This window comes from Engystomops pustulosus, chromosome 7 (assembly GCF_040894005.1).
Source record: "Engystomops pustulosus chromosome 7, aEngPut4.maternal, whole genome shotgun sequence".
Lineage (NCBI taxonomy): Eukaryota > Metazoa > Chordata > Amphibia > Anura > Leptodactylidae > Engystomops > Engystomops pustulosus.
In genome coordinates this window covers 177,400,555-177,472,643 of record NC_092417.1, presented here as the reverse complement: position 1 = coordinate 177,472,643, position 72,089 = coordinate 177,400,555, and the positions used below count along the sequence as shown (strand labels likewise).

Here is a 72,089-nt window from a genome sequence, read left to right as displayed (position 1 = left end):
CAGACTGCACCTACAGACATTACCTAGAAGACCCCTGAACAGTCTGCATGTGACCCCAAACTCTACCACATGACTGAAACACAAAGACATTAGCTTAGAGACCCCCCATGTAAAACAAAATGGACCCCTGAGCCTTCTGCATGTGACCCCCCCACCCTTACCACATGACTACACCCCACAGGCATTAGCCCAGTGACCCCCTCATGTAACAGTCTGCACCCCATGGACCCCTGATCACTCTGCATGTGACCCCCCACCCTTACCACATGACTGCACCCCACAGGCATTAGCCCAGTGACCCCCTCATGTAACAGTCTGCACCCCATGGACGCCTGATCACTCTGCATGTGACCCCCCACCCTTACCACATGACTGCACCCCACAGGCATTAGCCGAGTGACCCCCTCATGTAACAGTCTGCACCCCATGGACCCCTGATCACTCTGCATGTGACCCCCCACCCTTACCACATGACTGCACCCCACAGGCATTAGCCCAGTGACCCCCTCATGTAACAGTCTGCACCCCATGGACCCCTGAATGCTCTGCATGTGACCCCCCACCCTTACCACATGACTGCACCCCACAGGCATTAGCCCAGTGACCCCCTCATGTAACAGTCTGCACCCCATGGACCCCTGATCACTCTGCATGTGACCCCCCCACCCTTACCACATGACTGCACCCCACAGGCATTAGCCCAGTGACCCCCTCATGTAACAGTCTGCACCCCATGGACCCCTGATCACTCTGCATGTGACCCCCCACCCTTACCACATGACTGCACCCCACAGGCATTAGCCCAGTGACCCCCTCATGTAACAGTCTGCACCCCATGGACCCCTGAATGCTCTGTATGTGACCCCCCACCCTTACCACATGACTGCACCCCACAGGCATTAGCCCAGTGACCCCCTCATGTAACAGTCTGCACCCCATGGACCCCTGATCACTCTGCATGTGACCCCCCACCCTTACCACATGACTGCACCCCACAGGCATTAGCCCAGTGACCCCCTCATGTAACAGTCTGCACCCCATGGACCCCTGATCACTCTGCATGTGACCCCCCACCCTTACCACATGACTGTACCCCCACAGGCATTAGCCCAGTGACCCCCTCATGTAACAGTCTGCACCCCATGGACCCCTGGTCACTCTGCATGTGACCCCCCACCCTTACCACATGACTGCACCCCACAGGCATTAGCCCAGTGACCCCCTCATGTAACAGTCTGCACCCCATGGACCCCTGATCACTCTGCATGTGACCCCCCACCCTTACCACATGACTGCACCCCACAGGCATTAGCCCAGTGACCCCCTCATGTAACAGTCTGCACCCCATGGACCCCTGGTCACTCTGCATGTGACCCCCCACCCTTACCACATGACTGCACCCCACAGGCATTAGCCCAGTGACCCCCTCATGTAACAGTCTGCACCCCATGGACCCCTGATCACTCTGCATGTGAGCCCCCACCCTTACCACATGACTGCACCCCACAGGCATTAGCCCAGTGACCCCCTCATGTAACAGTCTGCACCCCATGGACCCCTGATCACTCTGCATGTGACCCCCCACCCTTACCACATGACTGCACCCCACAGGCATTAGCCCAGTGACCCCCTCATGTAACAGTCTGCACCCCATGGACCCCTGATCACTCTGCATGTGACCCCCCACCCTTACCACATGACTGCACCCCCACAGGCATTAGCCCAGTGACCCCCTCATGTAACAGTCTGCACCCCATGGACCCCTGATCACTCTGCATGTGACCCCCCACCCTTACCACATGACTGCACCCCACAGGCATTAGCCCAGTGACCCCCTCATGTAACAGTCTGCACCCCATGGACCCCTGATCACTCTGCATGTGACCCCCCACCCTTACTACATGACTGCACCCCACAGGCATTAGCCCAGTGACCCCCTCATGTAACAGTCTGCACCCCATGGACCCCTGATCACTCTGCATGTGACCCCCCACCCTTACTACATGACTGCACCCCACAGGCATTAGCCCAGTGACCCCCTCATGTAACAGTCTGCACCCCATGGACCCCTGATCACTCTGCATGTGACCCCCCACCCTTACCACATGACTGCACCCCACAGGCATTAGCCCAGTGACCCCCTCATGTAACAGTCTGCACCCCATGGACCCCTGATCACTCTGCATGTGAGCCCCCACCCTTACCACATGACTGCACCCCCACAGGCATTAGCCCAGTGACCCCCTCATGTAACAGTCTGCACCCCATGGACCCCTGATCACTCTGCATGTGACCCCCCACCCTTACCACATGACTGCACCCCACAGGCATTAGCCCAGTGACCCCCTCATGTAACAGTCTGCACCCCATGGACCCCTGATCACTCTGCATGTGACCCCCCACCCTTACCACATGACTGCACCCCACAGGCATTAGCCCAGTGACCCCCTCATGTAACAGTCTGCACCCCATGGACCCCTGATCACTCTGCATGTGACCCCCCACCCTTACCACATGACTGCACCCCACAGGCATTAGCCCAGTGACCCCCTCATGTAACAGTCTGCACCCCATGGACCCCTGATCACTCTGCATGTGACCCCCCACCCTTACCACATGACTGCACCCCACAGGCATTAGCCCAGTGACCCCCTCATGTAACAGTCTGCACCCCATGGACCCCTGATCACTCTGCATGTGACCCCCCACCCTTACCACATGACTGCACCCCACAGGCATTAGCCCAGTGACCCCCTCATGTAACAGTCTGCACCCCATGGACCCCTGATCACTCTGCATGTAACCCCCCACCCTTACCACATGACTGCACCCCACAGGCATTAGCCCAGTGACCCCCTCATGTAACAGTCTGCACCCCATGGACCCCTGATCACTCTGCATGTGACCCCCCCACCCTTACCACATGACTGCACCCCACAGGCATTAGCCCAGTGACCCCCTCATGTAACAGTCTGCACCCCATGGACCCCTGATCACTCTGCATGTGACCCCCCACCCTTACTACATGACTGCACCCCACAGGCATTAGCCCAGTGACCCCCTCATGTAACAGTCTGCACCCCATGGACCCCTGATCACTCTGCATGTGACCCCCCACCCTTACCACATGACTGCACCCCACAGGCATTAGCCCAGTGACCCCCTCATGTAACAGTCTGCACCCCATGGACCCCTGATCACTCTGCATGTGACCCCCCACCCTTACCACATGACTGCACCCCACAGGCATTAGCCCAGTGACCCCCTCATGTAACAGTCTGCACCCCATGGACCCCTGATCACTCTGCATGTGACCCCCCACCCTTACCACATGACTGCACCCCACAGGCATTAGCCCAGTGACCCCCTCATGTAACAGTCTGCACCCCATGGACCCCTGATCACTCTGCATGTGACCCCCCACCCTTACCACATGACTGCACCCCACAGGCATTAGCCCAGTGACCCCCTCATGTAACAGTCTGCACCCCATGGACCCCTGATCACTCTGCATGTGACCCCCCACCCTTACCACATGACTGCACCCCACAGGCATTAGCCGAGTGACCCCCTCATGTAACAGTCTGCACCCCATGGACCCCTGATCACTCTGCATGTGACCCCCCACCCTTACCACATGACTGCACCCCACAGGCATTAGCCCAGTGACCCCCTCATGTAACAGTCTGCACCCCATGGACCCCTGATCACTCTGCATGTGATCCCCCACCCTTACCACATGACTGCACCCCACAGGCATTAGCCCAGTGACCCCCTCATGTAACAGTCTGCACCCCATGGACCCCTGATCACTCTGCATGTGACCCCCCACCCTTACCACATGACTGCACCCCACAGGCATTAGCCCAGTGACCCCCTCATGTAACAGTCTGCACCCCATGGACCCCTGATCACTCTGCATGTGACCCCCCACCCTTACTACATGACTGCACCCCACAGGCATTAGCCCAGTGACCCCCTCATGTAACAGTCTGCACCCCATGGACCCCTGATCACTCTGCATGTGACCCCCCACCCTTACCACATGACTGCACCCCACAGGCATTAGCCCAGTGACCCCCTCATGTAACAGTCTGCACCCCATGGACCCCTGATCACTCTGCATGTGACCCCCCACCCTTACCACATGACTGCACCCCACAGGCATTAGCCCAGTGACCCCCTCATGTAACAGTCTGCACCCCATGGACCCCTGATCACTCTGCATGTGACCCCCCACCCTTACCACATGACTGCACCCCACAGGCATTAGCCCAGTGACCCCCTCATGTAACAGTCTGCACCCCATGGACCCCTGATCACTCTGCATGTAACCCCCCACCCTTACCACATGACTGCACCCCACAGGCATTAGCCCAGTGACCCCCTCATGTAACAGTCTGCACCCCATGGACCCCTGATCACTCTGCATGTGACCCCCCCACCCTTACCACATGACTGCACCCCACAGGCATTAGCCCAGTGACCCCCTCATGTAACAGTCTGCACCCCATGGACCCCTGATCACTCTGCATGTGACCCCCCACCCTTACCACATGACTGCACCCCACAGGCATTAGCCCAGTGACCCCCTCATGTAACAGTCTGCACCCCATGGACCCCTGATCACTCTGCATGTGACCCCCCACCCTTACCACATGACTGCACCCCACAGGCATTAGCCCAGTGACCCCCTCATGTAACAGTCTGCACCCCATGGACCCCTGATCACTCTGCATGTGACCCCCCACCCTTACCACATGACTGCACCCCACAGGCATTAGCCCAGTGACCCCCTCATGTAACAGTCTGCACCCCATGGACCCCTGATCACTCTGCATGTGACCCCCCACCCTTACCACATGACTGCACCCCACAGGCATTAGCCGAGTGACCCCCTCATGTAGCAGTCTGCACCCCATGGACCCCTGATCACTCTGCATGTGACCCCCCACCCTTACCACATGACTGCACCCCACAGGCATTAGCCGAGTGACCCCCTCATGTAACAGTCTGCACCCCATGGACCCCTGATCACTCTGCATGTGATCCCCCACCCTTACCACATGACTGCACCCCACAGGCATTAGCCCAGTGACCCCCTCATGTAACAGTCTGCACCCCATGGACCCCTGATCACTCTGCATGTGACCCCCCACCCTTACCACATGACTGCACCCCACAGGCATTAGCCCAGTGACCCCCTCATGTAACAGTCTGCACCCCATGGACCCCTGATCACTCTGCATGTGACCCCCCACCCTTACTACATGACTGCACCCCACAGGCATTAGCCCAGTGACCCCCTCATGTAACAGTCTGCACCCCATGGACCCCTGATCACTCTGCATGTGACCCCCCACCCTTACCACATGACTGCACCCCACAGGCATTAGCCCAGTGACCCCCTCATGTAACAGTCTGCACCCCATGGACCCCTGATCACTCTGCATGTGACCCCCCACCCTTACCACATGACTGCACCCCACAGGCATTAGCCCAGTGACCCCCTCATGTAACAGTCTGCACCCCATGGACCCCTGATCACTCTGCATGTGACCCCCCACCCTTACTACATGACTGCACCCCACAGGCATTAGCCCAGTGACCCCCTCATGTAACAGTCTGCACCCCATGGACCCCTGATCACTCTGCATGTGAGCCCCCACCCTTACCACATGACTGCACCCCACAGGCATTAGCCCAGTGACCCCCTCATGTAACAGTCTGCACCCCATGGACCCCTGAATGCTCTGCATGTGACCCCCCACCCTTACCACATGACTGCACCCCACAGGCATTAGCCCAGTGACCCCCTCATGTAACAGTCTGCACCCCATGGACCCCTGATCACTCTGCATGTGAGCCCCCACCCTTACCACATGACTGCACCCCACAGGCATTAGCCCAGTGACCCCCTCATGTAACAGTCTGCACCCCATGGACCCCTGATCACTCTGCATGTGACCCCCCACCCTTACCACATGACTGCACCCCACAGGCATTAGCCCAGTGACCCCCTCATGTAACAGTCTGCACCCCATGGACCCCTGATCACTCTGCATGTGACCCCCCACCCTTACCACATGACTGCACCCCACAGGCATTAGCCTAGTGACCCCCTCATGTAACAGTCTGCACCCCATGGACCCCTGAATGCTTTGCATGTGACCCCACCCTCTGCATGGTCCTCACAGGTGTTATATAGGGACACCAATATCGTAAACTGAACCCCGTCTGCCGGTCACTGCTCCTCATGTGCCCCCCACACATCACCAAATGTAGACTGCACCCCACTGATGTGATCCCAGTATTTGCACCCCATGGTCCCCATGTGACCTCTATTCTTCCTAATGGACGGACCCAAAAAATCAAGACCCCCCCAACTACTCTACATGGGACCCTTAACTACTTCTCTCTGACTTACCCCAGGGACCCTCTACCCTACACAATATCCTCCACCTTGACACCCTTGCTCTGTATACAACCCCCACATGTACAGTGCAGCCCACATATGGACCCCATATAAAAAATGCATCCTGGGAGAGCTGTCTGGATGTGAGGAAGGTTTGGGGGGACGCAACAGGGGGGGGGGGATAGGGAAGACGTCCGGGGTCTATGGCAGCCCTTGTTCCCTGTCTTCAGAATGACTAATGTTACCTCTGTAAGTCTGTATATAGGGGACGCTTTAAAGGGAACCTGTCACCAGGCACCTAATTTTTACTAAAGACAGATTGTAAATGTCATCTCACCAGGTTGTGACCTCTGAGAAGGAGCAGGAGGTGGAGCTGTACAGGAGCACAAAGGTGGGGGCCAAGCTCTGAGGAGTCAGTAACACAGACAAGGCACATGTTGTTTTTTGAAATGCATCTAAACCAAAGCCCAACCCCTGGGACTACCCCAGGATTTTGTCAGGATGCAAGAGTAAGTTATAACACACAATTATATTGTAATGCAAATGCTTAGAAAAGGCAGAAAGACATATTTGCACTGCAGGTGTGATGGGCTTCTGCAACCTGTCTTTAGTGAAAATCAGGTTCCCTTTAACCATGGCCTGGAGGGGGGGCAGCACTTGGAATCGCGTGGGTGCTAGGGTCGTCCTCTATTTTATAGCCTAGAACGGATTAATTGTGCAGCCCGGGTGATGGGAATGCAGGGCTAAAAAAGATACCCTGTCTAAGTAGCTTTCTCCAAAACGTGAGCGCATTTAGCCAAATCTTCCAAGGTCAACCTAAAAAAAAATCATTTTTTCGGTTGTGCACCCAGCATTCTTATACCGGATGTGCAATCAGTCGCACCTGAACTCTGATAATTGCGTGTGAACTGAAAAGTGTTCAACCTTCACAACCTAATAACATATAAAAACATCTTCCAAAAAAAAAAAAAACATTAGCTTTTTCACACTTGTTATAATCTATATATGTTCTATCACATCAGGACTCGCCTAGAACAAGGGCACATACACTCAGCGGCCACTTTATTAGGTCCACCATGCTAGTAACGGGTTGGACCCCCTTTTGCCTTCAGAACTGCCTCAATTCTTCGTGGCATAGATACAACAAGGTGCTGGAAGCTCCTCAGAGATTTTGCTCCATAGTGACATGATGGCATCACACAGTTGTCGCAGATTTGTCGGCTGCACATCCATGATGCGAATCTCCCGTTCCACCACATCCCAAAGATGCTCTATTGGATTGAGATCTGGTGACTGTGGAGGCCATTTGTGTCCAGTGACCTCATTGTCATGTTCAAGAAACCAGTCTGAGATGATTCCAGCTTTATGACATGGTGCATTATCCTGCTGAAAGTAGCCATCAGATGTTACAGGGTACATTGTGCTCATAAAGGGATGGACATGGGCAGCAACAATACTCAGGTAGGCTGTGGCGTTGTACCAAGGGGCCCAAAGACACCATGACACCACCAGGACCAGCCTGACCCGCTGATACAAGGCAGGATGGATCCATGACACCACCACCACCAGCCTGAGCCGCTGATACAAGGCAGGATGGATCCATGACACCACCACCACCAGCCTGACCCGCTGATACAAGGCAGGATGGATCCATGACACCACCACCACCAGCCTGACCCGCTGATACAAGGCAGGATGGATCCATGACACCACCACCACCAGCCTGAGCCGCTGATACAAGGCAGGATGGATCCATGGCACCACCACCACCAGCCTGACCCGCTGATACAAGGCAGGATGGATCCATGACACCACCACCACCAGCCTGACCCGCTGATACAAGGCAGGATGGATCCATGACACCACCACCACCAGCCTGACCCGCTGATACAAGGCAGGATGGATCCATGACACCACCACCACCAGCCTGAGCCGCTGATACAAGGCAGGATGGATCCATGACACCACCACCACCAGCCTGAGCCGCTGATACAAGGCAGGATGGATCCATGACACCACCACCACCAGCCTGAGCCGCTGATACAAGGCAGGATGGATCCATGACACCAGCACCAGCCTGAGCCGCTGATACAAGGCAGGATGGATCCATGACACCACCACCACCAGCCTGACCCGCTGATACAAGGCAGGATGGATCCATGACACCACCACCACCAGCCTGAGCCGCTGATACAAGGCAGGATGGATCCATGACACCACCACCACCAGCCTGTCCCGCTGATACAAGGCAGGATGGATCCATGACACCACCACCACCAGCCTGACCCGCTGATACAAGGCAGGATGGATCCATGACACCACCACCACCAGCCTGACCCGCTGATACAAGGCAGGATGGATCCATGACACCACCACCACCAGCCTGACCCGCTGATACAAGGCAGGATGGATCCATGACACCACCACCACCAGCCTGACCCGCTGATACAAGGCAGGATGGATCCATGACACCACCACCACCAGCCTGACCCGCTGATACAAGGCAGGATGGATCCATGACACCAGCACCACCAGCCTGACCCGCTGATACAAGGCAGGATGGATCCATGACACCCCCACCACCAGCCTGAGCCGCTGATACAAGGCAGGATGGATCCATGACACCACCACCACCAGCCTGACCCGCTGATACAAGGCAGGATGGATCCATGACACCACCACCACCAGCCTGACCCGCTGATACAAGGCAGGATGGATCCATGACACCACCACCACCAGCCTGACCCGCTGATACAAGGCAGGATGGATCCATGACACCACCACCACCACCAGCCTGACCCGCTGATACAAGGCAGGATGGATCCATGACACCACCACCACCAGCCTGAGCCGCTGATACAAGGCAGGATGGATCCATGACACCACCACCACCAGCCTGACCCGCTGATACAAGGCAGGATGGATCCATGACACCACCACCACCAGCCTGAGCCGCTGATACAAGGCAGGATGGATCCATGACACCACCACCACCAGCCTGAGCCGCTGATACAAGGCAGGATGGATCCATGACACCACCAGCACCAGCCTGACCCGCTGATACAAGGCAGGATGGATCCATGACACCACCACCACCAGCCTGAGCCGCTGATACAAGGCAGGATGGATCCATGACACCACCACCACCAGCCTGACCCGCTGATACAAGGCAGGATGGATCCATGACACCACCACCACCAGCCTGACCCGCTGATACAAGGCAGGATGGATCCATGACACCACCACCACCAGCCTGACCCGCTGATACAAGGCAGGATGGATCCATGACACCACCACCACCAGCCTGACCCGCTGATACAAGGCAGGATGGATCCATGACACCACCACCACCAGCCTGACCCGCTGATACAAGGCAGGATGGATCCATGACACCACCACCACCAGCCTGACCCGCTGATACAAGGCAGGATGGATCCATGACACCACCACCACCAGCCTGACCCGCTGATACAAGGCAGGATGGATCCATGACACCACCACCACCAGCCTGAGCCGCTGATACAAGGCAGGATGGATCCATGACACCACCACCACCAGCCTGACCCGCTGATACAAGGCAGGATGGATCCATGCTTTCATGTTGTTGACGCCAAATTCTGACCCTACCATCCGAATGTCGCAGCAGAAATCGAGACTCATCAGACCAGGCAACGTTTTTCCAATCTTCTACTGTCCAATTTCGATGAGCTTGTGCAAATTGTAGCCTCAGTTTCCTGTTCTTAGCTGAAAGGAGTGGCACCTGGTGTGGTCTTCTGCTGCTGTAGCCCATCTGCCTCAAAGTTGGACGTACTGTGTGTTCAGAGATGCTCTTCTGCCTACCTTGGTTGTAACGGGTGGCGATTTGAGTCACTGTTGCCTTTCTATCAGCTCGAACCAGTCTGCCCATTCTCCTCTGACCTCTGGCATCAACAAGGCATTTCCGCCCACAGAACTGCCGCTCACTGGATGTTTTTTCTTTTTCGGACCATTCTCTGTAAACCCTAGAGATGGTTGTGCGTGAAAATCCCAGTAGATCAGCAGTTTCTGAAATACTCAGACCAGCCCTTCTGGCACCAACAACCATGCCACGTTCAAAGGCCACAAATCACCTTTCTTCCCCATACTGATGCTCGGGAGAACTGCAGGAGATTGTCTTGACCATGTCTACATGCCTAAATGCACTGCCGCCATGTGATTGGCTGATTAGAAATGAAGTGTTAACGAGCAGTTGGACAGGTGGACCTAATAAAGTGGCCGGTGAGTGTATATACAAATCAGTGCACAACCTAAAAAATGCAAGCCATGACTAAGTCCGGTAGGACGAAACGCGTCGGTTTTTTACTTTGTCCATGATCGTGATGTCTGGATTTTTATGTGGATGAAATAAAGCTATTATTTTATATGGATTCACATGGAGGTGCTGAAGTTTTTCCTTTTGTATGGAGTTGAGCCTCTTGCCTCAGGCATCACCACCTGCCGCAGGATGGGGGGACGAATCAGGGGCGCAGTCGCCTGCTACAAAGCACGATCGGAAGCTTAAAATTGTGTCTCTTGACACCTGATGCAGTGACACTGCATGAAAAACCCACCTACTAAAAAAAATAACCTGACATATTACTACTGGACGGGGCAGAGGGGGCGCTGTTCTATGGCTCGCCTCAGGCAGCAGAAAGTTTAGGATCACCCCTGCTCAGACCCCCACTTATATCCTAACCATTTATAACCCCAAGAGCTCAGCGGTGCAAGATCTCTGCCTTGTGTTATACAGTTATAAGACAGAATTCATTATATTGTGCAGTTAGTACAGTCACCTCCTGGGGGCAGTATCAGCATGAGAATAAATGACGAGAAGCTGTGAAGACGCTGGTAGAAGATTTGTAGTAGTCACAGGTCACACATGGATAAGGATCAGTTTTTCAGAGTTTTTGCACTCAGTGTTGTCTTCCTATATGTACTTTATAGGAACAAAACTTTCCATAATGGAGTAGTACACATAGCAATATAAAACCTAAGTACAACACTACAGCCCCACAGAATAAGACAGAAGAGTTCATCTCTGTACAATAAACACATGGGATAATGTTACATCTTTGTTACAATGTTGCGGTTTTACATTAAGACTCTACAACATATGAGAACAGCGCCCTCTAGTGTCACACTGATATATCTCTCTTTACTCCTATCCACGGCACTACAGAAAGACTAGAGAGAAATTATTGGAAATTCACTCATAAGTAAGTCAAAATACTGTCGCCGTGTTATCACATGACACACTGGGGCTCATTTACTAAGGGCCCGATTTGCGTTTTCCCGACGTGTTACCCGAATATTTCCGATTTGCGCCGATTTCCCCTGAATTGCCCTGGGATTTTGGCGCACGCGATCGGATTGTGGCGCATCGGCGCCGGCATGCACGCGCCGGAAATCGGGGGGTGTGGCCGAACGAAAACCCGACGGATTCGGAAAAACCACCGCATTTAAAACAAAAAATGTGTCCCGGAGCTTGCTTTTACCTTCACTCAGCCCGAGCCGGTGAACTCCAGCGCGTTCCGATGCTTTTCAGCACAGCAGCGCCACCTGGTGGACGGCAGAGGAACTACCTTAATAAATCCCGGCCGGACCCGAATCCAGCACAGAGAACACACCGCTGGATCGCGAATGGACCGGGTAAGTAAATCTTCCCCAATGGGGCTCATTTACTAAGGGTCCGAACGCCGTAATTTCGTCGGGTCTCCTGAACATTTCCGTTTTGCGCTAAATTGCCTCGGGATTTTGCCACACGCGCTCGGATTGTGGCACATCAGCGCCGGCTTTCATGCGACAAAAATCGGGGGGCGTGGGCGTCAGACAACCCGACGGATTCGGAAAAAACGCGGAATTTAAAAAACTATTTGTGTCGCAAGATCAGCACTCACATGCACCAAGAAGAAGAAGGTGAACTCGGGCGGACCTCAGCGCAGCAGCGACACCTGCTGGATATCGGGCGCACAACCTTAGTGAATCCCAGCAGACCCGAATCCTCGTCGGAGAACGTGCCGCATTTCGCGACTGGAGTGAGCGTCTCACTACACTGCTGCAGATTTTAAAAATTCCCTCCGATCATTGTTAGATGAAATAGTTGGTCACATTTACTAAGGACCTTGTGCCAGTTTTCTGTCTGACTTTGCAGACTTTCTAGTGCAAACTGCTTGTACAGGTATTTCGGAAGTGTCCGCGCCACATTTGTGTCACACACGGCTGCACTATTCTTCCTCATCTCAAAATCTTCTCTGCAGCTGAGATTTCACATAAAAGAGAGAAATCATGGAAAGAAAACTTCATCCCTGACCGGTGGAGGCCATTATGGGGTAAAAGCTGCTGACAGGTTCCCCCCTAAAAAAAAGTTGAATCTCTACATATCAGACCATTATGGAACATGAAACCTTTTTTTTTATGTCTTTATAGTTTTTTTGACAATTTTTATTAGTTTCATTTTTCTCAGTTCTATATTTTTAGTTGAAAGTTCCCATTTCTTCCATCCTTACAGATTGTACAATGTGTTTGCTTCGTGTCAGCTCTTCCCCCTGTTTGTCCTTAGGTGGTTGTTTTGGGGGGGGGGGGGAGGGGGGGTCTGTTGACTTTACGTTTGACCCACAAAAACAGAAGTGTTTTTTGAAGTGGCGGAGAATAACACAGCTGTGCCAGTCATGCTCTGCCTGTCTCCAGCCGCCAACAAAGCCCCTATGAGAACCACTGAAATCCTGCAAAACAGGGCATCCCAGGTGCAGAGAGGGGCCGGGCATGGCCCCAGCTGGGGTAGAGGGGGTCTCTTCTCATTGGCTGCGTACAGTAATATGAACACTGGCATGAGCTGATATATAGAGGAGAGCGCAGTCCATGCCAAGCAGAGGAGCCTGGCACTCATTACCCAGGGCCGGGCAGTGACTGACACTTGTGTGACAAGCTGGCAGCAGGTATGACTCTTAACACTTCATTACTCTGTGTTTACCCCGGGCCCATTATCTCCAAGTGACCAGCGCCGGGCTCATCACCTTGCGTCCTGCGGGGACCTGCGCCATCCTAAATCCTGGCCAGGGGTAAGCAGCTGTCACATTAGCGGGCATTAGGGGCATGTGATAACCCTGGGCCAGGGGTCTCCTGGGCACTGACTTGCTGGAGTGCATTGAGCTTACAGCTGGATGTCTGTGCACCCCCCGCCCCAAGGGTCCGGATTAGAGATGATATTTGGATAGAAGTCGTCCTTGTGGTCCCGGGTGTCTCAGTGCTCAAAGTACAGGCACAGGATGACTTTTCCTAAATTTACCTCATCTCTTCTCTCTGAGCCGCACCTAGTTATCTGCAGCCATGGACTTCTCCCGGAGCAAGGATCAAATACTGATAGGAGGCTGGGAGTATAAGATCATTACTGGGGAGACCATTAAACTGGGGAGATCAGTACTGGGGAGATCATTACTGGGGAGATCATTACTGGGGAGATTATTACTGTGGAGATCATTACTGGGAAGATCATTACTGGGGAGACCATTACTGGGGAGATCATTACTGGGGAGATTATTACTGGGGACACCATTACTGGGGAGATCATTACTGGGGAGATCATTACTGGGGAGATCATTACTGGGGAGATTATTACTGGGGAGACCATTACTGGGGACACCATCACTGGGGAGATCATTACTAGGGAGACCATTACTGGGGAGATCATTACTGGGGAGACCATTACTGGGGACACCATCACTGGGGAGACCATTACTGGGGACACCATCACTGGGGAGATCATTACTGGGGAGATCATTACTGGGGAGATTATTACTGGGGAGACCATTACTGGGGACACCATCACTGGGGAGATCATTACTAGGGAGACCATTACTGGGGAGATCATTACTGGGGAGACCATTACTGGGGAGACCATTACTGGGGAGATCGTTACTGGGGAGATTATTACTGGGGAGACCATTACTGGGGACACCATCACTGGGGAGATCATTACTAGGGAGACCATTACTGGGGAGACCATTACTGGGGACACCATCACTGGGGAGACCATTACTGGGGACACCATCACTGGGGAGATCATTACTGGGGAGATTATTACTGGGGAGACCATTACTGGGGACACCATCACTGGGGAGATCATTACTAGGGAGACCATTACTGGGGAGATCATTACTGGGGAGACCATTACTGGGGAGACCATTACTGGGGACACCATCACTGGGGAGATCATTACTGGGGAGATCATTACTGGGGAGATTATTACTGGGGAGACCATTACTGGGGACACCATCACTGGGGAGATCATTACTAGGGAGACCATTACTGGGGAGATCATTACTGGGGAGACCATTACTGGGGAGACCATTACTGGGGAGACCATTACTGGGGACACCATCACTGGGGAGATCATTACTAGGGAGACCATTACTGGGGAGATCATTACTGGGGAGACCATTACTGGGGACGCCATCACTGGGGAGACCATTACTGAGGAGACCATTACTGGGGAGATCATTACTGGGAGACCATCACTGGGGAGATCATTACTGGGGAGACCATTACTGGGGAGACCATTACTGGGGAGATCGTTACTGGGGAGATTATTACTGGGGAGATCATTACTGGGGAGACCATTACTGGGGAGACCATTACTGGGGAGATCATTACTGGGGAGATTATTACTGGGGAGATCATTACTGGGGAGACCATTACTGGGGAGATTATTACTGGGGAGATCATTACTGGGGAGACCATTACTGGGGAGATCATTACTAGGGAGACCATTACTGGGGAGATTATTACTGGGGAGATCATTACTGGGGAGACCATTACTGGGGAGATCATTACTGGATAGATCATATCTGCTGTACTGTGTTTATCTTTTATATGTATCGTTATGTTCATATATACATATGTAATCATACAATAGTAATAATAATAGTCAATGTAATAATAATTGCAATAATAATTATAGTCAGACAGTTTTGCAGCATGGTAGCCGCACAATTGGTGGTTTTGCACAGTTGTTGTGTGTGAACTTGTAGGTTGCGGTCCTTTCATTATTTCTATATTCTGTTTTTTAATTACTTTTATTATTATGATTATTATTGCATATTATTTATGATTATTAATATGATTAATACTTATATGACAATGTTTTATTATTTTTTATGTTATTATTATATTATGAAGAAGGAAATCTTGAGCGTGTAGGGTTTTCCAATTGCGCCGCTTATTTGCATTTCATTATATTTATATATATATATATAGTTATTATTGTGTTTTATAGTATAGTTTATAGATTTTATTTTGTTTTTTATTTTTCATTTAAAAAAATAAATTTAAAAATAAGGGCACATTGATCATAGGCTGGAGCTAAGTGCACCCGCGTATGATGCTGCCTCCACCCCCCACCCCAGGCCACCTGCTAAATCTGGGGTGACTGGTCATGGAGCCCAACAATGCGCTGCATCGCCGTGGATCTTCTACTCCAGGTCTGATCTGGCATAGATTTGCGCCATAGTCTGTGCCTGATCGGGTGCAGGCCATAGGCAGTGCTCAGGGCAGCAGCCCCCACGCCGGCACACTGCCACCCCCCCCCCCTCCCAGCCGAACCGGTGAATTGGCCAAAAAGTCACAATTCACGGCACTGCACCAGGAATTGCGACTTAATCACAGCTTGTACACCTGATTTCGGGGCTCTTTCGTTTTTTTTCCACTTATCCAATGTAGTCGGTGAACAAAATATCACAGGCTCAAAAAAAAAAAGTGTGTAAAAGCACAGGAGAGAAAGGCTCAGCAAGGTATTAGTGACAATCACTGAAGACAGGAAGAGAAAACCCGTCTGTACAAGTCACTGAAGCGCTGATGCGATGTAAAAATATAACCCCAGTGTGAATCCGACCCTAAATCTTATAATTAAACATGAAGAATCATAATGAGCTGTAGCTAATACAACTATCAGGGGGTTATTATATAATATAATACAATGTCATGTGATACAATATTACTACATAACCGTTTAAAATGGACATGGGGAACATGTAGTGATAGTCATGCAGCAGAGATATGAGGGTTCTTCACGTCCTGCAATTCTTCATCTCTATCATCTATCTTAATCATGTATCTCTCTCTATTATCTTTCTATAACATATGTATCTACCTAAATGTATCTCTAATCTATCTTACTATCTATCTTATTATCTCTTATCTATCTCCTATCTATCTATGTATCTATCTATCTATCTATCTATCTATCTATCTATCTATCTATCTATCTCCTATCTATCTATCTATCTATCTATCTATCTCCTATCTATCTATCTATCTATCTATCTATCTATCTATCTCCTATATATCTCCTATCTATCTATCTATCTATCTATCTATCTCCTATCTATCTATCTATCTATCTATCTCATATCTATCTCATATCTATCTATCTCCTATCTATCTATCTATCTATCTATCTATCTATCTATCTATCTATCTCCTATCTATCTATCTCCTATCTATCTATCTATCTATCTATCTATCTATCTATCTATCTATCTATCTATCTATCTATCTTCTATCTCCTATCTATCTATCTCCTATCTATCTATCTATCTATCTATCTATCTATCTATCTATCTATCTATCTATCTATCTCCTATATATCTCCTATCTATCTATCTATCTATCTATCTATCTATCTATCTATCTATCTATCTATCTATCTTCTATCTCCTATCTATCTATCTATCTATCTATCTATCTATCTATCTTCTATCTCCTATCTATCTATCTCCTATCTATCTATCTATCTATCTATCTCCTATATATCTCCTATCTATCTATCTATCTATCTATCTATCTATCTATCTATCTATCTCCTATCTATCTATCTCCTATCTATCTATCTATCTATCTATCTCCTATCTATCTATCTATCTATCTATCTATCTATCTATCTAAAGTTATTGGAAAATAAGCAGCACTCCAGGCATGAGATTCGGTGTAAAAAGTGGTCCTTCTTTATTCCATGTCAAGTGGTAGCAACGTTTCGGCTCCAAGGAGCCTTTTTCAAGCCAGCTTGCACCCATCACCATTTTCTCCGCAGTGTGCTGCCTGGACTTTCTCTCTGTATCTATCTATCTATTTCCTATCTATCTAATATCTATCTCCATTATATATCTATATCCATTCTCTTTCTATCATATGTGTACCTACATATGTTTATTTTCATATATGTATCTATAATTTATCATTTGATTTAATTGAATCTAGAATGATCTATAATGCATCCATATTGGACTTTTGCTTGTTTTGTTGCTTTTATCACAGATTTGCTACTTTTCTCATTGAGGTGCACCTTCGTAGACTGTTTTACTCTTTAATGGGTGTGGCCTGGGGGGTGGAGTCTGGGAATAATTTAAATAATTCTACTAAATGTCCAATCGGTTTAAGGAAATGATCTTAATATATAAACGTTTTATATTTTTCGGTTTTTGCAGAGATGGAATTGCCGTTGGTCTGCTCTCCAGAAAACCCAGTGGCAATTGATATAAAACCGCCATATACCAAGTTCTCTGAATGGAAGTTTAAGTTGTTCAGAGTGAAGTCACTGGAGAGGACTCCGTCACAAGAGCAGAGCGATGACAGTGGGGTGTCTTGTTCCAGCTCTCAGGAAAAATCTCCGTATTCCGATGAGAGTTTGGATGATCATAACCAAGATTCTTCTTCAATTTGTAAAGATCTGGAGGCAACCATCTCCGACAATAGTGATGCCAACCAGAAGACACTGGAAGATGATGCCCACTCATCAATTTTGCAAAACTTATGCCGTATCTGTGGGGTGTCTTTCAAAATGGATCAACAGAACAGAAACTACCCTGTACACGGACCAGTCGACAACGAGACCCAAGAAGTCCTACGACGGAAGGAGAAGAAAGCCACTTCCTGGCCAGAACTCATCTCCAAGGTCTTCAAGATCGATGTGAGAGGAGATCTGGACTCAATCCATCCAACTCGTTTTTGCCACAACTGCTGGAGCATCATGCATCAAAAATTCAGCAATTCCTTCAGTGAGGTTTACTTCCCCCGTAACAACGCGGTGGAGTGGAAGCCTCACTCGTCTACATGTGACGTTTGCAATTCCTCCAGAAACTGGGGTAAGAGAAAGGCTACAATGCTCCAAAATCCTCTTACCAAAAAGAAGAAAATCAATGTGGAGCATGGAAAGAAAATGAAAAATAGTAACATCTCGCCCCTGTGGAAGAAGAATAGGGCCCTGAATCAAATCAAGAACCACTGTAAACAGATCCATCTTGACTCCAATCTGCTGGTGGTTGACTACCCTTCCGATTTTACCAAGTCCGTAACGTGCCAGGTGTGCGAACATATACTATCCGACCCGGTGCAAACCTTATGCAAACATTTGTTCTGTAGGATTTGCATCCTCAAGTACTTCAAGATGATGGGTTGTTACTGCCCATCTTGCAGACACACTTGCTTTCCGACAGACCTTACCACTCCCGTGAAGTCCTTTTTTAACATTTTAAACTCCTTGGTCTTAAAGTGCACAGTGACCGGATGTGATGAGGAAATCTTGCTTGGAAAATACTCTCAACATATCTCCAAGCATCAAGAAATCAAAGGTAAAGCGGCCTTTGCTCACGTCAACAAAGGAGGAAGACCCAGGCAACATCTACTGTCATTGACAAGGAGAGCTCAAAAACACCGTCTTAGAGAGCTCAAGATGGCAGTGAAGGCTTTTGCTGATAAAGAGGAGGGAGGAGATGTAAAATCGGTTTGTTTGACTCTATTTCTCCTGGCCTTAAGAGCAAGAAATGAACACCGACAGGCTGATGAGCTGGAAGCCATCATGGAAGGTAGAGGAGCAGGCCTGCACCCGGCTGTCTGTCTGGCCATACGTGTCAACACATTCCTGAGCTGTAGCCAATACCACAAAATGTACAGGACGGTCAAAGCCACAACTGGTCGTCAGATCTTCCAACCTTTGCATGCACTTAGAAACGCAGAGAAAGCTCTCCTACCGGGATATCATCCTTTTGAGTGGAAACCACCATTGAAGAATGTGTCCACCAGCACAGATGTTGGTATTATTGATGGCCTGTCAGGACTGAATCGCACTGTGGATGAATATCCCGTTGATGCTATCTCCAAGAGGTTTCGATATGATTCTGCTCTGGTTTCAGCTTTGAAGGACATGGAGGAAGATATTCTCAATGGCTTAAAATCCAAAGATCTAGAAGAATATCTGTCAGGTCCATTTACGGTGGTCATTAAAGAGTCATGTGATGGAATGGGAGATGTAAGCGAGAAGCATGGCTGTGGTCCACCAGTTCCAGAGAAGGCTGTGCGCTTCTCCTTCACCATCATGAACATAAGTGTTCCCAATAGTGACAAGGGTTCGGTAAGAATTTTTGAAGAAGTCAAACCCAATTCTGAACTTTGCTGCAAACCTGTCTGCCTAATGTTAGCCGATGAATCAGACCATGAAACTCTGACGGCGATCCTGGGTCCTCTGATTGCCGAAAGAGAATCCATGAAATCCAGTGAACTCATGTTGGAAATTGGTGGAATACTTAGAAGCTTCAAATTCATTTTCCGGGGTACAGGGTATGATGAAAAGTTAGTGCGTGAAGTAGAAGGACTTGAAGCCTCGGGTTCTGTCTTTATCTGTACTCTTTGTGATGCCACCCGTCTAGAAGCTTCTCAAAACTTGGTGTTCCATTCCATTACCAGAAGCCACACTGAGAACCTACAACGGTATGAAACATGGAGAGCCAATCCCTACCACGAATCAGTTGATGAGCTCCGCGACAGAGTCAAGGGAGTTTCTGCAAAGCCATTTATTGAAACCCTCCCATCCATCGACGCTTTGCACTGTGACATTGGAAATGCTGCAGAGTTTTATCGAATATTCCAGCTGGAAATCGGTGAGGTCTACAAAAATGCCAAAGCCCCCACCGAAGAGCGGAAGAAATGGCAAGCGATACTCGACAAACACCTCCGGAAGAGGATGAATCTAAAACCTATCATGAGAATGAATGGTAACTTTGCTAGGAAGCTCATGAGCAAGGAAACGGTTGAGGCCGTTTGTGAGCTGATACATTCTGAGGAGAGGCAGGTGGCTCTCAAAGAACTTATGGACTTGTACCTCAGAATGAAACCAGTGTGGCGTTCTTCCTGCCCAGCTAAAGAGTGCCCAGAGTTGCTCTGCCAGTACAGTTACCACTCTCAGAGATTTGCCGAGCTCTTGTCCACCAAGTTCAAGTATAGGTATGAGGGAAAGATCACCAACTACTTCCACAAAACCTTAGCCCATGTCCCAGAGATCATTGAACGTGATGGTTCTATTGGAGCTTGGGCCAGTGAAGGCAATGAGTCTGGTAATAAACTGTTCAGGCGCTTCCGAAAGATGAACGCCAGGCAGTCAAAAACCTATGAAATGGAAGATGTCTTGAAGCATCATTGGCTTTACACCTCTAAGTATCTTCAGAAATTTATGAATGCCCATATCACTCTAAAGAACCAGGGCTTCACCGTAGACATAGATCCCTCTCAAGAGCAAGAGGAAGGAGCAGAGTGTCCAGTAGATTCTTTAGAGTTAATGGAATTCTGAACTCTACATTGTTTCTAGAAAGTTCTACTATGGCTTTCTTTATGTAGGCCAACTTGTTGTCCAAAGGCTAGTCTGAGGAGACATCTAAGCTCCTTGTTGCTTGTGCCAAGGTGTAATGAGCTTATTCTCCAAGGTTCTTCAAGTTGTTGAACGGAGAAGGTTCACCGTGAGCAATATGATGAAGATAGTGAGGATCTTCCAAGGTTGTGAGAAGATTGAAAAATGATGAGACGTGTCATGTTTTCTACAAATATTATTAAAATGCAGCTACATCTTTGCAGCTGGTGTTCCGTTAAAGACTGAGAAGTTTTAGATGTTTAGAATTGATGGTTCTCCTAAGTGATTTTATTATGACTTTTTTTTGTAGCAATAGGTTTTTTTATGAATAGATGTTCTTATATGGTCACCCTATTCTTTGAGTTGAGAAATCTATCCTGAGGTCTTAAATGTCCACCAATGTCCAAACCATATTCTTAAACAGAGCTCAAAATTCCCTACTCATAAGCATTAACGATACAGCTCTTACTAACTGCAGCCACCACTAGGGGAACTCTGAAGCTTAATGCAGGCTGTTTATATATTGAAAACCAAAGCTCCCCCTAGTGGTGACTGCAAATAGTCAGAATTGTATTGTTTAATGCTTTGTCTGTGCAGGGAATTTGGAGCTATGTATCAGATCCTATAAAGATATAATGGGAGATGAGCAGTGAATGTGACTTGGGTTACATGGAGCTTAGTTGCCCCTTGGTGTTGAAGGACATGTCTGATCGATACTACACTCAAGGGATCATGCAAACATGTGTTTTATGAATCCGTTATGGTCGACACAGTCTTCTGTGGGACCAACCTTTACCTTGGGCATCCAGTTTTATATAGAACCTGTGGCATATTTTTCCTGATGTCATATTATCTAACCAAGCATTCAAAGAAGTTTAACCTCCATAAGAGAGATTGTCTCGAAGGGGGATAGCTATGGTCCATGGTCTATGGACCATACATGGACCAAGATGGCCTGGCACACAATATTTTCCCTAATATCCTTTGCACATGTACGTATAACACTGCTCTGCTTACCTCATGCTTGTACATGGTCACTTTGAATTTTGGACCTGGGCAACATTGCAGATAGTCACAACTTAACATTGCAACCTCCAGGTGACTCCATCTGACTTTGTGTCTTGGTCATTGATGTGGGTGCCAATCGTTATTTTAGTCGGCACACTGATGTTTTTGTAACCTCCATCTAATAAGGGTCTATGTTATCAAAGTAATTCGCATCTTCTATGGGTCAAGTTCTACCCTGCGGATCTTAGGAACTTCTTTTCCTAAGGGTTTATTTCTACCCTACTTATGAAGCGAGCTCCATCTTCTTAGACTCTGTTGAGACCCTAAGGAGGGTGTGAGCTTGATTTCTTGTAGGTCTAGTTCTTCTCTACGTACAATAAGAGACCTGTCCCATGCAGATCTAGTTCAACCCTACAGATGATCTGAACTGTTGTCTACTTAGAGTCACTTTTTACCCTGTAAATGGAGGTCTAGTTTTACTCTACGGATGTGATGTGCTCTGTCTCATGAGGGTCTAGATCTATCTTATGGATGATGTGAGCTCCAGTTCCTTGTCGAGTTTTACCGTACAGATTATTTGAGCTCTATCTCTTTCGGGTCTACATCTACCCTACAGATGATAAAAATCCTCCATCTCCTAAGGTTCTTCATCTACGCTTCAAAATATATAAGCTCCATCTCCTAAGACTTTACATCTACCCTACAGATCATATGATCTCCATCTCCTAAAGGTCTTCATCTACTCTACCGAAAATATAAGCTCCATCTCCTAAGACTTTACATCTACCGTACAGATGATAAAAATCCTCCATCTCCTAAGGGTCTTCATCTACGCTTCAAAATATATAAGCTCCATCTCTTAAGACTTTAAATCTACCCTACAGATGATATGATCTCCATCTCCTTAGGGTCTTCATCTACTCTACAGATGATAAAATCCTCCATCTCCTAAGGGTCTTCATCTACTCTACCAAAAATATAAGCTCCACCTTCTAAGGGTCTACATCTACCCTTCAGATGATATGATCTCCATCTCCTAAGGGTCTACATCTACCCTACAGATGATAAAATCCTCCATCTCCTCGCTAGGTTCCTTGTTCCTTGTTGAGTTTTACCTTACAGATTATATGAGCTCTATCTCTTTCGGGTCTACATCTACCCTACAGATCATATGATCTCCATCTCCTTAGGGTCTTCATCTACCATACCGAAAATATAAGCTCCATCTCCTAAGACTTTACATCTACCCTACAGATAATCAGATCTCCATCTCCTAAGGGTCTACATCTACCCTACCGAAAATATAAGCTCCATCTCCTAAGGGTCTACATCTACTCTACAGATGATAAAATCCTCCATCTCCTCGCTAGGTTCCTTGTTCCTTGTTGAGTTTTACCTTACAGATTATATGAGCTCTATCTCTTTTGGGTCTACATCTACTCTACCGAAAATATAAGCTCCATCTCCTCAGACTTTACATCTACTCTACAGATGATAAAAATCCTCCATCTCCTAAGGATCTGCATCTACCCTCCCAAATATATAAGCTCCATCTCCTAAGACTTTACATCTACCCTACAGATCATATGATCTCCATCTCCTAAGGGTCTTCATCTACTCTACCGAAAATATAAGCTCCATCTCCTAAGACTTTACATCTACCCTACAGATCATATGATCTCCATCTCCTTAGGGTCTTCATCTACGCTTCAAAATATATAAGCTCCATCTCCTAAGACTTTACATCTACCCTACAGATAATCAGATCTCCATCTCCTAAGAGTCTACATCTACTCTACCGAAAAATATAAGCTCCATCTCCTAAGACTTTACATCTACCCTACAGATAATCAGATCTCCATCTCCTAAGAGTCTACATCTACTCTACCGAAAAATATAAGCTCCATCTCCTAAGACTTTACATCTACTCTACAGATGATATGATCTCCATCTCCTTAGGGTCTACATCTACCTTACACAAAGTATAAGCTCTGTCTCGTAAGGGTCTACCTTTACCCTACAGATGATATGATCTCCATCTCCTAAGGGTCTACATCTACCTTACGGAAAATATAAGTTCCATCTCTTGAGGGTCTACATCTTCCTTACATATGAGTTTAGCTCTTACCTCGTTATGGTTCTTGTTCTACCAAACAGATGTTACGAGCTCCATCTCATGTTGGTCTTTACCCTACTGCTAAAATGAGACACAAAATAGTCTTGTCCATAGACTGTAAGGCGTAATACTACGATAAGCCATAACGTCTCCATTCCCTCAGGCCCAGTTGGCCGATGCTCCACACGTAGTGTTGGCTTTCTGAGGTTGCAACGTTGGAGACACGTCACTCTCCTTTCTTCTACCTCATTTTTTCTTGCACGAAACGTTTTTTAAAATTCCTTTTTGGTGACACCAAAGAACTTTGTCTGTCGAGACCCGGTGGCCTTTTATAGTCGGTGGTGAAGGACATCTCAAAGTTCTCAAAGTTTCTTGTTTGTATTGATCATTTTGGATCGTTCTTTAAATTGTTACTTTTTATCAACACATCTGCCTCAGGTTCTTTTTTTTACTATAGGAGACTAGAATTTTTTACTGTTTACGGATTTTGTAGTATTTTTTTTTTTTTTACTTTTTAATGGCTTTAAAGGAACACTCCAGGGGAGACACTGGGACTCATTTACTTACCCGGTCCATTCGCGATCCAGCGGCGCGTTCTCTGCGGTGGATTTGGGTCTGGCCGGGATTTATTAAAGTAGTTCCTCCGACGTCCACCAGGTGGCGCTGCTGCGCTGAAGAGCATCGGAACGCACTGGGATACACCGAGCCGGGCTGAGTGACAAGTGCAAGCTCCGCGACAGATTTTTTTTTTTTAAATGCGGCGGTTTTTCCGCCGATGCGCCACAATCCGATCGCGTGCGCCAAAATCCCGGGGCAATTCAGGGGAAATCGGCGCAAATCTGAAATATTCGGGTAACACGTCGGGAAAACGCGAATCGGGCCCTTAGTAAATGACCCCCATTGATATAAGGATATAGAAAGTCATGGAAGTCATATCTATGATTTCTTGCTTCTCCTGTCAGTTTATGGACTGGGCACAACACAGTGAATGGGGTTTTCCTGGAGCGTTCCTTTAAGGGTTCAGGTGTTAGTAGAAGCTTAACTGTAAGTTCCTGGGCCCCGATATTTGTAAGAAGGGCCCATCTGCCATCTGTACTGGTGTATTGATACCATAGAGGCCCTTGAGCTCCTCAGGGCCCTAAGTCCAGGCCCACCTGTTACCTCTAACCCTTTGGGCTCACACCTCTGAGCTTTGTAATGTGAATTTTTTAAAAACATTTTATTAACATTTTTTAAAATTGTAGTAAATACATTTCTAAGTATTGAATAATGTTGGTTTCTGCTACTAGAGATGATCACGTCAGGGCAGTGATAGGTTTTTTGAGTAATATTTTATTTTACTTGCAATATTTTATGGTTAATCTCTTGAGGTGTATTTTATGGTCATTTTAAATTGTGGACGATATTTTGTAAAAGTAAAAAAGTTTCACAAAAAACATCTAAAAAAATACAAAAAAAAAAACTGACATAAGTTTTGAAATGCGCATGTACTTGTCTATGATTTCCTTTTCAATAAAGATTCCGTTAATGAAATACTGTATTCTCTTTGTGAATTTAAAACAACAAAATTGTGACACTGGGGAAACACACAATGAAAAACTGGGGGTCAAGACAAAATGGGGCAGATTTACTTACCCGGTACATTCGCGATCTAGTGGCGCGTTCTGTGCGGAGGATTCGGGTCTTCCGGCGATTCATTAAGGTAGTTCCTCCGACATCCACCAGGTGTCGCTGCGGCGCTGAACTTCATCGAAATGCACTGCGACTTCACCAAGCCGAGCCGAGTGCAGGTAAGCGTGTGTCCAGCGACACTTTTTTTTTAAATGCGGCAGTTTCTCCGAGTCCGTCGGGTTTTTCGTTGCGTGCATGCCGGCGCCGATGCACCACAATCCGATCGCGTGCGCCAATAACCCGGGGCAATTCAGGGAAAATCGGTGCAAAACTGAAAAATTCGCAGTATTATAGTAGTTATATTCCTGTACATAGGGGGCAGTATTATAGTAGTTATATTCTTGTACATAGGGGGCAGTATTATAGTAGTTATATTCTTGTACATAGGGGGCAGTATTATAGTAGTTATATTCGTGTATATAGGGGGCAGTATTATAGTAGTTATATTCTTGTACATAGGGGGCAGTATTATAGTAGTTATATTCTTGTACATAGGGGGCAGTATTATAGTAGTTATATTCTTGTACATAGGGGGCAGTATTATAGTAGTTATATTCCTGTACATAGGGGGCAGTATTATAGTAGTTATATTCCTGTACATAGGGGCCAGTATTATAGTAGTTATATTCCTGTACATAGGGGGCAGTATTATAGTAGTTATATTCTTGTACATAGGGGGCAGTATTATAGTAGTTATATTCCTGTACATAGGGGGCAGTATTATAATAGTTATATTCCTGTACATAGGGGGCAGTATTATAGTAGTTATATTCCTGTACATAGGGGGCAGTATTATAGTAGTTATATTCCTGTACATAGGGGGCAGTATTATAGTAGTTATATCCCTGTACATAGGGGGCAGTATTATAGTAGTTATATTCTTGTACATAGAGGGCAGTATTATAGTAGTTATATTCTTGTACATAGGGGGCAGTATTATAGTAGTTATATTCTTGTACATAGGGGGCAGTATAATAGTAGTTATATTCCTGTACATAGGGGGCAGTATTATAGTAGTTATATTCTTGTACATAGGGGGCAGTATTATAGTAGTTATATTCCTGTACATAGGGGGCAGTATTATAATAGTTATATTCCTGTACATAGGGGGCAGTATTATAGTAGTTATATTCCTGTACATCGGGGGCAGTATTATAGTAGTTATATTCCTGTACATAGGGGGCAGTATTATAGTAGTTATATCCCTGTACATAGGGGGCAGTATTATAGTAGTTATATTCTTGTACATAGGGGGCAGTATTATAGTAGTTATATTCCTGTACATAGGGGGCAGTATTATAGTAGTTATATTCCTGTACATAGGGGGCAATATTATAGTAGTTATATTCCTGTACATAGGGGGCAGTATTATAGTAGTTATATTCCTGTACATAGGGGGCAGTATTATAGTAGTTATATTCTTGTACATAGGGGGCAGTATTATAGTAGTTATATTCCTGTACATAGGGGGCAGTATTATAGCAGTTATATTCTTGTACATAGGGGGCAGTATTATAGTAGTTATATTCTTGTACATAGGGGGCAGTATTATAGCAGTTATATTCTTGTACATAGGGGGCAGTATTATAGTAGTTATATTCCTGTACATAGGGGGCAGTATTATAGTAGTTATATTCCTGTACATAGGGGGCAGTATTATAGTAGTTATATTCTTGTACATAGGGGGCAGTATTATAGTAGTTATATTCCTGTACATAGGGGGCAGTATTATAGTAGTTATATTCCTGTACATAGGGGGCAGTATTATAGTAGTTATATTCCTGTACATAGGGGGCAGTATTATAGTAGTTATATTCCTGTACATAGGGGGCAGTATTATAGTAGTTATATTCCTGTACATAGGGGGCAGTATTATAGTAGTTATATTCCTGTACAAAGGGGGCAGTATTATAGTAGTTATATTCCTGTACATAGGGGGCAGTATTATAGTAGTTATATTCTTGTACATAGGGGGCAGTATTATAGTAGTTATATTCCTGTACATAGGGGCAGTATTATAGTAGTTATATTCCTGTACATAGGGGCAGTATTATAGTAGTTATATTCCTGTACATAGGGGGCAGTATTATAGTAGTTATATTCCTGTACATAGGGGGCAGTATTATAGTAGTTATATTCCTGTACATAGGGGCAGTATTATAGTAGTTATATTCCTGTACATAGGGGGCAGTATTATAGTAGTTATATTCTTGTACATAGGGGGCAGTATTATAGTAGTTATATTCCTGTACATAGGGGGCAGTATTATAGTAGTTATATTCCTGTACATAGGGGGCAGTATTATAGTAGTTATATTCATGTACATAGGGGGCAGTATTATAGTAGTTATATTCTTGTACATAGGGGGCAGTATTATAGTAGTTATATTCCTGTACATAGGGGCAGTATTATAGTAGTTATATTCCTGTACATAGGGGCAGTATTATAGTAGTTATATTCCTGTACATAGGGGGCAGTATTATAGTAGTTATATTCCTGTACATAGGGGGCAGTATTATAGTAGTTATATTCCTGTACATAGGGGCAGTATTATAGTAGTTATATTCCTGTACATAGGGGGCAGTATTATAGTAGTTATATTCTTGTACATAGGGGGCAGTATTATAGTAGTTATATTCCTGTATATAGGGGGCAGTATTATAGTAGTTATATTCCTGTACATAGGGGGCAGTATTATAGTAGTTATATTCATGTACATAGGGGGCAGTATTATAGTAGTTATATTCTTGTACATAGGGGGCAGTATTATAGTAGTTACATTTTATAAAGATAATATAAACATGTATCATTTTATTAGTCATCTATGTGGGAGTACACATGAAAGTTATATATGACAATAGAGGTCGTATAGCACGGTCTGGTATTGTGTTTCCTCCTGGTGATCCTGTATATAATGTCATATGATGAATGTTGACATATGAAATCATGTATGCAATGAGCAGCACACGGACACCATGAAGCTGCAGTCACGTCTTATTGGCTGCTTCGTCGACTCTGTGACACAGATAGAGATCTACATTATTCCATGTAAAGCTCAATAATAAATGTCATTGTGAGTAAATATCAAAATTGTGGGAGGAATGAAGAACCGGAGGACAATAAAACTGGAAAGTGAAGGTTATGATACAGGAAACAGATGAAGGAGTTTCTTCATTAATTTATGAAATTTACCTTAAAGGGGTCCAGCTTATTTCCAGCTATTCTATTCCTTGTCTATGAGGCTGAAATATGGACTGGGAATGCGTTCTAATGTAGGTAACAATCCTTGATATAAGTGTTATCGTACTTCTGTGTATGTTGTTAGTAGCAGCAGGACTGTGATATATTAATATTGTAGGATTGTAGCTTTTCCAAGTGCACTGGCAGTGTGTCCTCACACTGCTGTGCTCTCTGCAGTCTGTGTAAGGTAGTGTCCCATGGTATTTAAAAATAAAAAAAGGTAACAGGATTTGCCCTAACCCCTTTCTTCTTTGGGTGATTCATTTGGGGAGGGGGTTATATCCAACAAAGGCTGTGGCACCATCAACATGCCTTACAGTGAGTCTAACACCTCCCCAAACATTATAATCCGTGGAGAGAAATGTGATTTAAAAAATATCTTTTATTTTTATCCATTATACCATTTCTGTGAAATTCCCATTTGAATCCATATGCTAATGAGGCAGTTGGTGCATCCGGAGCACTGCTATTACTGCCTGATCCAGTGCCCTCTACATCCGATAAGAAGGAGATTTTTCTAGCGTGCCAACAGTAGAATATGGAAGTGATTTAAGCAGGAATAGCAGTGCTCCGGGTACTAAGGACACATTCTGGGTGCACCAACTGCCTCATTAACATAAGGATTAGACTGGGAATATCTTGGAAACTTCATAATAGTCATAAGGCTTGGTCAATAGTCATGGGTCAATCTTTGAATTTTTATTGCTCACCTATCCTTAGCATTCAGAATTACAATTTCTTCACTCCTTACTGAGCAAAGTGACATACACTTTATAGTGGTTGTGCTTGGTATTACAGCTCAGCCCCAACCTCCTGAACAGGACTTGGCATCAGACGTCTACAAAAATTAAATGGCGCTTACTGGAGGAGTAAGACCACCTAAATTAGCTGATTGCATTGCATCTAGGGAAAATATTGGCAGACACAAAGATTTACATTGATACTATTTTATTAATATTTTTCAAACTTTTTGCAAACCACCCAATCAAATTGGTGAAAGTCTTGGCTGGATCTGAGGTCATTGGTTATTATGTCTTGGGTCCTAAAAAATATAAATAACAAAATATATATATATACCTCATACAATATTATAGATCCCATCCCTTTATCGTTGAAGAAACATCCTGAACAGTTAATAAGGGGAATGCGCAAAATTTTAATATCGATCAGTATGTTATATTATAATGCACAACCCTGCATTACCCTAATCTACCTCTAGGCGGCATTACATGGTAAATCTGTAATATTACAATCGATAAATATCAAATTTACCCCCATGACATCATCATAAAGGGTCTACTCAAACAAGCGTCTGAGGAACGACTTCTTAGATGGTGACATTCTGCTGATGGATGGTTTTCGACCTACTCGCTTCAGTGGTGGTTTCATAACAGGGGTCATCTTCTTGGGCGTTTGGAGACCCCTCTCCAACTTTATATGTTCATTGCAGAAATACTTGATGTTGTTTTCGGACAGATTGATCAACATATGTTCTGAGAGGTCCATACATTGGGCATGAACCCAATGTCCATCTTCGCCAGAGCAGTAGATCATGGCGGGTTTGTTGAGTTCTGTTGAGTAATACGGAACCCACGTGTTGATATCCAGGTCGCAGTCAGAGCAGCATGTGATCCAGTAACCGGTTTCTGACTCGTCTTCTTCATCATCTTCATTGTAAATGTCTTCATCTGAAATGATCCCACCTCCGCTGAACATGAACTCTTCAGAATCTTCAAGAGGCATGGAGTCTTCTTGGTCATCAAGAGATCCTTGGCTACACGACTGAGCCATCAAGTTGTCTTCTTCTCCGTGACTAAGCAGGTAGAAAAAGAAGCTGCTGTCTGAATTTTGGTTCTTATTGTCTCCAGGGATGCCTAAAAGTACAGTGCCATGACCCATATCTGCCCCAAACCATGTCTTGCTGTGTTTAATTTCCCCCGTCCAGTCAGGAGCTTCTACTTCCTCAAAGTCAATGTTGTTGCCACTTATGAGAACTTTGTGACAAGTCATCTTCTTCTGACTGTCGGACTCATAACCACCAACAATAAAAAACTCATCTGGGCAGGTCTGGGTTACAATCGAACTTGATAAAGATAGGCGACTTTGAAGAATGTTACAAGTTATGGCTGGACTTCCAAGAAGAAGATCCACATTGACCTTGTAGACGTTTGTAGACCTGATGTTATTTTCAAGTGAATGTCCACCAATAATGTAGACCGTATCATTGCGAGATATTGAGACATGGAAGGAGAGTCCATCTTGGATTTCCTTGATAGTGTGCATGGTAGAGCAACCAAACTGGAGGTCGATGAGGTAGATGTATGGTTCACAGTCAACAACACTGTTCCATTTTTCAGTCGTCCTTTGGTTCAAGGGCACATAGGACCTTCCACCAAATATCACCACTGCCTTTTTGCCTCTGCTGTGGACCACATTGATAGAGTGGCCGTACCTTGCTGCGGGGATATCACCCTCTAAATCCTTCTCTCTACAGCAGAGTGTTATTTTTTTGTTGACTGCAGAGGCTATTGAGATGATATAGAGTTTTTGAGACACTTCATTATTTGGTGTCTTCCCTCCATGGATCAGATATTGGATGATCTCCCCATCCGATTTATCAGCGAGGCTGGTGACGGCCGGATGCCTCAATGGTGGGAGGTAGGAAGATTCGTTGGAGAAAGTGGTTGAACGAAGTTTCAGCTCGTTGCTTTTGAGATCCACCAGGAACACGCCTGTGGGGCAGGAGCGTTTCGGCCATCCCTTTTGTCCAAAGAAGAAGACATGTCTTCCGAACCGAAACAAGGAGAATCCCGGCTGGATCAGAGACGTATTATTGGACGCGACTAATGTCTGAAGGGACATCACACCTGTAGGAGACAATGTAAAGTTTTTTTTATTAGGCTTATTGTTCCTTAGTGATAACATCACTAACTAAACTCTTGGTCTCTGCTCTGGATGGTTTATCATGATATCATCAGGACCGGCCCTGCTACATATCCTTACATTATCTGCCGTCCTCTCCCAGTCCTCTGATGGTCCCAATGCAAAGATTGTAAAAGTTTGTCCTGTATTTCACCTCTTGTAAAACTTTGGCAATTTTGAGTAAAGCCATATCCTAATTCTCAACCCGTGTCCCGTTTCACCATACACAATCCCACTTAGTCCCTTTGTAACCCCACCAGTCAAGGTTTCCTAGGGGTTTCCTCCCAGAAGGCTTCAAATATAAATAAAAAAGCAACAGTAACCTATCCTGAATGTAACACAGCAAGTCTTCTCCGGTCTGTATTGTCTTTGGTTTTGGGATGGCAGCATTTATGAAATCATCTTATCACATCTCTAAGCACCAAACGAGGGACGGCATTCGAAGACTCAGATAGAGTTGAAATCAGGTCCACTGCAGCTATGGGACACTGTTGGGTGCATACCCCCAACCATTCCGGGTCTGGCAGCCATGGATTTTCGGGTTTGCCCCACTGATGCAGGCGGCAGGAGGTATGTTGTCAGTCCTCCAAGTGCACATAGGGGCAGAATTACTTACCCGGCCCTGTCGCGATCCCTGAAGTGCGTTGTCCGACGAGGATGAAGTCATGAGGATGATTGTGCGTCCAATTTCCTGCATGTCTCGCTTCCCTGCTCAGGTCCGCCGGAGTTCACCTTCTTCTTCCGGGTGTATGTAAGTGCATGTCTTGCGACACAATTTCAATTTTTAATCCCTTGCTTAGTCCGAATCAGTCGGATCGTCCGACAGCCACGCCCCCGATCTGTGTCGCATTGCGCTAAAATCCGAACGCGTGCACCAAAAACCCCACTTAAATGCCGCGCAAATCGGAAATAGTCAGGAAACCTGACAAAAATGCGGTCCACGGACCCTTGGTAAATGAATCTCTATAGAGTTGGTACCACATGGAGCTCCATCGTTGTGGCTGTGTGTGGTGGAGGCCAGTAGGTGCTATACTGTGGTGAAAGGAGGAAGAAGGACTGCGGTGGGGGAACGGGGGAAGGTAAGTATGTGTGGAAGAACAGAGAAGGGGGTGACAATAAGAGGGGTGCTATAATGTGCGGGGAAGAATGGCCACAGTATGAGAGGTGGACAGAAAGGTAAGGCATTATAGGTGGGGGGATAAATAAAAGGGCTATCAGGGCAAATAGAACAGGGGGTATTATGGGGCAGCAGTGTGTGGGGGGTTATAAGAGGGAGCTAAAATAAAGGGAGGGGGTTCATATTAGTGGGGGATATTATAGGGCTATTGTTTATAGGGTCTATGAGGGGTTATGATACAGACTGGGGGGTCAGAGGACACTGTGCGTTATACTGTGGAGCAGTGGTGGCGAACCTATGGCACGGATGCCAGAGGGGGACTCAGAGCCCTTTCTTTGGGCACCCGGGCCATCACCCAAGCACACCAGACAGGACTCAAAGAATCTTCCAAGATGCTGCTTTCAGTCATATATTTAAGTGATACTTACTTCGCTACTTGGGTATGTAGGAAGAGGGAGAATGAGTAGACAGGGCCGAAATATCTTTGGAAGACCTTCTGCTGGCCCCACAAGTCTCTGTGTACTGAGGGACACTGGAAAGGAGGCCAATATGATCAAACGGTATTGAAGAACAGGGAGCAATAAGTTACTGCTTTAATTTTTGGTTGGCACCTTGCGATAAATAAGGGGTCTTTTGGGTTGCAGTTTGGGCACTCGGCCGCTAAAATGTTCGCCATCACTGCTGTGGAGGGTCGCGTTATATGTTGGTGACCAAAATTAGGGTCTTATTTACAGTGCGGGGGTATTATACAGTTTGGGGGGCATTTAGGTGGGAATACAGGGGGTGGGACAAAGGGCGTTGCTTATGGAATACGTTGGTAGCGGTACTGATGGTAAAGGTAATTGGGGCAGCTCAGTATCATGCGCCGTACATGATGCCACCATTGCTGAGGCCTGGTGATGGCTACAGTGCCTACTGAACAGTATACATATATATATATATATATATATGTGTGTGTGTATGTATATATTGCTGTCCTTGCTTATTGACAATCGATATTTAGCCCTAGACAATTAGTTCAGGGCATGCTGAGACTTGTAGTACTCCACAGTTAAATAATGTCTCACAAAGATGGTGGATATACTTATGTCTCAATAAAATTTGGAACATAATGTAGTAAACCTCCTCTGTGCGACCAATGTTGTTGTGAATTCACCTAAATATATCTATTTCTGTAAACCTATCAGCACAGGAAGGGTTAACCCACTGGTTGCCTAGCTACCGCCGCACGCTTGCACAACGTCCTGGAGCGGGGGCAAGCTGAGCGCAATGCTTCATGGGAGATGTAGTTTATTTCTCTCTTTATTACAAAGTGGCCTATAGAAACATTAACTACATTCCCCATCAGCCACTTCTCCCCCATGGCCGGCATCTCCATGAGTTCCTGTCTGATAGGTCGGTGTATTGGGGGACGCTCAGGTATGTGATGCAACTATTTATGATGCCAGTGTCATAAGGACATGCTGGAAGTTGTAGTGCTTCAGTGCTTGCTTCTAGTATTGGGATGAAATTGCTGCAGTTTGCTCAATATTTAGTATTCATCATTGTGTGTAATGGATACAGTGTTGCAGTTATGTAGGATCATGTTCACACGGGACTGAGATCTTGCATAAAAATAATCTGGGTTAAAGGGGTTGTCTGGAGGTGGAAAAACATGGCTGCTTTCTTCCAAAAAACAGTGCCTCTCCTGACCATGGGTAGTGCATGGTATTGCAGCTAAACTCAACGCATTCCAACGCAGCTCAAGCATCCGTGTTTGTCAACTTTAATACATGTGCTGCGTATTAGTTGCAGATCTTCAGCAGAAATGTTCATTCAACAAATCCAAATCCAATGTTACGCTATATATTTATTTTGCGTTCACTTTTTCTGGTTGTTCCTGGTCTTGTCCCAATTGCATATTCATTTCAGGTGAAAAGCATATATGATTGGGACAAGCCCTGTCACTGTTCCGATTAAATTTGCCCTTCAAAACTGGAACATGAATGCAGCCTTAAAGGGGACCTACCACCACGATTCTACCTCTAAAAGTAGAACGGGTGGTAGGTGGATGAATGGGACGTAAGGATAGCCCTTTTTGGGCTAATCCTTACGTCCCGGCTATCCTTTTGTAAACTTTAATCAGTTGATATGTTAATTTAATTAAGCGGCTACTGGGGCGTGGAGTAGCCGGACATGAGGCTACTAGTCGCGGCTACTCCACGCCCCAGTAGCCTTGTTCCTCCGCCTAGCGGGTAATCTTCGGCGCGCAGCTCCTCGTAGCTGCGTGCCCTCGTGCGAATATTCTGCGCACGCGCAGGACGCAGGCCTACGGGTGCGCGGCCGTAGCTCCGAGGCCGGCGCTACTGCGCATGCGCAGACGCCGGGTGCTCGGACGAGGGCGCGCAGCTACGAGGTGCTGCGCGCCGAAGATTACATGGTAGGAGGAGGAACAAGGCTAGTGGGGCGTGGAGTAGCCGCGACTAGTAGCCTCATGTCCGGCTACTCATCGCCCCAGTAGCCGCTTAATTAAATTAACATATCAACTGATTAAAGTTTACAAAAGGATAGCCGGGACGTAAGGATTAGCCCAAAAAGGGCTATCCTTATGTCCCATTCACCCACCTACCACCCGTTCTACCTTTAGAGGTAGAATCGTGGTGGTAGGTCCCCTTTAAAGGGGTTTTCCCATGAACTAATGTTAGGCCCTATCCACAGGAAAGGGCCTAACTTGCTGATCAATGGGGGTCTCTGTGCTGAGAACCCTGCAGATTGCGAAAACGAGGGGTCCGTAGGAGATCGGTGAGCACGGTGCTGGGCAATTTCTGTCAGCTCCATAGAGAATAATGTTCCATTACTCTGACAGAGAGGCGAAGGGCCCCTCGTTTTCACGATATGTGGGGGTCTCCGCACTGACCTAACTTTAGTTAGTGGGAAAACCCTTTTAAAGAAGTCCACAAGCTTGAGAAAAATCTGCAGTGTGTATTGGCCTGCAGCGTGGATATTAGCCTGTTTGCCCACGAGTGAAATCGTTCTGTCAAACTAATGGACCGAACTAAACCTAGAACTGGTGGACTGAACTGACATGCTGAGTTCAGTTGAGAAGTCCTAGACTCATTCTGGTAAATGCAGCACATGCACGGAGCTAGTTTTTCGCAGCAAAAACAGACTTTTGGGCAACCGGCCTCATAGCTTACTACCCGGTTAAAGGTGCACCAAAAAAAACGTGTTGGGCGTCGGAAGGTGAGTACACTTTTTTTTTGTAGGCTATATACTGGGGGCAGGGGCTGGCAGGCCGTATACTACAGGGGGCTGGCAGGCCGTATACTACAGGGGGCTGGCAGGCCGTATACTACAGGGGGCTGGCAGGCCGTATACTACAGGGGGCTGGCAGGCCGTATACTACAGGGGGCTGGCAGGCCGTATACTACAGGGGGCTGGCAGGCCGTATACTACAGGGGGCTGGCAGGCCGTATACTACAGGGGGCTGGCAGGCCGTATACTGCAGGGGGCTGGCAGGCCGTATACTACAGGGGGCTGGCAGGCTATATACTGGGAGGCTGTGACCAATGCATTTCCCACGCTCGGCTTATACTCGAGTCAAGAGGTTTTCGCAGTTTTTTGTGTTAAAAATAGGGGTCTCTGCTTATACATGAGTATATACTGTAAGTATAAGTTTTTAAAAAATGTTTTCATACCAAGCAAGGAGGGACTAGCTAAAAGGCAATTTGGGACGCTAAACCACTGGCCCATATGGATTAGTCAGTGGTTTAGTGTCCCAAATTGCCCTTACAAGTTCCCTTTAAGATGATGTAGTAAGTTTCACCTGCAGGTACTGTATATATGACTTTTACACCTGAATAACTCAACATTTCTACATGAAGACCTTAGAATTTAGTTTTATTCTTCTAGACTAATTCAGCTTATCACTGTACATTACCACAGATAATTGTAATGCAGAGGTCTCCATTCTAAACCTTTCTAATAAAACTGACCCCCATATGTAGTGAATGACCCCCGGTCATTAGATCCTCGGTGTATATTCTATATATATATATATATATATATATATATATATATATATATATATATACGGGGCCAACATCGAATCATCATAGCGGCTAATTTAATGTTTTCCATTCTAATTGCCTGTTGGCTCCATCCTCTCCGGTCACCTTAAATACCCCGGCGCAGCAGAGACGGTGGTAAACAGCAGCCGATGTTCATGTTTTATGTGAATTCTTATCGGATAAATAATTTATTGCTCCCAATTTACTGTGTAAGTGCAAGAAATCCCTAGAAATAATGGAGAAACCTGCAGCGAGGTCAGGAGGACGCTATGCAGTCACAGCCATGTCTGTATTAGGGTCTTAAATAATGCAAGATGTTTCTTTTACTACTACTATAAAGTTTATTCCGGAAATATGGCGGGCTGTGACACAAACTATTCTGTATGCCTCACAGATAAACCTTATAAATTGGGTTTCAGTTCTCATCTATTTTCAAGATCTCCCCTTTCTGTCAGTGATTGGAAACTGTATTGTTTACATTCATAAGCTTTACAGGGTATCAAGCCATATTGCCTAAAACAACCAATCAGAGCTCAGCTACCATTTCTAAAACAGTTGTGAAAAAATAAAGGCAGAGCTCTGATTGGTTGCCATAGGGAGCAAATATTTTATTCAATGAGGCCTAACGGCCTGTACAAAAAAACAGCTTCTGGATGTAAACAATAAGGTTTCCACTCACTGACTGCTACTAGGAACAGTTTAACCTTGCTGTCAGTGAGTGGAAACCTTATTGTTTTTATGACAGAAGCTAATTTTTGTACAGGCTATTAGGCCTCATTTGGATAAAGTCTTTGCTGCCCATAGCAACCAATCAGAGCTCTCCTTTAACTTTTCTATAACAGTATCAGAAATGAAAGCCGAGCTCTGATTGGTTGCATCAAAGACAGCTTCCAAATGTAAACAATAAGGTTTCTATTCACTGACAGTAAGAATATATGCTACAAGGACTCGCATTGCAATATCTATAGCCAGAAATCTCTGCCCCTAGGAACATTTTACCTTAAAATATTTCCCCAGCTTTCTGTGAATGACATATTTACCTAATTATATCCCAAAATACCCCTCACAAACAGGTTAATTCACATAATGACTCCTGTTTTACATGTACTGTATGACTGAATAGAGCTGGGGTTTTGTCACAGTGTTGCAGCTTCACTTACACTGTAGTTAATAGTTAAACTCACAAATGTCATTGAAGTGGCAGGAAAAGTTGTTATAAGAATCCCTAGCCTTAGTCTTAAAGGGGCGTTCTATCCCCTTAAATCCATTGTTTCCTTACACACAGTGTATATCACTCACCTTGTTCTGTTCTTCCCTCTGTATCGTCTTCTAGCAATGATCTGGATGTACACGTAGAGTCACACACAGCAGATGTGCCCCTCACCCCAGCGATGTGGGTAACCGTCTGTGACCGCTTTACCCAAAACTTTACACTGTTAACCCTTTCCTTAACCATAGACAGAATAAAAACAAAAAAATTTCAAGTCTTCCACCTCTCCCAATACATTTTACATGAGCTTTTTGTTTTGCACCGCTGCCCCTTAATGGTTTGGCCTAATGACCTAAGGCTCTGTTCACATCTGCATCAGAGTCTTGGTTGTTCAGTAAATTCTGGTATATTTGACAGGAAAACTAGCAGAACTCTGCGGACCCCATTGTAAGTCAGTAGGGTCTGTCAGGCACCAGTTCAGTGTTGTGTAATGGATCCGATATAACACGGTACATAGTGACCAAAACTCTAATACACTCTCATCAACTGATCCAATGAATAGGCGGTCCCCTACTTAAGGACACCTGACTTACAGACGACCCCTAATTAAAGACGGACCTCTCTGCCCCCTGTGACCTCTGGTGACCTCTCTGGAGGTTACTATACCCCCAGACTGCAATGATCAGCTGTAAGGTGTCTGTAATGAAGCTTTATCGATAATCCTTGGTCCCATTAGAGCAAAAAAATGTGAAACTCACTGGGGCAATTTTTTTTTTTTGTCTGGATTTACAATTATAAAATATACAGTTTCGACTTACATACAAATTCAACTTAAGAACAAACCTATGGACCCTATCCTGTGCATTACCCGTCTGTAAAGTCATAGTTAGAGGGAATGAGGAGGTAGCAGTCCCTGGTAATTAACCCCATAGCGCAATAAGACGTAACCTTGCGTCTTGCTGCGCATGGGGGAGTATGAAGAGGGCTCACGGGCTGAGCCCTCTTCATACTCACCAGGCATTTGCTTCATAATGAAGCAAATGCCCGTCGCTAGCACCCGCGATCGGTGCAAGCACTGATCGCGGGCTTTAACCCCTTGATCGCCGGCAGCGTAGCCGGCATTAAAGAGCTGGCAGCGTGTGGGCGCCGCCATCTTGGCTCCGATCGTCACTCCCCGTGACATCACCGGGGAGCGGCGATCCGTTGCCATGACGTTGCTATCATGATCTAGGCTATTTATTACAATGTGCGATCTGCACATTGTAATAGATGGTATGCAAAATCCCCATATACTGCCATACTGTAGTATGGCAGTATATGATAGGATCAATCAGACAACCTAGGGTTAAAGTACCCTAGGGAGTCTGAAAAATAGTAAAAAAAATAAATGAAAAAAAGTAAAAAAAAAAAAAAATGATATAAAAATTCAAATCACCCCCCTTTCCCTAGAACTGATATAAATATAAATAAACAGTAAAAATCATACACACATTAGGTATCACCGCGTCCGAAAATGCAGATATATCAAATTATAATAACTGCTTTTCACTGCGTTTAACCTCGTAACGGAAAATAGCGCCCAAAGTCGCAAATGGCATTTTTTTGCCATTTTGAAAAATAGAAAAAATTCTATAAAAAGTGATCAAAAGGTCGCACAGTCCTAAAATAAAAGCACTGAAAACGACATCAAAAGTCGGAAAAAAAATGACACCACCCACAGCTCCGCACACCAAAGTATGAAAAAGTTATCGGCGCAAGAAGATGGCAAAATGAAGAATTTTTTTTCTGTACAGGAGTTTTTAATTTTTGTAAATGTATGAAAACATTTTAAAACCTATACAAATTTGGTATCCCCGTGATCGTACTGACCCAATGAAAATAGACCTGTCATTTGAGGCACACAGTGAAAGCTGTAAAAACCAAACCCACAAGAAAATGTTGCAAATGTGTTTTTTCATCATTTTCACTGCATTTAGAATTTTTTTCCAGGTTCCCAGTACATGGCATGGAATATTGAATACTACCACTACGAAGTGCTATTTGTTACGCAGAAAATAAGCCATCACACAGCTCTGTACATGGAAAAATAAAAAAGATCTTTGAATGTGGGAAGTGAAAAATAAAAATGCAAAAACAAAAAAAGGGCCTGGTCTTTAAGGGGTTAAAGAAGCCTGTTACAGATTGTAGTATGTGGCAGATGTGGTTCCAGTTATGGATTTTGCATAAAGGCACAGGAACTTCTGGTAACACCTCTGATACACTGATGGGTAATTGGGGAACCCAAAGGCAAATGAGAGGACACTGCACCATGTGACTGCAGACCGTGTCACTGATATGTAGGGGCCCAGACCTCATTGACAGCATCCTTTATTTGATAAAATACAGGTGTTTCCCATAATTGCTAACACTCCCTTAAAGGTTAGGACAGTCCCTGAAGGGTGAGCCAGCCCAAAGTCCCAAAAGATAGGTCAAGATTCCTAATTTAAGGGGAATGCTCCCACATCTACCAAGCTCTCGGACATTTCTTTTCCAAACAAAAAGAGATGTACCGTATATACTTGTGTATAAGCCGAGTTTTTCAGCACAAAAAATGTGCTGAAAAACGTCCCCTCGGCTTATACACGAGTCTATAACAAAAAAATTACCCACTTAAAAAAAAAATAAACTTAAATACTCACCCTCCGATGTCAGCGCGGCTCCCCGATGTCACCGATGTCAGCGCGTCCCGTCTTCATTCTTCTCTGCGGCTCCTCTTCTCTCTTCTATCTTCCGGCATGGAGGCGGCCATGGTTTCTTAGTGGCCGCGCATACTATGACGTCAGCAGCGGGCACTAAGTGCCTGCTAGAAGAAGAGATGGCCGCGCCCATGCCGGAAGAATGAAGAGGGGCCGCGGAGAAGAAAGAAGACAAGATGCGCTGACATCGGGAACATCGGTAAGTCGCGGCGACATCGGGGAGCCGCGCTGAGATCGGGAACATCGGTAAGTCGCGCCAACATCGGGGAGCCGCGCTGACATCGGAGGGTGAGTATATAAGTTTATTTTTTTAAGGGCCGTGGGGGCAGGCTGGCTGTATACTACTAGGGGCTTGCTGTATACTACTAGGGGCTTGCTGTATACTACTAGGGGCTTGCTGTATACTACTAGGGGCTTGCTGTATACTACTAGGGGCTTGCTGTATACTACTAGGGGCTTGCTGTATACTACTAGGGGCTTGCTGTATACTACTAGGGGCTTGCTGTATACTATTAGGGGCTTGCTGTATACTACTAGGGGCTTGCTGTATACTATTAGGGGCTTGCTGTATGCTACTAGGGGCTTGCTGTATGCTACTAGGGGCTTGCTGTATACTACTAGGGGGCTGCTGTATACTACTAGGGGGCTTGCTGTATACTACTAGGGGGCTTGCTGTATACTACTAGGGGGCTGCTGTATACTACTAGGGGGCTGCTGTATACTACTAGGGTGTTACTGTATACTACTAGGGGGCTGCTGTATACTACTAGGGGGCTTGCTGTATACTACTAGGGGGCTTGCTGTATACTACTAGGGGGCTGCTGTATACTACTAGGGGGCTGCTGTATACTACTAGGGTGTTACTGTATACTACTAGGGGGCTGCTGTATACTACTAGGGGGCTGCTGTAAACCACTAGGGGGCTGCTGTATACTACTAGGGGGCTGCTGTATACTACTAGGGGCTTGCTGTATGCTACTAGGGGCTTGCTGTATACTACTAGGGGGCTGCTGTATACTACTAGGGGGCTTGCTGTATACTACTAGGGGGCTGCTGTATACTACTAGGGGGCTTGCTGTATACCACTAGGGGGCTTGCTGTATACTACTGGGGGCTTGCTGTATACTACTAGGGGCTGCTGTATACTACTAGGGGGCTGCTGTATGCTACTAGGGGCTTGCTGTATGCTACTAGGGGCTTGCTGTATGCTACTAGGGGCTTGCTGTATACTACTAGGGGTTTGCTGTATACTACTAGGGGGCTGCTGTATACTACTAGGCGGCTGCTGTATACTACTAGGGGGCTGCTGTATACTACTGGGGGCTGCTGTATGCTACTAGGGGCTTGCTGTATGCTACTAGGGGCTTGCTGTATACTACTAGGGGTTTGCTGTATACTACTAGGGGGCTGCTGTATACTACTAGGGGGCTGCTGTATACTACTGTGCGGCTGCTGTATACTACTAGGGGGCTGCTGTATACTACTAGGGGGCTGCTGTATACTACTAGGGGGCTGCTGTATACTACTGGGGGCTGGCAGGCTGTATACTACTGGGGGGGTTTGACCAATGCATTTCCCACCCTCGGCTTATACTCGAGTCAGTAGTTTTTCCCAGTTTTTGGTGGTAAAATTAGGGGTCTCGGCTTATACTCGGGTCGGCTTATACTCGAGTATATACGGTAACTACTTCCACAAAAGGGGGCACGTCATAACTCCATAGGGAATGTGTCAGTACATGATTAAACTGGTTCCAAAAAATTATCCCGGATTTGGGATAGAGGTAGCAAAAAAAAAAAAAAAGCATACTTTCCTTATTTGAGTTTGTATGTTCTCTCCGTGTTTGCGTGGGTTTCCTCCGGTTTCCTCCCACACTCCAAAACATACTGTTAGGTTGTTTAGATTGTGAGCCTCATGGGGACAGGGACCAAATTGCCATGCTTTGTGCAGCGCTGTTTAATCTGTGTGCGCTATATAAATAAAGAATTATTATTACATACAAAATAGGGTCTGTAGGTTTGTTCTTGAGTTGAATTTGTATGTAAGTCGGAACTGTATACTTTATCATTGTAATCCCAGCCAGAACTTTTTAGGTCTCTGTGACCTTTGGATTTTAAAAATGTTGGGTTGTTATAAGAATCAGGATTAACACTAAAGCTTCATTACAGACACATTTGATAACTGTTACATCTGATTTTTGTGGACTAGGACTAAAGTACAATAAATTACCAATATCCAGTGGTCCGTTTGTAACTAGGGTCGTATGTAAGTCGAGTGTTCTTAAAGAGAACCCGTCATGCAAAATAACCCCCCTAAACTAAATATATTTTCATAAACTGCCATTAGAGAGCATTGCCTCTATCCCTTCATTGTCCCTCTACATGCCTGTAAACCTAAGCAATGAGGTCCTAAAGCTGTATGCAAATGACCTGTGAAATGTCCAATGAAGCATTAGCATATTCAAGCTGTCCACTCTATTCATGAGTGGGAGGCACAGCCACACCCCCAGTGCATGACTGACAGCCTGTATAATGATGTGAGGCTGTATAATGATGTGCTTCCTGGTGCTGCTGGCCACGCCCCCTGCAGCCTGTGTGTGCATGTGTGTGTGTATAGGAGAGATACAGCAGCTCCAGACAGCAGCCATGTTACAGCAGAACATGTCAGGTACTTGTGTAGCTGATGTCTGTGTCTCTCACCTGTAAATTAGGAGGATGCAGCATGTCAGCAGATGCAGCACACACACTAGCAATGCTAGCAATCCTAAGAGACCCTTTTATCCTAATGATCATGGAGGGAAGATGGGAAGCAAGAAGGATCATGCTAGAAATATAAAGATGTAATACAGGCGGTCCCCTACTTAAGAACACTCGACTTACATGCGACCCTAGTTACAAACGGACCTCTGCATATTGGTAATTTATTGTACTTTAGTCCTAGGCTACAATAAACAGTTACAACAGTTATCAGAGGCGCCTGTAATGAGGCTTTAGTGTTACTCCTGATTCTTATGACAACCCAACATTTTTTAAATCCAATTGTCACAGAGACCAAAAAAGTTCTGTCTGGGATTACAATGATAAAATATACAGTTCCGACTTACATACAAACTCAACTTAAGAACAAACCTACAGACCCTATCTTGTAGGTAACCCGGGGACTGCCTGTAATGTCCACCACCAGCTGAAGAGGGCGCTGGTATTAGAGACACCACACCACTCTGTATACCCCTGGGATTAAATAATTGATCACATGACAATTATTTTTTATAGAAAATTAAATATTTAAATATGAATATGTAATAGGTAGACATCTCTCTAGTAATTTCTATCCTCTCCGTCTCAGGATGTCTTTGTCGTGACCGACCATAAACCGCCGTCTTCTGAAGCCTGGAAGACGCGAGTAAATATTTCCTTCTCTAAAACACCACAATTTTGCATATAAACCACCGAGAGGTTGTGGTTTTTTTGGCGTCTGAGCCTCTCGGGACGACAGGGGTCACATGGGTGACTCAAAGCGAGGGACTATTTCCTGTTGTTATTATGGATAGAGTGTTTTTGGGGAGTGTTGGATCTGGGGTTGGCAGAAGTAAAATATGGTAATTTATGTAAATCTTTTTATTACAATTTTTTGTGGTTTTCAATTAGATTTTAGTTTATTGTTTAGTGCTACGTGGAAACTATTAACGGAGCTTCCTAGGAAACTACTGAGCTTGCAGAGTATAAGGGTGCGGTCACACGTCGCGTTTAACGCATGCGTTTAAAAACGCATTGCAATAGCTGGAGAGTGATTTGCCTAATTAAACAGCTGCTAACACCTGTGTTTACAAGACGCAACCGTTAACGCATTGTTAACACATGCGTTAACATCGCGGTTAACGCATGCTGTTGTTAACACGTTGTTAACGCATGCGTTAACATCGCGGTTAACGCATGCGTTTTGTAAACACAAGTGTTAAGAGGTGTTTAATTAGGCAAATCACTCTTCAGCTATTCCAATGCGTTTTTAAACGCATGCGTTAAACGCGACGTGTGACCGCACCCTAACCTGGAATTGTGAAAAAAAAAAAAAAACCTTCCGCAGTTGGAAGTTAGATTTGTTCTGTAAATGTCTACCTAAGGACACCCGACTTACAGACGACCCCTAGTTACAGACGGACCCCTCTGCCCTCTGTGACCTCTGGTGACCTCTCTGGATGTTACTATACCCCCAGGCTGCAATGATCAGCTGTACAGTGTCTGTAATGAAGCTTTATTGATGATCCTTGGCCTCATTACAGCGAAAAAATTTAAAACTCCATTTTTTCACTGGGGCGGAAAAAAAAATTTGTCTGGATCTACAATTATAAAATATACAGTTTCGACTTACACACAAATTCAACCTATGGAACCTATCTTGTACGTAACCCGGGGACTGCCTGTACTTCGAATTATGTGCACGGTGTTGCAAATTAGGACACGCCCATTTCGTTTATAAATTTAAATTTAATTTTGTTGCTCATTCAGCACGGATACAACCCTGCTACATTGATACGGCAAATATCTGAAGAATATAAGCAGACACAGGACAAATCTAACTTCCCCTATTTATTCCGTAAAGTGGGGATGAGATTTGTAAAAAAATAAATAAATCCTTGTTCTACCTACAGTATTTGTTTAGTTAGCTCTGAATTAGTTACAGCCATACATTGTAACGAACCCCCAGACCGAGTGACGTATATAATGTACTACATTAATGACTAAGTATTCAGTCCTAACAGAATTGATGGGAATCCTTTCTGCAATCGTCTACTAAGGCCTTCCAGCCTCTTTTTGATCACCACAATCACTATGAAAACCTCGATCAGACCTCACTAGCTGCACCGATTTTGAAAATATTAATTACAAAGACAGGAATTCTTCTGGCACTGTGTTAAAAGTGGAATTCTTTATATCATAATCCATTAAAAACAAGTATGCCGTTTACTGACGCGTTTCTAGCCTCAAACCAGCCTCTTAATCATAGCATTTGAAAATGTTTACCCACATTGAAACCCCTCTTTACCACTATATTTTTAAAATCTTTTTCATGTATTTTCACTTACTTTTCGTGTATATATCATCCCGCAGGATCGAGTTCCCATCATGCCGAGCTCTGACGTTGTGGCAGATGAAGAAATGGCGAAAAATGTTTTGAGCCGGTTCATCAGCATCCCAGAGCAGACGTATGAAGAATTCCTATCCACCTTCACCTGCCTTCCACAAGGTATCCACAAAGGGTCCATACCCTGCTGGATTGCTGAGCTGAATTTTTTATTTTTGGTATTTCATTAAAAAAAAATTTTTAATATTTTATATGGACAAATAAGTTGTCCACATACAGGTAGATAGGTTCTATAGGTTCGTTCTTAAGTTGAATTTGTATGTAAGTCGGAACTGTATACTTTATCATTGTAACCCCCAGTCAAATTTTTTTTTGGTCTCTGTAACAATCGGACTTTAAAAATGTTGGATTGTCATAAGAACCAGGATTTACAATAAAGCTTCATTGCAGACACTTTAAATACTACCCGTATATACTCGAGTATAAGCCGACCCCAGTATAAACGCAGGCCCCTAATTTTACCACAAAAACCTAGTAAAACCGATATATTTTTTTTACCTTAGTATAAGCCGAGTTTGGGGTTTTCAGCACATTTCTTTGTGCCGAAAAACTAGGCTTATACTCGAGTATATATGGTATTATAGCTGTTCATTGTAGCCTAAGACTAAAGTACAGTAAATTACCAACATCCAGAGGTCTGTTTGTAACAAGGGTACGTCTGTACGTCGGGTGTTCTTAAGTAGGGGACCGCCTGTATAAGGTCCGAGTCAGATCCCTTTGGTGGTTTCCCTTTAAAAAAAGAAAAAAAAACACAAAAAAGATACGGACACTTTAAAGTAAAAACCAAGGTAAAAGTAAAAGTGTTAAAATTTTATCTTTATTTTTTTTTTTTTCTTTGTACCTTTTAGCATTTTGTTATCTCTAGGTTGTGTGTATTTCTCCCTTGCTCCACGTGAAGATGTTCTGTAATAAGCGGCTCCCATTGTTTTCTAAGCTTGATTCCCGATATGTGCAGCGAGGCGGCCGGTGGGTGGAAAGTTGTGTTTTTTTTTTTTTTTTTTTACGGTCTGAGCATTTCGAGTCCCCCGTGAATATTTAAGGTTGTTTTTAGTTTACAGCCCACTTGGCAACATCTGCTCCTTCTATCTTAATGTTGTTATTGTTTTTGTTAACCGGGCATAAAATTACTGGAAAACCTGCGGTGCCCAAAATATAGCTAAAAAAAAATATATAAAATAAAACAGCGGCTGGATAATGAATTTACAAAGGAATAAAAAAAAAAATATCCCGATGTCAACAAAAATTTTGCGTTATAAAAAAACCCAAAAATTTTGGTCAGGGTGGAGTTATACAGGATAACAACAAGTTTTAAGTTGAAATATTATTACTCATGATAATAATTAATGTAAAATGTTAATGAAAAATGACAGTATATTTTTTAAATTATATGAATAATATTAAACATGTGGTGCCCGAAATATAGCAAAAAAAAAAATTAAATTAAAAAAACTGTGGCTGGATCATGAATTTACAAAGGAATAATAAAAGAAAAAATTTCCGATGTCAACAAAAATTTTGCGTTATAAAAAAAACGTAAAAAGGATAAAATAAATTTTGGTCAGGGTGGAGTTATACAGGACACCAGCAAGTTTTAAGTTGAAGTATTATGAATCATGATAATAATTAATGTAAAATGTGAATAGTTACAGTATATTTTTAAAATTATATGAATAATATTAAACATGTGGTGTCCCGAAATATAGCAAAAAAATAAAATTAAAAAAACTGTGGCTGGGTCATGAAGGAATAATAATAAAAAAAAAAAAATGCCGATGTCATCAAAAATTTTGCATTATAAAAAAAAAAAAAAAAAAATAAGTATATAATAAATTTTGATCAGGGTGGAGTTATACAGGATAACAACAAGTTTTAAGTTGAAATATTATGAATCATGATGATAATGAATGTAAAATGTTAATAGTTACAGTATATTTTTAAAATGATATGAATAATGTTAATATGATTCTAAAAATAATCACTATGGTTATAACAACAATGAGGATGATGAAATAATGTAAGAAAGTGCAAAAACGATTATATTTATTATGTGATGTGTATAATTTTTATTTTTTGTTCTATTACTATGAAAAATCAATAAGTTTTGTAAATTAAAATACTTAAATATGCATATATAGATAGGTATATTATGAAGGACTATAAGGCGCACCAGATTATAAGGCACACCATCGATAATGCCTGCTAAAACATCTAGGTTCACCTGATTATAAGGATGAATGACCAGCAGGTGGCAGACCTGTGCACAGTGCAAGGCAGCTGTTGTCTGTAAGTACGGTTCATATATAAGGCGCATCGGATTATAAGGAACACCTGATTATAAGGATGAATGACCAGCAGGTGGCAGACCTGTTCACAGTGCAAGGCAGCTGTTGTCTGTAAGTACGGTTCTTATATAAGGCGCACTTGACTATAAGGCGCACCTGATTATAAGGATGAATGACCAGCAGGTGGCAGACCTGTGCACAGTACAAGGCAGCTGTTGTCTGTAAGTACGGATCATGAATAAGGCGCACTGGACTATAAGGCGCACCTGATTATAAGGATGAATGACCAACAGGTGACAGACCTGTGCACAGTACAAGGCAGCTGTTGTCTGTAAGTACGGTTCATATATAAGGCGCACTGGACTATAAGGCACACCTGATTATAAGGATGAATGACCAGCAGGTGGCAGACCTGTGCACAGTTCAAGGCAGCTGTTGTCTGTAAGTACAGTTCATACATAAGGCGCACTGGACTATAAGGCGCACCTTTGATTTCTGAGAAAATCAAAGGATTTTTTTGTGCACCTTATAGTCCGAAAAATACGGTACTTGTATACAGACAGTCCCCGACTTGAGAACACCCAACTTCCAGACGACTTTAAGTTAAAGACAGACCTCTTTGCCCCCTGTGACATCCCTGGACGCAGGTTATTTAGTTACTTTAGTCCCAGGCTACAATGATCAGCTATAAGGTGTCTCCAATGAAGTTTTATTGTTAATCCTTGTTCCCATGTCAACCCAAAATTTTGAAACTCAAGATATAATGGGGCAGATTTAGTTACCCGGTCCGTTCGCGATCCAGCGGTGCGTTCTCTGCGGTGGATTCGGGTCCGGCCGGGATTCACTAAGGTAGTTCCCCGGAGGCGCGCTGGAATGCCCTGAAATTCACCGGCCTATACCTAGTGAAGGTAAGTGTAATTTTCGCTACACATTTTTTGTTTTAAATGCGGCGGTTTTTCCGAATCCGTCGGGTCTTTGTTCGGCCACGCCCCCCGATCTCCGTCGCGTGCATGCCTGCGCCGATGCGCCAAAATCCGATCACGTGCGCCAAAATCCCGGGGCAATTCAGGGGAAATCGGCGCAAATCGGAAATATTCGGGTAACACGTCGGGAAAACGCAAATCGGGCCCTTAGTAAATGACCCCCAATTTGTCTTGAGTTAAATATACACTAAATATGCCAAATGTGACTTGCATACAAAATTAGCTTATAAACAAACCTACAGAACTGATCGTCTATGTAACACGGGGGCTGTCTGGTTACCCGTGATCATTATTCCTCTGTGAATGCAATATTTTTTATTTCATTTTATATTGTCTTCAAAAACATGCATTAAATATGTAAAATTTTAAGTAGACACAGTGGGGCACATTTACTAAGGGTCCGAATCGCCTTTTTCCACCGGGTTTCCAGAATTTTTCCGATTTGAGACGAATTGCCCCCGGATTTTGACACACGGAATCGGAATGTGGCACATCGGCGGCGGCTTTCACGTGACAGAAATCGGGGGCGTGGCCACCGGAAAACCAGACGGATTCGGAAGAATTTTTTTTTATTCTGTGGTTGACAAAAAACATAGAAACCAAAAAAATATGGAATCTTGTAAAATGTTATAATTAACTTTAAAAAATATAATATTAATAAAAATAATGATCAATAAAATCTAATAAAAAAAAAAAAATACATGAAATAAATCATGGGTCCGTTAAGCATGTATGGAGAGAGCCCACGGGCTGAGGCCTCTTCATACACCCACAGGTAGCACCCGCGATCACTGCTGGAAAAGCCTCTGGATCCCAGCGCCGTGTGGGTTGTTACATTTTTTCCCCTCCCCCTCTGCTCTCTCAGAACTTCCCCCACCCTCGGCCCGATGGAATCTTACACAGTGGGAGGGCGGAGTGGAACAGTCTGTGAAGCTACAGTACGGAGGGGCTCTGGTTACACCTCCAGAGCCCTTCAGACTCATTATCATAATTATAAAAGATGATTTTAGAAGGAAAGAGACCATGGATAAGAAATATAAGGAGATTACCACAGTCCCGGTGCCTGGATCTACGTGTAAGTGTCCTTGGTTTATCATGTTTGGATTTCCTTTACGGTACTTTTCTAAAAAGCTAAACAAAAACCCCACTTGAGTATTTCCAATAGTTGCTCCATAAGGACTGACTTACCTCCTGTTAAGAAAAATTATGCCAAAGCGGCAGGAGACACATGATGTCTGATGTGATAATAGTATCAGGGTGACGTTCTATAAATGATGCAATATCTTCTCATTATAAATCCATGAATCCGGTTCCACAGCTTAGAGGTGATGAATAATCCCTTTCGTCTGCCACCAGTAACAGGTACAGATAAAACAGAGGCCAGTGACCGGGTTATACTTGAAATGAGAAATGAAGAGGAACTTTTATAAGAGAAGCTTAAAGTTGAGAATACAGAGGGTACAGAAAGTATTCAGACCCCTTTCCTTTTTTTGTTTCATTGCAACCAATTGCTAAGATCTTTTATCTTTGCTCATTAATGTGAACGCTGCCCCCATCCTGACAGAAAAAAAAACAGAAATGTAGATTTTTTTGCTAATTTATTAAACAAGAAAAACTGAAATATCACATGGTGATAAGTGCTGTCCATTTCCTTCTGATCCTCCTTGAGATGGTTCTACTCCTTCAATGGAGTCCAGCTGTGTTTAATTAAACTGATTGGACATAACTAGGAAAGGAGCCCACCTGTCTATATAAGACCTCACAGTTCACAGTGCATGTCAGGGCACATGAGAATCATGAGGTCTAAGGAACTGCCCAAGGAGTTCAGAGAAAGAATTGTGGCAAGGCACAGATCTGTCCAAGGTTACATAATAATTTCTACAGCACTCAATGTTTTTAAGACAGGACCACTGGGTGGGGGGGGACAGGACCACTGGGTGTAATGGAAGGAGAGAAGAATGCAGCCAAGTACAGAGATATCCTGCATGAGAGGCTCTTCTAGATGCTCTGGACCTCAGACTGGGCCAAACCTTCCAACAAGACAATGACCTTAAGCACACAGCTAAATATCACAGCAGAGGCTTCAGAACATCTCTGTGACCATTCCTGACCGACCCAGCCAGAACCCGGACCTGAACCCAATGGAGCATCTCTGGAGAGACTGGAAAATGGCTTCCACCAACTTTCACCATCCAACGTAAGGGAATTGGTGAGGATCTGCAAGGAGGAGGCAGAGGATTCCCAAATCCAAGGGTGAGGAACTTGTAGCATCTTCCCAAGAAGACTCCTGGCTGCACCAGCTCTAAAGCTTCTACTCATCACTGAGCAAAGAGGCCGAATACTTATCACCGGGGGCCGAATACCCATCACCGGGGCCGAATACCCATCACCGGGGGCCGGATACCCATCACCGGGGGCCGGATACCCATCACCGGGGGCCGGATACCCATCACCGGGGGCCGAATACCCATCACCGGGGGCCGAATACCCATCACCAGGAGAGATTTGAGGTTTTCTTGTTTAATATGTAAACAAAAATATCAGTTTTTTTTTCCAAGTTGGGAGCAGAGCGCACATTACTGGGGAGGGGCACAGGGTACATTACTGGGGAGGGGCAGAGGGCACATTACTGGGGAGGGGCACAGGGTACATTACTGGGGAGGGGCACAGGGTACATTACTGGGGAGGGGCACATGGTACATTACTGGGGAGAGGCACAGGGTACATTACTGGGGAGGGGCACAGGGTACATTACTGGGGAGGGGCACAGGGTACATTACTGGGGAGGGGCACAGGGCACATCACTGGGGAGGGGCACAGGGCACATTACTGGGGAGGGGCAGAGTGCCCATTGCTCACCCTGCACCCAAATCTTAATCTATATCACTAGCCTCTGTACACATTCCCTACCATAAATCGATTACAAGCGGAGGAAGAGTAACATGTAACTACAGGAACAGAGAGCATATGGAGTATTTATGTATTTAGATGCTTTATACATCTATGAAATTTGTAATCACAAGTTTTTAATTTTTTCATGCATCAGAACAATGAGTTTGAGATCCTGTTTATGGAAGACCAAACCATTTAGCAGTCTCTTGGGATGAGCCTACAGTAGTGAGCCCATTGGTGCTTCAAGCCCAACCTCCTTTTTGCCATTCAAAAGAAGTAAATGTCTATTAAGTTTAGGATGCTAGTCCACATAAGATGACAGTAGGTTTTAAAAGGCCTGTTTAGGACAAGTATTGTTTGAAAATTGATCGTCATTTCAAGAATTTGGGAATGATTTTAACATACACTGGCCACTTTTCTTCCATTAGACATGTCCCTGCATGTATATGCACCTGTGTCTTTGCCTCCTTTTAGAGCTTCAGCCTTTCCCTGTTCTCCCCATGCTGCCCTCTGCATATATACACAGCTTCCTCTCTCTCACTGCTGCAGTCCGTCATCATGGGGTCACCCACTGTGTCTCTCTTTTCACTGTCTATTCTCATTGACTGAGACAGGAAGAGTGGGGAACGGGATGACCATCCTGCTGCAACTCCTCCTATTCATCAGAGCTCAGACATGCAAAGAAGAAATCACAGAGAGTCTGCACACAGCACAAAGGTTAGCAGTAGTAGGGATGCTGAATCACGTGATGAGCACTTAGGGATTATTTTTAAGACCGTAAAGGCACAAGGGCAATTTATGTAAAAGAGTGGCCAACCCCTTAATACTGAAAGGTAGGAGTAGAAGGCACCAGAAGAAACTCTAGTGGACCTAGGCTCTGACACTGTAAAGGACCCCTTATTATAACACGCTCTCAAAGGTCCAGCAGAAGGCAACCACATTTGAAGATGACTTGGAAGCCATTTGGGGTCTGTATCTTGTCAGATGATTCACAGATCTTATCCTATCGATATTATGTGTATGATGATTACGATAAAAAGCTTTTGCATTTGTGATGGTATTTTACGACCTTTAGAAATTTACCTTTTAAAGTATTCCGTCCCTCTAAAAATATTTCAGTGTCGTATTAAGACAATTTGTGCTGTGAATTACAGAAAGTTTTGTTGTTTCTATTGAACATTTTCTTCGAGTGTTATCCAAGGTGCCAAATCGACAAGAGTTTCATTACACTTTCACTGCATATTGTAAATGGATGTTTTCACTCTCGACTAGTTTCACATCTGAGTTGGAGGTCCGCAAGAGCCTTGGGTGCAGGTTCCATCAACATGAAGGCTCCCATTATAGTCAGATGCTGTTGGGGTCCATCTGACAATGGATCTACCACCGCCGTTACCGAATTTGTCTTTCTATATGAAGATATGAACCCAATCTTGGTCGTCAGCTATGAGAGAGTTAAAAAATACAAATCACCTGTCCCCTCGGCTAGCAAACACATTCCACTCTCGGCTAGTTTCACATCTGAGTTGGAGATCCCGTAAGAGCCTTGGGTTCAGGTTCCATCAACATGAAAGCTCCCATTATAGTCAGATGCTGTTGGGGTCCATCCGACAATGGATCTACCACCGCCGTTACCGAATTTGTCTTTCTATATGAAGACATGAACCCAATCTTGGTCGTCAACTATGAGAGAGTTAAAAAATACAAATCACCTGTCCCCTCGGCTAGCAAACACATTCCACTCTCGGCTAGTTTCACATCTGAGTTGGAGATCCCGTAAGAGCCTTGGGTTCAGGTTCCATCAACATGAAAGCTCCCATTATAGTCAGATGCTGTTGGGGTCCATCCGACAATGGATCTACCACCGCCGTTACTGAATTTGTCTTTCTATATGAAGGCATGAACCCAATCTTGGTCGTCAACTATGACAGAGTTAAAAAATACAAATCACCTGTCCCCTCGGCTGGCAAACACATTCCACTCTCGGCTAGTTTCACATCTGAGTTGGAGATCCTGTAAGAGCCTTGGGTGCAGGTTCCATCAACATGAAAGCTCCCATTATAGTCAGATGCTGTTGGGGTCCATCTGACAATGTATCTACCACCGCCGTTACTGAATTTGTCTTTCTATATGAAGGCATGAACCCAATCTTGGTCGTCAACTACGACAGAGTTAAAAATAAAAATCACCTGTCCCCTCGGCCGGCAAACACATTCCACCTTTAGAAGCCTCTCGAAGATTCTCTATGCTGTCTAATTCACAGCAGGTATAGCAAATGAAATTTTTCTTCTAACTTTATTCTACTGAACAGAAGAGGGGATTTTTTTCCCTACAAGGGCCCCATGTTGGGTTATATAAATATTTTATGAAAAATAAAGGAGAAGATTTCTTTTCAGTGTCAAATAAAACTTCCGATTTGTAAGATCCTTAACAGATCTTTTGTTTCACGGATAAGCTCAGAAGGAGCCTCTCTCTTGGGTTCCACATTCTTTCCCCTTTCCGTAAAGCCCCATAGAGAGATTACCGAAAAAAGGCATTCAGTCCGCCTTTGTGCACTGGTAGCGAGATTAGGCTCCACATGAAAGGTAGGTGAGAAGGGCACCCAGCAAAATAAAAGTGTCAAATAACATGAAGCGCTCTCTTACATGCCCGGCCGCTGATTAGTAATTGATGTTGGCTTGAGTCTCGAGGATCTAGGCAATAAGCTCGGAATTGTCTTCTCTTCTGGGGACCGTATACACCTCATTTGAATGAAAGATTCTCTTTATAGTTTGACGTGAAGAGCTCAATTTGAAGACCACAGGATTTTTTTTCCCTCCAATCTTCAGAGGAATATTATTTTCATACCTGATACATATCCGGCTGTGAAGGGCCATCTCGGAACAGATGTCTCTTTGTCTTGACGGAAGGAGCTTAAGCAAGGATGAAACTTTTATGAGGGGCTTAGCAGAAGGTAACAAGCAGCGGGGGTAGAGAAAGAGAGTAGGGGGCGAGAAGCACATGAATCTCACTTGAGCATAAAACATTGATTTTTTTTTTTAATTTTTTTTTTTTTTATCCTGCCTTCATGCCCCCTAGTGTTTAATTCCAAAGGACGTTTGATCAAACTCTTCACGGCACATGTAGCGAAAAGGTAAAAATATGCCTCAATTCAGATGGCCGCCACATGAAATCACTGGAGGCCTGGTGATCAGCAAGTGTCATATTATTTCTCGAAATGAGCATCTGGCCTACGCTGAGCCGGTTGGCGGGATATTGTTTTTCGATGGAATTATGGGAAAGACCTGTTTTGAACATTCGTAAAAATAATTTAGTGACTCGTATGTCTTACTAACCTGCTTGGAAAGTTTGAAAGAACAGACGTTCATCAAGTTTAACCAAAAGTCGTAAAAACCTACAAGGTACTTCCCGAGAACAAGTTTTGGGTCAATGACTAATATCCTTCTCATAAAATCATACAATGTTTCATGTGTGGTCAGAATAAGGATTTTTATAGATGCAAAGGGGCCTCCCTATTGAGGCATCCCATGATTTTCTTTTGGCCTTGGTAGAAGTTGGTTGGCATTGGTTTTCTAAAGTTCTTGTTGGTTTTACCAACTGGAAAAATAATCTTGTAAAATTCATAAAAATAATAAAAGAAAATGAGTTCTTATAACCTGAATGAAGGACAGAATTCCACGAGGTTCAACCATGTTGAAAAGTAAAAATTTCCCATTCAGTTTGTTGATGATGGTCCCTTATCAGGGCCTAACTCCATGTGTGGTCTGACTGGTGAGGTGTAGAGATACAAAGTTAAGTTTGAATCTAGAACTTTTACGCTTATTTTGAGGCTTCACACGGTTTTATGTGCCTTAGCTGGAGATACATTTTCACTGATGTCCACATTGTATTTTTTTACTGTTTCTTTATTATTATATGGGTTTGCCCATGAAAGAAAATTCTCAAATTTTAATTCCCTGGTGATGTTTACACAGTAAAGATTATTTTTAACCCACTTTACTTTACAATGTTACTCGGTTTTATTGCTGTTATTAGCTCATATCACTCACTGATGGTCAGTGTAAGATTCCAGAGTGTGAGCGGGGACTCTATAAGCAGACACTTCATGATCCCTCTAGTGCTGTAAGATGCTGTGTGCTGACAATGTGCATAGATTATCAGGGTACATGGATTATCTACACTTACATTTAGCTTCTGACCATTCACTATAACTGAAAAGAGACTGAAAACACAGAAAAGAGAGATGAGGCAGAGATTATGAGATTCATGAGATGCATATAAAACACAATGACCGTCTCACCTGTGCTACATCTCATCTATAACACACACAGAGTGGGTAAAGACTTTATTGGTCTGTAGCTAGTAGAGTTTGTGCCTGCAGGAAGTGCCTGTGTCTGAGCTGGTCTTATAATGCAGGGGGGAGGGGCAGGAGGAAGAAAATACTGAAGTGTGCAGACAGAAGAAGCTATTCGTGAGAAGAATCTGACTATAGTCAGAAAATTTATGTTTGTATCCAGGTACAACCAAATTTGTAGAGACAGGTTGGAATTATATCTATGTAAAATGTATTATTTTGTTATCCTGAGTATATTTAAGAATCTTGTCTTAATGGAAATACCCCTTTAAGTATATAACTTTAGAATGCATTTGCTTGTATATAATCTCACATTTATGTGCATTCAACTTCGTCCTTCATTGGCTTCTGTGAATATTCTGCAGCTGATCACCGTATTTGCCTTCAGGATTAGGAGCCCATCAGCAGGAGTGTGAGGACATGTTTGATGGCTCACAAGTACAGAAGTCACAGATCACACAAGGGACACAAGATACAACAGATGTTGGCATCAATCAAGATGAACCCAAGCAGGTACTAGGCTTGTCTGTTATCAAACTTACACCCCTCAGCGAGAAGGAGCAGTCACCCCAGTTTGGTACTACTGATGGTCTTACTATAGATTTATATTAGTGACTTCCCAGTAGGATGGGCTATCAAAACTTAGTAGTGTTTAGCACCATCAATGGAGACCTTAAAGGGATTGTTCAGTGTCAACATGTTAGCTCTTATCCAAAGGACAATGGGTAACTTGCTGGTGGGTGAAGATCTCGGTCATCCCCAACAGATCACGAAAAAAGTGGTCCGTAATTTCCAAGGTAGTTTTACCCCTGATTAATAGAGTAGACATTTGCACATGCACCCAGCTGCCCTACTGATCTCTAAGGAGCTGACGTCCGTTCCGTAGACGGTGAATGGAGCGGCAGCACACTTGTAAGACCGGCTGTTTCGTTCTTATGGGTTGCAGGGGAGGTCTCATTCTTGTTATCTAAGGGGGTCCTATCACTAAGCCCTGCACCGATCAGCAAGATTCGGATAGGGCAGTGTTGGCGAACCTATGGCACGGGTGCCAGAGGTGGCACTCAGGGCCCTCTTTGTGGGCACCCAGGCCACATTTCCCCAGCACTGAGTTCACCAGGCATGACTTAAAGAATTCACCTGCAGGCACAGGCAATGTAGCTGCCTCTCTCAAAGTGTTATTTCAAAGCAACACATGCTCGGCTTCTTCGGCCTGTAGAAAGAGTGAGAAGGTACGGGCAGGTGCAGTTTATTGATGATGGTCTTCTTCTATTGAATTTGTGGTAGAACAGAGAGTTGCTGCTTAAATTGCTGTGTTGGCACTTTGCAATAAATATGTGGGTTTTTGTTGTCATTTGGGCACTCGGTCTTGAAAAGGTTTGCCATCACTGGGATAGGGGCTAACTTGTCGCTGGACAACCCCTTTAATATTAACTGCCCCACTAGGTTGTCTAGATGGCATAACCAAGGATAAACTCTTGCAACTCAGATCTTGCGATCAGACGTATTTTTTCAGTCCTTTGTTGGCACTCCAGTTTGGGTTGGTGTTTGGTGGTCCGTTGACCTCTGGAACCAGTTAGTTATTTTTTTGTAAATTTTTTATTTCTTGCAGTTGACACTTGATGAAGGGATTACAGTGGGCAATTGTCACAGCCTTACATATTCAGGCCGAGTACAGGTGAGTATTCCGGGGTATCTACAGTGTATATACCTTTCTGTGCAGGACTCCAATATCAGAGGATACAACTTTATTACGCTCTCGGACCCATGTAGCATGTAATCATATTATTTTTGAAAGCTGCTCATCCGACCCCACTTATCTTGGGAGGGTATGTCAAACCAAGAGCTGGACTACCGAAGATAAGTCCATTAAGGAAGCCCCGCTCATTGTAATTACAAGCTGTCAGACTGGGCAAACCCACTATCTGGAACTCTCTAACAGATCCTGCGAAGGGTTAAAGATGATTTTGCTTTCGCCTGGAAGCTTAAGGTAGATGTTTACGAGGAGAAGTCTTTACAATCCGAAGTCAAAACAGGATATCAAATAAGGTACAGAATCAGAAAAGAAGACAACTTGGTGGATGAGCCACAAGAAAATCTCTGGCAAGGAAGTATAGCACCACAGAAGGGTTCTAGGAGGCTCATGACTCAAGACTTTACCTTTTGAATACCTCACAGACCATCTCAGAGGAAAAAGGAATGTGACACATGGGTTGATCTATCCCTAGATACAAATACATGTATCGGTTCTAAGGATTAGAGTGTTGAGGGGAACCACCCATTTGATACATCCTTCGAAACCTCAAGAACTTTGGTTGCCCATAGATAGTGCAGTTCTATCTTTTTCTTTTCCCCTTTAAGAAACTTCCTGTTATTTCTCTCTTTGCTCCCATTTTGTGAATTGTGAGTTGTATTCGTAGAGATTATATTGTTGTGAGTTCGCGTTTAGCGTTGACCGCTCTCAGCTTCGTGGCCATTGACCGCAGAGAATACATATTTTTGTGTCGTGATCTTGTTTTGTTCCTCTTTTTTTTCCAGGTGGACAATTACTTCAATTCTTCAGATATCGATTCAGACAATGACGAGACAAGTCCAAGTGTTTGTATGTTCTAATTCTTCCCTCTTACCGTCTTTATAATGGAGGTGGTCAATAGCGGACAAAGACTTTTATTGTCCGCTGATGCTTCGTGTAAACTTTTGTTGTAGACGTGAGGCGTGAGCTGAGATTTTCTTTGCCACCGGTATATCAATCTTTTTTATTAGATAGGGTCAGGTTATTTTCAGGAGACACCAATATATCGCATTGCCAGTATGAACAGGGACCAGCCTGAAACTAAGATGAAACCTTTGAGCAAGTGTTCTCTTTCTCTGAGCTGACAGATACTCTAGATACTACACACAGGAGAGCTGATTGATCCTCCAAATACTACATCACACATAAGAGCTGATGGATCCTCCAGATACTACACTACACAGGAGAGCTGATTGATCCTCCAAATACTACATCACACATAAGAGCTGATGGATCCTCCAGATACTACACTACACAGGAGAGCTGATTGATCATCCAAATACTACATCACACATAAGAGCTGATGGATCCTCCAGATACTACACCACACAGGAGAGCTGACATATCCTCCATGTGATGTGATGTAGTATTTGGAGGATCAATCAGCTCTCCTTTGTGTAGTATCTAGAGGATACTGCACCACACAGTAGAGCTGACGGATCCTCCAGATACTACACCACACAGGAGAGCTGACAGATACTCTAGATACTATACCTCATAGGAGAGTTGACGGATCCTCTAGATACTACACCACACAGGAGAGCTGACAGATCCTCCAGATACTACACCACACAGGAGAGCTGACGTATCCACTTGATACTACACCACACAGGAGAGCTGACGGATCCTCTTGATACTACACCACACAGGAGAGCTGACGGATCCTCTAGATACTACACCACACAGGAGAGCTGATCCTCTTGATACTACACCACACAGGAGAGCTGACGGATCCTCTACATACTACACCACACAGGAGAGCTGACGGATCCTCCTCTTGATACTACACCACACAGGAGAGCTGACGGATCCTCTACATACTACACCACACAGGAGAGCTGACGGATCCTCCGGATACTACATCACACAGGAGAGCTCACGGCTCCTCCAGATACTTCACCACACAGGAGAGCTGACACATCCTCCAGATACTACATCACACAGGAGAGCTGACACATCCTCCAGATACTACATCACACAGGAGAGCTGACGGATCCTCTTGATACTACACCACACAGGAGAGCTGACGGATCCTCTAGATACTACACCACACAGGAGAGCTGATGGATCCTCCAGATACTACACCACACAGGAGAGCTGACGGATCCTCTAGATACTACACCACACAGGAGAGCTGACGGATCCTCTAGATACTACACCACACAGGAGAGCTGACGGATCCTCCAGATACTACACCACACAGGAGAGCTGACGGATCTTCTAGATACTACACCACACAGGAGAGCTGACGGATCCTCCAGATACTACACCACACAGGAGAGCTGACGGCTCCTCCAGATACTTCACCACACAGGAGAGCTGACAGATCCTCCAGATACTACACCACACAGGAGAGCTGACGGATCCTCTAGATACTACACCACACAGGAGAGCTGACGGATCCTCTAGATACTACACCACACAGGAGAGCTGACGGATCCTCCAGATACTACACCACACAGGAGAGCTGACGGATCTTCTAGATACTACACCACACAGGAGAGCTGACGGATCCTCCAGATACTACACCACACAGGAGAGCTGACGGATCCTCCAGATACTACACCACACAGGAGAGCTGACGGATCCTCCAGATACTACACCACACAGGAGAGCTGACGGATCCTCCAGATACTACACCACACAGGAGAGCTGACGGATCCTCCAGATACTACATCACACAGGTGAGCTGACAGATCCTCCAGATACTGCATCACACAGGAGAGCTGATTGATCCTCCAGATACTACACCACACAGGAGAGCTGACACATCCTCTCTATACTGCACCACACAGAAGAGCTGATGGATCCTCTAGGTATTACACCCACAGGAGAGCTGACGGATCCTCCGGATACTACATCACACAGGAGAGCTGACAGATCCTCCAGATACTACATCACACAGGAGAGCTGACGGATCTTCTAGATACTACACCACACAGGAGAGCTGACGGATCCTCTATATACTACACCACACAGGAGACACATCCTCTATATACTACACCACACAGGAGAGCTGCACATCCTCTATATACTGCACCACGCAGGAGAGCTGACAGATCCTCCATGCTACTGCCCACCCCTGAGACTAGAGCTAGTCAGAGGTTTCTTAGCTCCGTTCTATATTTACTTGATCTTAAAAGTGTCCTTTGAACTAGGGGAACTTGTAAAATAATTTGCAGGCTGTGTCTAGCATCAGACGTCAATACTTACTCAATTATCTCTGTCTCATTGCCGCCATTGGCAGCCTGCAAAGCACTCCTGTTGCTCATTAATCACCTCCATCGAGAATGTAATTAGCAGCTTAATTAGGATCATCATGGGCCTATGCCGCTCAAGTGCCAACAGGCAACTTCACGGGGTAGAGACGGATTATGTCGACCCCCCCCCAACTCCTGCCCTGCCTACCTCACAGCAGACGCCACCATTAAGACGTATAGGAAAACGGAAAAATATTCAGGTCAGTATAGACGAGAGAGCTCCGCGTGAGCTGGGATCAAATATTCACCGTGTCTGAGGGCGCTCGCGGCGGAGAGAGATAGGGGGCGCCTTGTGGATCCGCAGTTATTTGGTTTATAGTAATTAGACTGCATAATGAATGAACGCCAATTAATTTACTTTGGTATTTGCAAAAATGCTGAATTGGCAGGAATGCGCTTGTATCCTGGCTGCCGGCCCTGGTTATCCCGCCCCTGGCAGGTATTGTGACAGTCCTAAGGAGCGGGAGCCCCGCAATCCTTGGGGAAGGACAGAGAAATCAGTCCTTTATAGCATTTTCTATATAATCGGGGTGATTAAGCTGCTCGGCCTTTGCCTTTTTTGGTCGTCTTGGAAATCTCTGAAGATTTTCATGTTCTCTCCTTTTGTGTTGGGTACAGAATAACTTCGTCTTGTATTCCTCAGCCATGTAGGGTGCATGGAGTTACTGGAAATGGAGAAGATTATTCATGTATCGCCTTCTCCCCCTGATGTGTTGGACCTTCACCAATCAATTTTGCGTGACCCATGTGGAGCAGGAAAGCCTTTTTAGGTCCAGAAGAAGAGGACCATGTTGACGTCCTCTAGATTGGCATAGCCCTATGAAGTCCAGCAGCGTCCTTCAAGATCCTTTAGATTAGAGGAACACTCCTTCAAGGTCCTGCTCGGCAAAGGAACTCCCTCAAGGTTCTGTACAATAGAGGAACTGCCTTGAGATCCTGTAAAGAAGAGGAACACCCTTGAGGTCCTGTAGAATAGAGGAACACCCTTGTTTGTAGCTCCTTGAGGATGTCAAGGATGGTCCTCTTCTTCTGGACCTAAAAAGACTTTCCTGCTCCACATGGATCACACAACATATCAAGGGTCTGCACAGAAGAGAATCTCTCTTGAGTTGCTGTGCAGTAAATGAACCCCCTTGTGGTGCTGTACACTAGAGGAACAACCTTAAGGTCCTGTATAGTAGAGGGAATCCCTTGAGGTCCACTACGGTAGAGGAACAACCTTAACTATAGCTCCTTTGAGTTTTTTACACAAGAGATGCACCCCCTAAGGGTTCTACAGAATAGAGGAACCTGACGGTAGAGAATCTCCCTTGAGGACCTAGACAGTAGAGGTACGCCCTTGATGTCGTGTAGATTATAGGAGCACCCTTGACTGTAGCTCCTTGAGATTTTTGCACACCCTTTAAGTACTGCACAGTAGAGGAACACCCTTGAGGTCCCTCCGTTGAGGTCTTTTATGGTAGAGGAACAACTTTAAGGTCCTGCACTGTAGAGGAACCTCTACAACTTTGAGGTCCTGTATAGTAGAGAAATGCCCTTGAGCTCCTGTATAGTAGAGAAATGCCCTTGAGGTCCTGTATAGTAGAAGAATGCCCTTGAGCTCCTGTATAGTAGAGAAATGCCCCTGAGGTCCTGTATAGTAGAGAAATGCCCTTGAGCTCCTGTATAGTAGAGAAATACCCTTGAGGTCCTGTATAGAAGAGCAACACCCTTGAGCTCCTGTATAGTAGAGAAATGCCCCTGAGGTCCTGTATAGTAGAGAAATGCCCCTGAGGTCCTGTATAGTAGAGAAATGCCCCTGAGGTCCTGTATAGTAGAGAAATGCCCTTGAGGTCCTGTATAGTAGAGAAATGCCCTTGAGGTCCTGTATAGTAGAGAAATGCCCTTGAGGTCCTGTATAGTAGAGAAATGCCCTTGAGGCCCTGTATAGTAGAGAAATGCCCTTGAGCTCCTGTATAGTAGAGAAATGCCCCTGAGGTCCTGTATAGTAGAGAAATGCCCTTGAGGTCCTGTATAGTAGAGCAACACCCTTGAGCTCCTGTATAGTAGAGCAACACCCTTGAGCTCCTGTATAGTAGAGAAATGCCCCTGAGGTCCTGTATAGTAGAGAAATGCCCTTGAGGTCCTGTATAGTAGAGAAATGCCCTTGAGCTCCTGTATAGTAGAGAAATGCCCCTGAGGTCCTGTATAGTAGAGAAATGCCCCTGAGGTCCTGTATAGTAGAGAAATGCCCTTGAGCTCCTGTATAGTAGAGAAATGCCCTTGAGCTCCTGTATAGTAGAGAAATGCCCCTGAGGTCCTGTATAGTAGAGAAATGCCCTTGAGGTCCTGTATAGTAGAAGAATGCCCTTGAGCTCCTGTATAGTAGAGAAATGCCCCTGAGGTCCTGTATAGTAGAGAAATGCCCTTGAGCTCCTGTATAGTAGAGAAATGCCCCTGAGGTCCTGTATAGTAGAGAAATGCCCTTGAGCTCCTGTATAGTAGAGAAATGCCCCTGAGGTCCTGTATAGTAGAGAAATGCCCTTGTGGTCCTGTATAGTAGAGAAATGCCCTTGAGGCCCTGTATAGTAGAAGAATGCCCTTGAGCTCCTGTATAGTAGAGAAATGCCCCTGAGGTCCTGTATAGTAGAGAAATGCCCTTGAGCTCCTGTATAGTAGAGAAATACCCTTGAGGTCCTGTATAGAAGAGCAACACCCTTGAGCTCCTGTATAGTAGAGAAATGCCCCTGAGGTCCTGTATAGTAGAGAAATGCCCCTGAGGTCCTGTATAGTAGAGAAATGCCCTTGAGGTCCTGTATAGTAGAGAAATGCCCTTGAGGTCCTGTATAGTAGAGAAATGCCCTTGAGGTCCTGTATAGTAGAGAAATGCCCTTGAGGTCCTGTATAGTAGAGAAATGCCCCTGAGGTCCTGTATAGTAGAGAAATGCCCTTGAGCTCCTGTATAGTAGAGAAATGCCCCTGAGGTCCTGTATAGTAGAGAAATGCCCTTGAGCTCCTGTATAGTAGAGAAATGCCCCTGAGGTCCTGTATAGTAGAGCAACACCCTTGAGCTCCTGTATAGTAGAGCAACACCCTTGAGCTCCTGTATAGTAGAGAAATGCCCTTGAGGTCCTGTATAGTAGAGCAACACCCTTGAGCTCCTGTATAGTAGAGCAACACCCTTGAGGTCCTGTATAGTAGAGAAATGCCCCTGAGGTCCTGTATAGTAGAGAAATGCCCTTGAGCTCCTGTATAGTAGAGAAATGCCCCTGAGGTCCTGTATAGTAGAGAAATGCCCTTGAGGTCCTGTATAGTAGAGCAACACTCTTGAGCTCCTGTATAGTAGAGCAACACCCTTGAGCTCCTGTATAGTAGAGAAATGCCCCTGAGGTCCTGTATAGTAGAGAAATGCCCTTGAGGTCCTGTATAGTAGAGAAATGCCCTTGAGCTCCTGTATAGTAGAGAAATGCCCTTGAGCTCCTGTATAGTAGAGAAATGCCCTTGAGCTCCTGTATAGTAGAGAAATGCCCCTGAGGTCCTGTATAGTAGAGAAATGCCCTTGAGGTCCTGTATAGTAGAGAAATGCCCTTGAGCTCCTGTATAGTAGAGAAATGCCCCTGAGGTCCTGTATAGTAGAGACATGCCCTTGAGGTCCTGTATAGTAGAAGAATGCCCTTGAGCTCCTGTATAGTAGAGAAATGCCCCTGAGGTCCTGTATAGTAGAGAAATGCCCTTGAGCTCCTGTATAGTAGAAAAATGCCCCTGAGGTCCTGTATAGTAGAGAAATGCCCCTGAGGTCCTGTATAGTAGAGAAATGCCCTTGAGGTCCTGTATAGTAGAGAAATGCCCTTGAGGTCCTGTATAGTAGAGAAATGCCCCTGAGGTCCTGTATAGTAGAGAAATGCCCCTGAGGTCCTGTATAGTAGAAGAATGCCCTTGAACTCCTGTATAGTAGAGAAATGCTCCTGAGCTCCTGTATAGTAGAGAAATGCCCCTGAGGTCCTGTATAGTAGAGAAATGCCCCTGAGGTCCTGTATAGTAGAAGAATGCCCTTGAGCTCCTGTATAGTAGAGAAATGCCCTTGAGGTCCTGTATAGTAGAGAAATACCCTTGAGGTCCTGTATAGAAGAGCAACACCCTTGAGCTCCTGTATAGTAGAGAAATGCCCCTGAGGTCCTGTATAGTAGAGAAATGCCCCTGAGGTCCTGTATAGTAGAGAAATGCCCCTGAGGTCCTGTATAGTAGAGAAATTCCCTTGAGCTCCTGTATAGTAGAGAAATGCCCCTGAGGTCCTGTATAGTAGAGAAATGCCCTTGAGCTCCTGTATAGTAGAAAAATGCCCCTGAGGTCCTGTATAGTAGAGAAATGCCCCTGAGGTCCTGTATAGTAGAGAAATGCCCTTGAGGTCCTGTATAGTAGAGAAATGCCCTTGAGGTCCTGTATAGTAGAGAAATGCCCCTGAGGTCCTGTATAGTAGAGAAATGCCCCTGAGGTCCTGTATAGTAGAAGAATGCCCTTGAACTCCTGTATAGTAGAGAAATGCTCCTGAGCTCCTGTATAGTAGAGAAATGCCCCTGAGGTCCTGTATAGTAGAGAAATGCCCCTGAGGTCCTGTATAGTAGAAGAATGCCCTTGAGCTCCTGTATAGTAGAGAAATGCCCTTGAGGTCCTGTATAGTAGAGAAATACCCTTGAGGTCCTGTATAGAAGAGCAACACCCTTGAGCTCCTGTATAGTAGAGAAATGCCCCTGAGGTCCTGTATAGTAGAGAAATGCCCCTGAGGTCCTGTATAGTAGAGAAATGCCCCTGAGGTCCTGTATAGTAGAGAAATTCCCTTGAGCTCCTGTATAGTAGAGAAATGCCCCTGAGGTCCTGTATAGTAGAGCAACACCCTTGAGCTCCTGTATAGTAGAGCAACACCCTTGAGCTCCTGTATAGTAGAGAAATGCCCTTGAGGTCCTGTATAGTAGAGCAACACCCTTGAGCTCCTGTATAGTAGAGCAACACCCTTGAGCTCCTGTATAGTAGAGAAATGCCCCTGAGGTCCTGTATAGTAGAGAAATGCCCCTGAGGTCCTGTATAGTAGAGAAATGCCCTTGAGCTCCTGTATAGTAGAGAAATGCCCTTGAGCTCCTTTTTGCACAGTAGAGGTATCCCCTTAGGGAGTAGAGGAGCCTATTGAGGTCCTGTATAGTAGAGGAACGCCCTGGAGCTCCTGTATAGTAGAGGAACGCCCTGGAGCTCCTGTATAGTAGAGGAACGCCCTTGATGGTAGCTCCTTTGAGGTCTTTGCACAATAGAGGTATCCCCTTAGGGAGTAAAGGAGCCTATTAAGCTCCTGTACAGTAGAGAAACACCCTTGATGGTAGCACCTTATGGTCTTTCACAGTAGAGGTGCCCCCTTACGATACTACAGAGTATAGTAAATTGTGGAGCTAATGAATACGGAAGCCCCCTTAAAAGGAAACAGTCACCAAGGTTTTACCCCACTAAACTACTAGTCCCCTCTGGTAACATGAAATAAAAATCTCACTGGTTTACCAATAAAATATCTTCCCCAAAGTTGGGCAAATATGACTCTTCTCACCTCATTTTCACATGAGCTTAGTCACGTTTAGTGGTTGTTGGGATAGTGCCGCTTCATATGCCCAGGTTTCTGTGATACTTCCCCCCCGTACAAACTAAACTTGACTCATCTCATGTGCAAATTAGGTGAGAAGAGTCATATTTCCCTGATTTTGGTGGAGATAATTTTTTGTGAGACTTCACATAAAAGAGGGAATTTAGAATTTAGAGGGAATTTCATCCCCGACCTGAGTGGCTGGGAGTTTAGTTAGGTCCTTCAGTCTAGCGGAACCCCCTTGAGATCCATCACCACCTTCTTGTTTTCTAGTAATTTGTGAGTTTGATGTGACCAAGTTGACCAGGACTGGATTGATTTTCTCAGTAATTTTGCCCATTAAATCCGTTTGGACGATGCAAGGAGCCGGTGGCTCGGAGTCGTCCTCCTTGTCGCCCCGTCTGCCCCTCCTGATTTTTGCTGTCAGACTTTTCGCTGGTGAAGTAGCTGCTTGATTAAACATTACCCGGCAGAATGAAGCCTGCAGATTAGACGCTTTCATTTACTGTCACACCGGGGCTAAATTTAGAGCTGAGATGTTCTCTACCTGACACGTCCCCCAGTAAACACGGGCTGATTGCTCCGCTCTCGTGGCCGCCGCCGAGGAGAATTGCAAACATGTTTATGTTACTTAACTCCACTTTAAAAATAGTCCCCGGCGAAAGTCGTCCGCTTTTCTATTATCTGCAGCCACGTTATACATCGATGGAGGGTCCAATACATGTGTGGATATCAGGTGCAGGAGATTTAGAGGGTTTTGGACACATTTGGAAATCTAATAGCCTATCTGTGCACCTGGAGGCTCTGGATGAGCAGTGTTATAGGCCCATTACATTGAATTCATTGCAACCCCCCAGCAAATGTTAAATATTAATTTTTTAACCTGATCTTGTCTGTATCCCCTGCAGTGTTATTCCCTGGAGAGGCCAACCTGGACCCGGGGGCTGATGGGGGTATGAAGCTCATTGTAAGAAGTACGTGTCTACAGAGTCACACTTCTTCTGGGACGGAGAGTTCAGCAGAGGAGGTATAGTGATGCATCTGGCTATTGTGTATGTCCTGTCCTCTGCTAATACTCTGCCTCCTCTCATCCTCGGCGCTCTGCCTCCTCTCGTCCTCGGCGCTCTGCCTCCTCTCGTCCTCGGCGCTCTGCCTCCTCTCGTCTTCGGCGCTCTGCCTCCTCTCGTCCTCGGCGCTCTGCCTCCTCTCGTCCTCGGCGCTCTGCCTCCTCTCGTCCTCGGCGCTCTGCCTCCTCTCGTCTTCGGCGCTCTGCCTCCTCTCGTCCTCGGCACTCTGCCTCGTCCTCGGCGCTCTGCCCCTTCTCACCCCCGGCGCTCTGCCCCCTCTCGTCCTCGGCGCTCTGCCCCCTCTCGTCCTCGGCGCTCTGCCCCCTCTCGTCCTCGGCGCTCTGCCCCCTCTCGTCCTCGGCGCTCTGCCCCCTCTCGTCCTCGGCGCTCTGCCCCCTCTCGTCCTCGGCGCTCTGCCCCCTCTCGTCCTCGGCGCTCTGCCCCCTCTCGTCCTCGGCGCTCTGCCCCCTCTCGTCCTCGGCGCTCTGCCCCCTCTCGTCCTCGGCGCTCTGCCCCCTCTCGTCCTCGGCGCTCTGCCCCCTCTCGTCCTCGGCGCTCTGCCCCCTCTCGTCCTCGGCGCTCTGCCCCCTCTCGTCCTCGGCGCTCTGCCCCCTCTCGTCCTCGGCGCTCTGCCCCCTCTCGTCCTCGGCGCTCTGCCCCCTCTCGTCCTCCGCGCTCTGCCCCCTCTCGTCCTCCGCGCTCTGCCCCCTCTCGTCCTCCGCGCTCTGCCCCCTCTCGTCCTCCGCGCTCTGCCCCCTCTCGTCCTCCGCGCTCTGCCCCCTCTCGTCCTCCGCGCTCTGCCCTCTCTACTGTCTTCTCCTGTCAACTCCTCTGTGGTTTGCAATTTCTTATGTTTTGTGCCTTCCTCTCCGTTGTGTTCTGCACTCTTTGTCCTGTGTTTTTCTGTCCCTTTGAGTATTTCTCAGTTATCTTCTGCCTCCTGTCCGGGGAGTCTTGTCCCTGTGACTTCTTCCTCTGTGCCCATTGCTTTCCTCCCTGCAGATCTCTCCTCATGGGGTGTAAACTCCAGTAGTCTCCACTTTGTTATTTACAGTAGCTCGGATTCCCTAATCGCCTCACACACTCCATAATCTTCCTCTAAGCTCACGAGATGGAGAGCCTCAACAAGCAAAGCAGAGAGGTTCATAAATTTCAAGAGCGCATTTATTGCATTTCTGTCTGCATAATAATATCCCGGCAATGATACAAATGGATTTATGTGCCGTTTGTAAACAGGCGATTCTCATATTGAGTTCACTTGATTTGCAGAAGTTTAGTTTTCCTTCTGAATTGATTTTTATGGAACGGCAGGAAGTCTTTTACTTCCTAGACACAATCTGGACTGGATAAGAGTTACCATAAGGACACCGAACCCTATGAAACCAGTCAGAATACAACAATTTGAGGGTTGTGGAGCCACACTATGTCCTGACCGGTGAGCTACCTGGTTTTCACCCTTCAACCACTATACAGGAATGTGGCCTTCATCACTTAGAAATGTTCCCGATGTTGGGGACAGCTGACCCTAGAGGAGATGATATTTGGCTGGATGGAAAGAACCTGGTGTGAAACATCAGGTGTCAAGCAAAAGGATAACCATGTTCCAGACCAGGTCCGGTTCTAGGTAGGAGATTAGTTGGTCAAGGTAACAATAGTGAGGTCTGCAAACAAGCCAAAGAGAGGTACATGGAATACAGTCAGTGGGGCTCATCTACTAAGGGCTCCGCGGTTGCATTTCCGTCGGGTTTCCCGAATTTTTCCATTTTGCGCCGAATTCCGCCAGGATTTTGGCGCACACAATCGGATTTCAGCGCAATGGCACCGGCTTTCACACAACAGAAATTGGGGCGGCGTGGCCGTTGGACAACCCTATGGATTCGTAAAAACCGTGGAATTTAAAAAACGAAAAGTGTCGCAAGATCAGCGCTCACATGCACCGGGAAGAAGCAGGTGAACTCCGGCGGACCTCAGCACAGCAGCGACAACTGGTGGACATCGGGCAGAACCCGAATCCTCGTGGGAGAACGCGCCGCTGGATCGCGACTGGACCGGGTAAGTAAATGAGCCCCAGTATGCAGGAATAGGGCTAACTTGGTTGGATCTAGCATACTAGGAACATTATGCCCAGGCATTTGCGTCAGTCAGAGATGGGAGTGATGCAGCCACCCATAATAGTTCCACAACTGGAAGCTGAACCAAGATGAGCAGAATATTCATGGTCACAGACCAGTAAAGAAGATTTGATAGGTTGATGGTACCTACGATAAAACCGGAACATTTGGCCAGAGGACATTCAAGCTTTCCTCAAAGAAACCTCTGAGTCACTTCCTGTAAGAACAGAAGAGCAGCCGTCGTTGACCAAGGTCGTTGCAGCAGGTTTAGAGCACCAACACCAACAAAGTAGGCAGTGAGGCTCGAACGTTTTGTAGTTTTGAAGAATTCCTTGAAGGAATCTTTAACTTTGATACCTGAGAAAAATTTGGAATCCCATCCTTTTATGAGCATCAACCATCGGTGACCAACTTTGGACATAGTTCAAGGACCAAGGACAGAGTCTCTGCCAAAGTTTCAAGTAGACGTGCATTTGTGCTTTTAAAACTTCTCATACTTGCTAAAGGTCCCAGTGGACAAGACTACATCCATAAGGTGTCACTGTCCATTTTTCCCCATGCCGTAGGATTCTTGTGTTAGGATTCAAGCGTTTTTATATTTTTTAGGAATCCACGTTGACTTTGCTCTCATTTCTCCCTCCCAGCATCTTGGCGACGAGATCCAATCCTTCTCTCTCGACCGAAGCTTTGACTACGACAACGTAGCGCTGACCTCTAAGTTTTCAGAGGAGGAGATGAACTTCCTGAGACGACAGGTGGAGCAGACTGCCGGGAAGACCTGAAAGGGGGGGGGGGGGGGGGGAGAGACCTCGAGTCTCCGCTCTTCACCAAGTCCTTGTTTACAGATGACGGAAATAAAGTCGCACACGTTCCCAGCTTGTGTTTTGAAAGGAACGTGCTAAAAGAGATCAAATGCAATTAGCGAGCGGCAGATTGATGGCGAGATGCTCACCATATTGAGTTCATATAATGTAATTAGCACTCGGCGTATGCTCGGCTCGGGTGATGCTTAGCAGCCGCTGCTGATTCAGGTTGTCAGGTGTGTAGACAAGGCTCTGCTGGTGCCCGCCTCATGCTGCTTCTTTTTTTTACTTGTTGTCTAACTCGGTGAATTGTTTTGTTTTCATTGTGTCTACTCGGTGTGTAAGGGACAAAGCCGGCAGCAGCCCCCCCCCCCCAAATCCTGGAGGAGCCACATGCCAGTCTTCTGAGAACTGCAGTCAATTGAAGCCCTCATTGTAGCCCTCGCTGTAGCCCTCGTTGTAGCCCTCGCTGTAGCCCTTGTTGTAGCCCTCGTTGTAGCCCTCGTTGTATCCCTCGTTGTATCCCTCGTTGTATCCCTCGTTGTAGCCCTCGTTGTAGCCCTCGTTGTAGCCCTCGTTGTAGCCCTCGTTGTAGCCCTCGTTGTAGCCTTCGTTGAAGCCCTCGCTGTAGCCCTTGTTGAAGC

The 72,089-nt window shown here is 45.5% G+C and overlaps 3 protein-coding genes across 10 annotated transcripts; 2 read left to right on the top strand and 1 right to left on the bottom strand.

The window, feature by feature from the left end:
• The first annotated feature begins 17,912 nt into the window (after positions 1-17,912).
• RAG1 (recombination activating 1) lies at positions 17,913-25,704 on the top strand. The gene has a single exon (XM_072119037.1). It carries the CDS (start codon positions 17,913-17,915, stop codon positions 21,042-21,044), a length of 3,132 nt encoding a protein of 1,043 aa, XP_071975138.1. The 3' UTR covers positions 21,045-25,704.
• Positions 25,705-30,090: 4,386 nt separating this feature from the next.
• On the bottom strand, positions 30,091-38,938 carry RAG2 (recombination activating 2). Of its 6 annotated transcripts, none has more exons than XM_072119029.1 (3): positions 38,524-38,938; positions 30,505-32,003; positions 30,091-30,178 (listed from the first exon to the last, which is right to left on the bottom strand). In XM_072119029.1, the coding sequence occupies exons 1-3, from the start codon at positions 38,678-38,680 to the stop codon at positions 30,155-30,157; spliced, it is 1,680 nt and encodes a 559-aa protein (XP_071975130.1). In that variant the 5' UTR covers positions 38,681-38,938; the 3' UTR covers positions 30,091-30,154. The 6 variants fall into 6 exon arrangements, with proteins under 6 accessions (XP_071975130.1, XP_071975128.1, XP_071975132.1 ...); XM_072119028.1 differs by having other exon boundaries at positions 30,115-30,178; positions 30,409-32,003; XM_072119027.1 differs by having other exon boundaries at positions 30,111-32,003; positions 38,524-38,937.
• On the top strand, positions 34,418-71,435 carry IFTAP (intraflagellar transport associated protein). Of its 3 annotated transcripts, XM_072119033.1 has the most exons (7): positions 34,418-34,594; positions 46,275-46,410; positions 57,205-57,329; positions 58,426-58,491; positions 59,352-59,415; positions 68,373-68,491; positions 71,287-71,435. In XM_072119033.1, exons 2-7 carry the CDS (start codon positions 46,290-46,292, stop codon positions 71,422-71,424), a joined length of 633 nt encoding a protein of 210 aa, XP_071975134.1. In that variant the 5' UTR covers positions 34,418-34,594; positions 46,275-46,289; the 3' UTR covers positions 71,425-71,435. The 3 variants fall into 3 exon arrangements, with proteins under 3 accessions (XP_071975134.1, XP_071975135.1, XP_071975137.1); XM_072119034.1 differs by lacking the exon at positions 46,275-46,410; XM_072119036.1 differs by lacking the exon at positions 58,426-58,491.
• The last annotated feature ends 654 nt before the right edge of the window (positions 71,436-72,089 follow it).

Bases quoted from the DNA above. Each gene is read 5' to 3' on its own strand.
- RAG2 (XM_072119028.1), bottom strand. From the start codon at position 38,680: ATGGTTAAGGAAAGGGTTAACAGTGTAAAGTTTTGGGTAAAGCGGTCA. The intron at 32,004-38,523 runs GTGAGTGATATA...TGTCTCCTACAG, and splicing joins AGAGGGAAGAACAGAACAAG to GTGTGATGTCCCTTCAGACA.
- RAG1 (XM_072119037.1), top strand. From the start codon at position 17,913: ATGGAATTGCCGTTGGTCTGCTCTCCAGAAAACCCAGTGGCAATTGAT.
- IFTAP (XM_072119033.1), top strand. From the start codon at position 46,290: ATGCCGAGCTCTGACGTTGTGGCAGATGAAGAAATGGCGAAAAATGTT. The intron at 46,411-57,204 runs GTATCCACAAAG...ATTTGCCTTCAG, and splicing joins CTTCACCTGCCTTCCACAAG to GATTAGGAGCCCATCAGCAG. The intron at 58,492-59,351 runs GTGAGTATTCCG...TTTTTTTTCCAG, and splicing joins CATATTCAGGCCGAGTACAG to GTGGACAATTACTTCAATTC.